This window comes from Lolium rigidum, chromosome 4 (genome assembly GCF_022539505.1).
Source record: "Lolium rigidum isolate FL_2022 chromosome 4, APGP_CSIRO_Lrig_0.1, whole genome shotgun sequence".
NCBI classification, from domain to species: Eukaryota; Viridiplantae; Streptophyta; class Magnoliopsida; order Poales; family Poaceae; genus Lolium; species Lolium rigidum.
Genome location: NC_061511.1, coordinates 27952981 through 28014910, shown reverse-complemented (window position 1 = coordinate 28014910; position 61930 = coordinate 27952981). Strand labels below are relative to the sequence as shown.

Sequence of the window (61930 nt, the reverse complement as noted above, 5' to 3'; positions counted from 1 at the left end):
CGACCTCATTGTCCTAGGAGCCCAAGGATTGGAAGTAATTCTGGGAATGGATTGGATGACTAAGTACCAAGGCCACATTGATTGTGCCCATAAGTCTATCACCTTAACCAATAGCGAAGGAATCCAAATAAAATACACCGCCACTATGCCTTCATCTAAAGCCTTCTGTAAGCAAAGTGTCGCCGGAACCCCCATCGATCTTGTCCCAATCGTTTGTGAGTATCCAGATGTTTTCCCGTAAGAGTTGCCCGGTATGCCCCCTGATAGGGATATCGAGTTCATCATCGAACTTATCCCCGGAACAAGCACCCATAGCACGGAGGCCTTATCGCATGAACCCCCAAGAGCTGATAGAACTCAAGAAACAATTGGACGATATGTTGAGCAAAGGTCTAATCCGACCTAGTGCCTCACCATGGGGATCTCCCGTGATATTTGTGGACAAGCGAGACGGTACCATCCGCCTGTGCGTGGATTACCGAAGGCTCAATGATGTAACCATCAAGAATAAGTATCCCCTTCCCAAGATTGAAGATTTGTTTGATCAAATGAATGGAGCCCGAGTTTTCTCCAAGATCGATCTCCGTACTGGTTACCATCAACTCAAAGTACGCGAGTCGGATATCCCCAAAACAGCCTTCACCACCCGTTACGGATTGTTTGAGTACACCGTTATGTCCTTTGGCTTAACCAATGCTCCCGCCTACTTCATGAATCTGATGAACAAAGTCTTTATGGATTACCTCGACAAGTTTGTTGTGGTATTCATTGATGACATTCTAATCTACTCAAAATCTGAAGAAGAGCATGAGGAACACCTACGTCTAGTTTTGGGAACCCTGAGGGAACATAAGCTCTATGCTAAATTTAGCAAATGTCAGTTTTGGCTCAAGGAAGTTGGATTTCTTGGTCATGTTCTGTCCGCTGGAGGAGTTTCCGTCGATCCCTCTCTCATCAAGTCTATCATGGATCGGAAGCCGCCAACTAACCCGACCGAAGTGAGATCCTTCCTCGGATTAGCAGGCTACTACCGTAAGTTTGTAGAAGGGTTCTCAAGTATCGCCAAGCCCATGACCATGTTGCTCAAGAAGGGTAAGAAATTTGAATGGACAGAACAATGTGAAGCCAGTTTTCAAGAACTCAAGAAGCGTCTTGTGTCTGCCCCTATCCTCACCATGCCTGATGTCACCAAGGACTTTGTAATCTATTGCGACGCTTCCAAGCTCGGACTTGGTAGTGTTCTGATGCAAGAAGGGAAGGTTATCGCCTACCTCTCTCGACAGCTGCGGCCACATGAAATGAACTACCCAACCCATGATCTGGAATTAGCTGCCGTAGTTCATGCACTCAAGACTTGGCGTCATTATCTCATCGGAAATCGGTGTGATATTTACACCGACCACAAGAGCCTCAAGTATATATTCACTCAGAGGGAGTTGAATATGCGGCAAAGAAGGTGGATAGAGCTAATAAAGGACTATGATCTGAGTATTCACTATCACCCTGGAAAGGCAAATGTAGTCGCCGACGCCCTTAGTCGAGAACCATGTTCGCTGAATGCCCGTCTCAAAATGGAACAACCGATGCTATACCAAGAGTTTGAAGAGTTCGGCCTGGAACTTGTTAGCCATGGTTTCCTAGCCACCTTGGAAGTTAAACCGACTCTCCGAGATCAAATCAAGGAAGCTCAGAAAGATCATGAGAGTATTGAAGGTATCAAACGCCGTATGGACAGAGAGGAAGTAGCTGGATTTTCCGTGGACGGAGAAGGAATCTTGTGGTACAATGGACGTCTTTGTGTACCAACTATCCCCGAATTAAAGAACCTGATTATGGAGGAAGCTCACAATACTCCTTACTCCATCCACCCCGGCGGATCAAAGATGTATCAAGATCTCAAGGAGACTTTCTGGTGGCACGGAATGAAACGTGACATCGCTTTCTTCATTGCAAGATGTGACGTTTGTCAACGAGTTAAAGCCGAACATCAACGCCCCGCTGGACTACTCCAACCTCTGCAAGTTCCCGTATGGAAATGGGATGAAGTGGGAATGGATTTTATCACTGGACTTCCACGGTCAAGCCGCGGACACGATTCCATCTGGGTAATTGTAGATCGCCTTACCAAGGTCGCCCATTTTATTCCGGTCAAGACCACGTACAATGGTCGAGAGCTAGCCGACCTCTATGTCTCACGGATAGTTAGTCTGCATGGTGTACCCAAGAACATTGTTTCTGACCGAGGACCCCAATTCACTTCTCGATTCTGGAAGAAGCTACATGAAGCTCTGGGAACCAAGCTCTCCTTTAGTACTGCTTATCATCCGCAGACAGGTGGACAGACGGAGAGGGTGAATCAGATTTTGGAGGATATGCTCCGCGCCTGTGTCCTAGCTTACGGAACCAAATGGGAGAATTGTCTGCCTTTCGCCGAGTTCTCTTACAACAATAGCTATCAGGCCAGCCTCCAGATGGCGCCTTTTGAAGCACTCTATGGGCGCAAATGTCGCACCCCTCTCAATTGGTCCGAGACTGGAGAAAGTCAAGTGTTCGGACCTGATATACTTCGTGAAGCAGAAGAACAAGTTCAACTTATTCGAGATCGCTTGAAGGCTGCTCAATCTCGCCAGAAAAGCTACGCCAACCCCAAACGCCGTGAAGTGACATTCAACAGCGGAGACTTTGCGTACCTCCGTGTCACCCCTCTCAAAGGAATGCAACGTTTCCATGTCAAGGGCAAGTTGGCACCAAGGTACATTGGTCCTTTCAAGGTCCTTGGTCGCCGCGGAGAAGTCTCATATCAATTGGAGCTACCCGCAGAACTGTCAGAGTTTCATGATGTTTTCCATGTCTCCCAACTCCGGAAATGCCTCCAGGTGCCTGATAAGCCCGAAGTGTTCAAGAACATCGACCACCGCTCTATCAACCTAAACCGGGATTTAACCTACCGCGAGAAACCACTTCGAATCCTGGAAGAGGCTATAAGGGTCACTCGCAGAAGAAAGATCAAGTTTTTCAAGGTCCGAGTGGAGTAATCATTCCGAGGAGGAAGCCACCTGGGAACGGGAGGATTATCTTAGGAGCGAGTTCCCATATCTCTTCAGCTCTTAGATCCGGAATCTCGGGACGAGATTCTTTTAAGGGGGAAGGTCTGTCACAACCCACTTTTCAAACCCTGCATATTTTCTAGCTTTAAAATTTTGGGCCAACAAAAATTTTATTTATCTTGCTACTTGGTGTGCATAGCTTGTAGTTTTGTTTAAATTGTTGGTAGTGAGTGTGTATAAACAACTTCTCACCCTAAAACCCCAAGTAACAATTTTGTGTACCAAAATTTAAAAAAGGGAAAAAATTCTTCTTGACACCAAATTGAGAAACACCCAATATCCCTCTTCGGAGAAACAATTCCCCTCTTCATCAAAAGTTTTGGGTGCATGTGTGCATGCATTAGCATGACCTCTCCTCTCTCTCCACTCACCATGACACCACTCTTTCCCTCTTTTGAAAAAAAAAAAAACCCTAGGAAGGGGGAACACTTCCCCCTCTCTTATTTTTCTTTCTTGCACATTTCTCTCTTATGGCCGTGGCCATGAGACCCCCTTTTTTTTTTCCTTCTTCTCTTTTTTCTCTCATACCCGGCCGGGATTTGGAGCCCATGTGCCACCACTTAGCCCACCCCAAATCTGGCCACAAACCTCCCTCTCCTGGACTCCCCTTTTTCCCTCCAACTCGGCCCAAGGCCAGCCTCAAGGCCCACCCGAATTTTGGCCACGGACGAGCGCCCTGGACACCCTCCCGCGCGAGACGACGCACGCGCGCGCCCGCCTGTCGCTCGACGCCTCGCTTCCCTCGCTCACCTCCTCGTATCCCTCCCTGACACCTCGAGAAGCCGCACGCCCCCTCGACTCCCTCCCGCTCGCTGCCGCTGTCCCCCTCGCGGGATTGGCCGAGGCCGCCGCCCGTCGCCCGTCTGTTGCACTCCCCGGCCTATATAAGGCCACCACCCGCACCTCCTCCACCCTCACACCGCCCCACTTCTTCCCCACCTCCACCGACCCTCCAGAGAGCGCCCGGGGCGCTGCTCTGGGCTGCTGTCCTTCCCCCGGCGAAGCCCTGCCGTGACCGCCGCCGGAGAAGACGAAGGTCGCCGGACCCTTCTGCTGCAACGCCGCCCTCTCCCCTCTGTTTCCTTCCACCCGTTCGTCCTTGAGGCCTAACCCGCCCTCCTTCTTCTCCAGGATCGCCGGGGAGCCACGCTGCCGCCATCTTCCCGGAAGTTCCTGCGGAGGAAACCGCCGGGAGAAGCTGCTGTTCGCCCGGAGGGAGTCCTGGACGCGCGCCGAGCCTGCCCCAAGCCGCCACCGACCCACCCTGCCGCCGCCGACGCTTGCTGCTCGCCGCCGGTAAGCCGCGCCCTCGTCTTCTTCCCGCCCGACGCCGGCGTCGCTGCAGGGAGACGCGAGGAGGGAGACGCCGTCTCTCCCGTGCGTAGGCCTGCATGGCCACGTCGGCCCATGCATGGCTTTGGCCCACCACGGGCCCCTCCTTTTCTCCTTTTGTTTTTCTTTTTTCTGCCCGCGTGGAAATTTCTCTGGGCCGGCCCATTCCTTTCACAGCGCGGCCCAAGACCTTTCCCGCCCAGATTTTCGTTTGAAAATCGTTTTAAATTTTTCAGTTTTGCATCTAAAAACCAGTGAACCAAATCTCTTATAACCGGAGTTCTACAAATCGAAAACTAGTGAATCCAACTGCGTTAGAAAGATATTTTTAATACCTTTCACATGCCACTGACCTCTTATTTTTAGGATTTTTATACGAATTTTTGTGTATTAAACTTGCTCTATGTATTCTGCATACTCCACTAAATTCCTAAATTCGTAGAATTATTATTTTTGACCGATTCCAATTGTAATGATCTTATTTTATTGTTGCCCATCTCAAAAAAATACCATGGGTCCCTGTAGGAAATAATTCTGGATCATTTATAATAATGGTGTGTCACATGAAATGTTGTTCATTGAAATTTTGTTGTTATTTAATCTCCCACCCCAACCCTTTATTATAAATTTGGCCAATGCATGATTTTACTTTGATACAACATACACCCCTGCATGCTTTATCATATTCTTTTAAAACTTGATTTTGAGCTATGTGTTGATTGTATGTTGTTCTTCTATTTTTTTTCGCGACGCTAGATACGAACGTGGGAGAAGCCGAAGGGGAGGATTTTGGAGAAGGTGTTGAAGAAGACCAGGGACTAGCCGGCCAAGGCAAGCCATTTACTTTGATTCCTTGATTTTCTATGTTCTTGGTTGAGATCTTTTTATTCTTCCCCATCTTGATCTTTTGCGTTTTACGGTTGGATAATTCTCTTCTTTGACATACTTGCCGCCAAGTATGTATTTATTCACTCTCGGTAGATTCGCGTACTTACTCTAAGTATGTGGATTAAAACTCACTCAATTGACACCTCCTAATTCTAGTTCAAACTTGGGTTAACATCATGATTATTGCTCCACTTTTTGATTATCTTCATCCATGCTCCGTGTGAGTATGAATGTTGTTGACACCTTCATAGTATGATGGCAACCTTGATGCTATTGTACATCTTAGTTCACACATAAACTTTAGGTTGGGAAAACCCTCAAGGTCTTACCTTGTTGTAAAAGTTTTTCTTAAAAACCTTGGGAAGATGAGATCTTGCCCATGTGTAACTTTGAGTAAAGGTTTAAATAAAACAATATTGAGGTTCTGAAGGAGAGGTGGTATGGTAACTTGGTTTTGGGAAAAACAACACATGGTTCTATGTATTCGCCCAGAACAACCAATCCGCGCAACCACATTACTCCAACATGGGCACGGGGCTTAACTTGACATTTGTTCACTTTAGCTTGAGGCACCGCATAACTATACAAGGGTACGGTTACTCCCGAGTCCGGGTTGTCAAGGTTGGGACAATAGTATAACGGGAGGCCTCGGGGCTGACCCGTCCGGAAGACACTATGGGTCTCCTGGCTTGGCGGTGGAGCCACGCTCAAATGGAGGTGTGCTGCCACGGTGCCGGGGAGGTACATACTCCATAGGGTAGGACCTCTTGCTAATTTGGATAAGCGAAAAGTTTCGACCGATTATCCGAGACCCACATACTTTCGTATGATGGACCGGGGATGATCCCGGCGGATTTATCGGATCTTGTGGGGAAAGTGCGCAAACTCTGCAGAGTAAAAATCTATTCGAATAGCCGCGTCCGCGGTCATGGACAGTTGGGATGGCCGTTGCTTAGCTGTGTTGAGTTTTGTTTTAGAAATGTTTTGCAAAGAAAAGAAATGTTTCTGTTGGTACTTGGAGTACTGGAAAAATAGTGGTGGCCATGGTGAGATGGTCGGAAAGGAAATAAAATTTGGGTCTACCCTTCCTAGGTGTTTATGTCGTGAAGAGTCTTCTTAAATTAATTCATGTAGAGATGTCTCAGATGAATCTTTAAGTGTCTCCTTCGCCCATGAAGTCGAGATGCTAACTCCACCAAAACACTTCTTCTCTCCTACATGACATATTCTTAATTGAAATTAGATATTCCCTCTTGATCTCCTAGTTTAGTTCTCGGTACCTTGATCCCTTTTATATGTTACTTTGTGAATGGTTTGCGAGTACAATTCAAAATGTACTCACGGCTTTGTCCCTGGCTATTTACTTGGCCAGACTATGAGGAGGATTTCGAAGATGATGGTGGTTATCGAGACGACTATGCGACTTAGGACGTTTCCTGGTCAGCCGCTCGTAGGGTTTAAGGCATGGATTGGGCCCGACGAAGTTGATTTGTATCCGCTGCTTTTGGATGTTTGAATTCAGCCCGATGTGGCCATTTGTGTAAGACTTGGTCATAAGACCGTTTGTAAGACTATTTATTATTTCGGTACTATGTAATGGATGTTGTAATTCTGTTTATCAGTTCGGTTATGTGCTCATGTTACACTGATCATGGGATCATGAGTGAATGCATAACGGGTATTTCGGACAGTTGGTCCGGGGTGCCACATTAAATTTCAATGTGGCTTTAGTGAGGAATTTTTAATTAAGAACTATAATCGGAATAGCTATATTCATTTTGGGTTTGAAGAGGTAGAACAATTTGTCATATTTATGGGAGCCTCTGAGATGGAATCCTTCATGGTTAAAAATTATGAAACTTGTGTTGTTTGTAAGGACCTTAAAGATTATGTCTCTTCTATCCTTAATTTTTGCAATGAAAGTTACACTGATAATCCTTATATCATTGATTATAAAGAGAGACTCATTAATGCACAAGAATGCACTCACAATTTGCGGGACCTGTGGAAGAAGAAATTGATGAACCCGAAAGCTCATTGGATGAAAAAGAGGAGGAAATTGATGAACCCGAAAGCTCATTGGATGAAAAAGAAGAGGAGAGTGATGAACAAAAGGAGGAAGAATGGATTAGCTACCCATGCCAACCTTCTAATGAGAGTAACTCTTTATCTCTTACACTATTTGATTGTCCTCCATGCTTACCGAAAGAGGTTGAATGTTATGTTCCTGTGGATTCTCTTGAAATATTCCCTATGAGTAATACTTGTGAGAATAATTATGCTACTGTTATTTATGATAATCCATGCTACTTTGATAAATCTTATGATAATGCTTTGTTTGTGCCTGATGTCGAAATGCATGGAACTAAAGAATTTTGCGTAGCAAATGTTTATGATAAAGCTCTTCATGATGGTCCTATGTTACTTGATAATATTAATTGTACTACTAATGAAAATGGGATTGGAGAGGTCTTGACATTATCTATGAGTCCCATATCTCTTGAGATTGATCAACCATCTTGTTATATTATTGATAAAAGTGTGTTTGAAAGTTTTAATCCTATTATTTTTGAGCTTGATAAAAATTATGTGTTTATGGATCATGAAAAGTATGCTGCATGTGATAGTTATATTGTTGAGTTTGTTCATGAAGCTACTGAAAATTATTATGAGAGAGGAAAATATGGTTGTAGAAATTTGCATGGTACTAAAACACCTCTCTATATGCTTAAACTTTTGAAGTTACTCTCGTTTTATCTTCTTATGCTTGTCACTTTGTTCTTCATGAATTTATTTATGTACATGACTCCTATGCATAGGAAGTGGGTTAGACTTAAATGTGTTTTGAATTTGCTTTTTGATGCTCTCTTTTGCTTCAACTCTTATTTCTTGCGAGTGCATCATCAAAACTGCTGAGCCCATCTTAATGGCTATAAAGAAAGCACTTCTTGGGAGATAACCCATGTGTTTATTTTGCTATTGTTTTGTTGTGTCTTGGAAGTTGTTACTACTGTAGCAACCTCTCCTTATCTTTATTTTATTGCAATGTTGTGCGAAGTGAAGCCTCTAATCGAAGGTTGATACTAGATTTGGATTTCTGCGCGTGAAACAGATTTCTATCTGTCACGAATCTGGGCTGTTTTCTCTGTAGGTAACTCAGAAAAATATGCCAATTTACGTGCGTGTTCCCCAGATATGTACGCAACTTTCATTAGTTTTGAGTTTTCTGATTTGAGCAACGGAAGTACCTCTTTAAAATTCGTCTTTACTGGCTGTTCTGTTTTGGCAGATTCTGTCTCTGTTTTTGCATTGTCTCTTGTGGACTTTAAGCAAGGCTTTCTAGACGTGGAGAGCTGTAGCTAATGTTTTATTGAGTTCTTGCAATGTGTCACTACAGGACCAAGGTGGATTCAAGTTTTTGAGTACTAACCCCTCTAATGAAGTTTATGAGAAGTTTGGTGTGAAGGAAGTTTTCAAGGGTCAAGAGAGGAGGATGATATATGATCAAGAAGAGTGAAAAGCCTAAGCTTGGGGATGCCCCCGTGGTTCATCCCTGCATATTTCAAGAAGACTCAAGCGTTTAAGCTTGGGGATGCCCAAGGCATCCCCTTCTTCATCAACTTATCGGGTTTCTTCTATTGAAACTATATTTTTATTCGGTCACATCATATGTGCTTTACTTGGAGCGTCCGTGTGCTTTTATTTTTGTTTTTGTTTGAATAAGATCGGATCCTAGCAATCCTTGTTTGGGAGAGAGACACGCTCCGCTTTTTCATATGAACACTTGTTCTTCGTTTTACTTTTAATGTTTAATGATAAAAGTTGGAAGCTACATCACTTATGGTTATTTGGTTGGAAACAGAAAATGCCTCATATTGTCTTGAATAATTTGACACTTGGCAATTGTTTTGAGCTCTCAAGTAGATCATGATTAAGTTTTTTCATGTAGTTTAAACCTATTAGTGGAGAACTATCGTAGAGCTTGTTGAAATTGGTTTGCATGATTGGTCTCTCTTAAGGTCTAGATATTTTCTGGTAAAAGTGTTTGAGCAACAAGGAAGACAGTGTAGAGTATTATAATGCTTGCAATATGTTCTTATGTAAGTTTTGTCTGTATCGGTTCATACTTGTGTTTGCTTCAAATAACCTTGCTAGCCCAAAGCCTTGTACTGAGAGGGAATGCTTCTCGTGCATCCAAAACCTTGAGCCAACCACTATGCCATTTGTGTCCACCATACCTACCTACTACATGGTATTTCTCCGTCATTCCAAAGTAAATTGCTTAAGTGCTACCTTTAAACAATTCAAAATTTATCACCTCTGATTTGTGTCAATGTTTAATAGCTCATGAGGAAGTATGTGGTGTTTATCTTTCAATCTTGTTGGGCAACTTTCACCAATGGACTAGTGGCTTCATCCGCTTATCCAATAATTTTGCAAAAAGAGCCGGCAATGGGATTCCCGAGTCCCAAATTAATTAACCAAAATAGACACTCCTCCATGGTATGTGATTGTTGGACGGCACCCGAAGGATTCGGTTAGCCATGGCTTGAGAAAGCAAAGGTGGGGAGGAGTGTCATCATAATAAAACTAAATAAAATGGCACTCCTTCATGGTATGAGATTGTTGGCAGGCACCCGAGGATTCGGTTAGCCATGGTTTGTGAAAGAAAGGTTGGAAGGAGTGCCACCCAAAAATAAAATAAAATGGGAGCCGCTCTTTGAAGGTTTGTCTCGGCAAGGGGGTTAGAGTGCCCACTACCATTCGTTGACAACAACAAACACCTCTCAAAACTTTACTTTTATGCTCTCTTTATGTTTTCAAAACCAAAGCTCTAGCACAAATATAGCAATCAATGCTTCCTCTCGCGAAGGGCCATTCTTTTACTTTAGGTTGAGTCAGCTTACCTACTTCCTTCCATCTTAGAAGCAAACACTTGTGTCAACCGTGCATTGATTCTTACATACTTGCTTATTTGCATTCATCATATTACTTTGTGTTGACCATTATCCATGAGATATACATGTTGAAAGTTGAAAGCAATTGCTGAAACTTAAATCTTCCTCTCGTGTTGCTTCAATGCCTTTACTTTGAATCTATTGCTTTATGAGTTAACTCTTGTGCAAGACTTTTGATGCTTGTCTTGAAAGTACTCTTCATGAAAAGTTTTGCTATATGTTATCTATTTGTTAGCAACTATAGATTATTGCCTTGAGTCACTTCATTCATCTCATGTGCTTTGTAATAGTATGATCAAGGTTATGTAAGTAGCATGTCACTACATAAATTATTCTTTTTATCGTTTACCTACTCGAGGACGAGTAGGAACTAAGCTTAGGGATGCCGATACGTCTCCAACGTATCCATAATTTCCGATGTTCCATGCTTGTTTTATGACAATACTTACATGTTTTGCTTGCACTTTATAACGTTTTTATGCGTTTTCGGAACTAACCTATTAACAAGATGCCGAAGTGCCGGCTCTGTTTTCTGCTCGTTTTTGGTTCCAAAAAGGCTGTTCGGGCAATATTCTCGAATTGGACGAAATCAACGCCAAACATCTTATTTTTCCCGAAGGCCCCGAACACCGAAGGAGAGTCGGAGGCGAGCCAGGGGGGCCCCACACGACAGGGCCGCGCGGGCTCCACCCTGGCCGCGCCGGCCTATGGGGAGGAGGCCCCGTGGCCCCTCCGACTCCGCCTCTTCGCCTATTTAAGCCGTCCCGGCCTAAAAACGCGACACCTTTTGACGAAACTCCAGAAAGACTCCAGGGGCGCCGCCGCCATCGCGAAACTCCAATTCGGGGGACAGAAGTCTCTGTTCCGGCACCCTACCGGGACGGGGAAGTGCCCCCGGAAGCCATCTCCATCAACGCCACCGCCTCCATCATGCTCCGTGAGTAGTTCCCCCATGGACTACGGGTTCTAGCAGTAGCTAGTTGGTACTCTCTATCCCATATACTTCAATACAATGATATCATGAGCTGCCTTACATGATTGAGATCCATCTGATGTAATCGGTGTTGTGTTTGTTGGGATCCGATGGATGATACATTATGATTAGTCTATCTATAAAGTTTGTGAAGTTATTGTTGCTGCAATCTTGTTATGCTTAATGCTTGTCACTAGGGCCCGAGTGGCATGATCTTAGATTTAAGCTCTATAATTATTGCTTAGATTGTATCTACAAGTTGTGTGCACATGTCACTGTCCGGAACCAAAGGCCCCGAAGTGACAGAAATCGGGACAACCGGAGGGGATGGCGGTGATGTGAGGATCACATGTTTTCACCAAGTGTTAATGCTTTGCTCCGGTACTCTATTAAAAGGAGTACCTTAATATCTAGTAGATTCCCTTGAGGCCCGGCTGCCACCGGCTGGTAGGACAAAAGATGTTGTGCAAGTTTCTCATTGCGAGCACGTACGACTATAATTGGAAAACATGCCTACATGATTAATAAGCTGGATGTTCTAATTTAATGCTTTGAATCCTATCAATTGCCCAACTGTAATTTGTTCACCCAACACTTGTCACTTGTTATTGGAGAGTTACCACTAGTGTAGATCGCTGGGAACCCCGGTCCATCTTTCATCATTATATACTCGTTCTACATGACATTGGAAGTAGTATCAACTATTTTCCGGTGCCATTGCTCCTGTGTTATTGCTACTGCTGCTATGTTACTGTTACTATTGCTCTCATACTACTGCTGCTTTCACATCACCCCTGTTATTAGTGCTTTTCCAGGTGCAGCTGAATTGACGACTCAGTTGTTAAGGCTTATAAGTATTCTTTACCTCCCCTTGTGTCGAATCAATAAATTTGGGTTTTACTTCCCTCGAAGACTGCCGCGATCCCCTATACTTGTGGGTTATCAATAACATCACAAGAGTAGCACATAGACTAATAGTGATACAAAACTCATATGAATCTCAATCATGTAAGGCAGCTCATGAGATCATTGTATTGAAGTACATAGGAGAGAGATTAACCACATAGCTACCGGTACAGCCCTTAGCCTCGATGGAGAACTACTCCCTCCTCATGGGAGACAGCGGCGATGATGAAGATGGCGGTGGTGTCGATGGAGGAGCCTTCCGGGGCACTTCCTCGTCCCGGCGGCGTGCCGGAACGCGAGACTCCCGTCCCCAAGATCTTGGCTTCGCGATGGCGGCGGCTCTGGAAGGTTTCTCGTACCGTGGCTTTTCCGTATCGATGTTTTAGGTCAGGGACCTTTAAATAGGCGAAGAGGCGGAGTCGGAGGGCTGACGAGGCGGTGACACAATAGGGGGGCGCGCCCCCCCCTTGGGCCGCGCCGCCCTGTCATCTGGTTGTCCTGTGGCCCCCCTCTGGTTGCTCTCGGGTGTTCTGGAAGCTTCGTGGATTTCTAAGATGCTGGGCGTTGATTTCGTCCGATTCCGAGAATATTTCCTTACTAGGATTTCTGAAACCAAAAACAGCAGAAAACAAGCAATCGGCCCTTCGGCATCTCGTCAATAGGTTAGTTCCGGAAAACGCATAATAATGACATATAATGTGTATAAAACATGTGAGTATCATCAATAAAGTAGCATGGAACATAAGAAATTATAGATACGTTTGAGACGTATCAAGGTGCAGTCCTCCCTCAACGACAGAGGCCACCGAAGCGTGTGGCCGGGTGTAGTGGGAGAGCAGGGCAGGGAAGTGCGTCGCAAGCGCCCCACTAGGGAGCCACTTGTCCATCTAGAAGGACATCGATCTCCCGTCCACCACCGTCGACCTGGTGATGGCACGGTAGAGAGGGAGGCACTTTGCAACGATCCTCTCAAGGAACGAGGGAGTGGAAGAGCAGTCACCGAGGTTCGGTCCAGAGTGAGCAATGAACCATTCCTTCCATGGAAGGGAGTCAGAGCAGTGTAACCTATGCACGAAACTAAGCAGCAAACACCTGTTCTACCGGTGGAGGTCCTTGATGCAGAAACCGCCCTCCTGTTTAGATAGCAACACCTTGTCCCAAGCAATTAGACATCGTGCACCGGAACAGGAGTCCTTCCCAGTCCAGAAAAAAGCTCGACGTCTCTTATCAATACTTTCCAGCATGGGCGGATCCAGGGTATACTCAATGGGGGCGGATGCCCCCACTCAATTCTCACTCACCTTGTAATTAATTAAGCTAAGAACTGATTTGCCCCCACTTAGCAAATATATTTTCACCACTTAGCTAATTTTTGCCCCCACTAAAAATTTGTCCTGGGTCCGCCCATGCTTTCCAGCACACCCACATGCAACAAGTATGAGAACATGTAATAAGTAGCAAGGTTATTCAGCACAACATTACACAAGACAAGTCGGCCACCAGAGGAGAGGAGGTGCGCCCGCCATCCAGAGAGACGACGGTCGAAAGAGAGAATAAGGGGGTGTAGGCGGAGGCATGCAGCTTGGTAGGGGAGAGAGGAAGCCCAAGATAAGGTTGGGGAAAGGATGAGATAGGGCAGCCAAGTGTGGAGGCCATCTCGTTCGCCAAGAGGGGGTCACATGCATGGGAATGAAACAGGACTTGTGGAAATTGATAGCAAACCCAGTAGTAGACGCGAAGTCCTCAAGGACCCTCTTGAGGCAGCTAGCTGCCCCCTGCTCAGCCTTACAGATGATCAGAGTGTCATCCGCGTATTGCAGGACCGGACACGGTGAGTCCGGGGAGATTGGGTGGGAAAGGGAGCCCTCAGACCAGGCTTTGCGAATGAGGCGTTGGAGGACGTCGGCCACGATGATGAAAAGGTACGGGGAGAGCGGATCCCCCTAGCGTAGTCCATTTTTGCACCGGATCCAGTCCCCAGGAACCCCATTGAGGAGGATCACGGTATGACCGGATCCGAGGATGCGCTCCATCCAGACACACCAAAAGGTCATCGAAACCACGGGCTCTGAGGATGGCAATCAGGCTAGCCCAGTTGACGAAGTCAAAGGCTTTCCGGAAATCAATCTCGAAGATAGTGGCAGGGGCTTTCCTTGTGTGGCAACACTGGATAAGGTCGGCAGCATACACAATATTCTCCGAGATGCGCCGCCCAGAGAGGAACCCAGTTTGATCGGTATCCACCATGCCGTGGATAACAATTTTTAGTCTAGTCGTAAGGACCTTGGTGATGACTTTCATGATGCAGTTTTGGAGAGAGATAGGCCGGAAATCAGAGGGAGTGGCGGAGTCAGTCTTAGGCAGAAGGACAAGGAAGGCCCTATTAATACGAGAGAGATCAAAGGATCCGTCATAGAAGGAGGAGAACACTTTGAAGATGCCGTGTCCTAGAAAGTGGAGAAAAAAGCAGGACCAAAACCATCCGGACGAGGCTAGACAATTTGTTCATCGACGAAAAGGCGTCCCTAATTAATTTCCTGTTGAGTGAAGGGGACACTGAGGCAGGTTGAAAGGGAAGGAGCATCCGGGTAGAGGGAGGGGAGGTCGAACCTCCAGGAAGTGGTGGAGACCGTACCCAGCAAGTTGGAGAAAAAGGACTAAAGGATGTTGGCCTTACCGGCATGGTCAGAGGTGTCGACACCATCCACGGTCAGAGACGTGATGATGTTGCGACGGAGCTTGCACGTAGCAGAGGCATGGACAAACTTAGCGTTTTCGTCCCTTTCCAAGACGAACTTGACTTTAGCCCGCGCCTTCCAGTAGAGGAAAGGTAGAGAGCGTCCATCGTGAGCCACCGCAAATTGTTTTCTCCTTCTTGAAGAAGGTCGAAGAGGTTAGTGAACACTCTCCATGTTCCGTTGTTGAGGTTGACGAACAAAACAGGACCTCAAAATAATCGTGGGTCATGTATACCGTCGACCTTTGACCTAACTGCCTACCACGTCATCCATCCTCACGCAGTCATACAAGTCGTACTGTCACAGCCAGCCACGAGCGCAGCGACCTCCCCCGCGCCATCTTCGTCACCGTGTGCGCGAATCTGCCCTGTCGTCAGCCACACGCCCAGGAGCAGGCGGTTACGATTTGGTTCCCGATCAGCACCGACACGGCAAAATCTCCCCAAAAAACATCCCAAACATTTCCCAAAGCTGGCGCCGAGGTGATGGGTTCGGTGGAGCGGAGCTGGCGACGGCGGCCGCTGATAGATGCTACGCGGAGTGGCGGCTCCGACGCCAAGCAGCGGCCGCCCCCAGCTGGTTCCGCGTAACGGCGTGAGGTTGGTGCGGCGGATTCGCCTCTTCTTCTCCGGCTCTGTTTGGGTTTCCTGCTGCCCTTGCTTCGCGGCGGATCTATCTCCATCCGTTCGAACTTCGACCTGGGCGCGCACGCATGCGGGCGCGGTTGGTTAGCTGCTGGTTTTTCTCCGTGGTTAGTTGGTTGGTCTGGTTGGTCTGTTGGCTGGTTCAATCTCGCAGCTGTTTCTGACCGCCGCCGTTGCTCCTGGCCCGTGGTTTGGGTGGACATTGTTATCCTTCCGCTCCAGGTTTCCTTAACGATATCATCGCCCATCGTAGGCTGACCACAGACTGTAGGATCCTGGCGACGATCCAAGCATCTGACTCGATATGACAGCGAAACTGGAAAGTGAGGTATAGGGATGCATATCTGACGCGCCGTATCTGTGATTCTAACAGTTGCTTAATAAGCTACAAAGGAACAATAGAGATGCTTAAGCTACACATTCTCTTCTCTGGAATGTCCAAATGAACAATAGAGATGCTTAAGCTGCGACGTTTTCTCTTCTCTGGAATGTCCAAATGAACAATAGAGATGCTTAAGCTACAAGTTCCTCAAGTTCAGAATTCATGACTAAAGAACAGGCCGTACGGCTCATGCCATATGTATGCTGCCGCACCCAATAGGCAACTGCATTTAGTGTGTGATTTAGTATACTAACAGTGTTCCATGCATTAAATTAGCGGGAGGTGCATAACTAATTGCTGCAACTCATGCAGCGTTTCTCCATAAGATCGTTAGACCATGTTGTTCCTGTTTCCTCTGTAAAACATCTACTAGCAATTTTCTCTGTTCTGAAATCTAACGAAACTTGAGGAAAGTGACGACTCTGCTCTGTTCAGGCAAGCGGAAGAAAAATGATAAACACTGGCAAATGAGGTGAAGTCCTTGGTTTGCTGAATGCTGCATCAGAGGTTGTCCTAAAGCTATTCAGGATTTACCAACAATCGCCATCTATTCTTCGTCATGATTGCAGCAGGAAGGTAAATCTGTAACGGGATGCTGCATGCTTGTTTTCCAGTGGAATCTCAACTATCGCTGTTTAAAATGAAACTGATGGTTATGTAACCAAGGGTTTCCAAATATTTCACAAGTTTACAAACTAGGGGATTGCCCATTATGCCTTATTTATTTCCTTATATAAAACATAATTATCTGGGAATTTTGTTAGTAACAGTTATCTTGGAGTGTATAGAAGAAAAACACCCTTCTTACCTTAGAGCAGGTCTAACAGACCCCCTAAACCACGCCGGACTTGTATAATTCCGGCGGTATACGGAGTGCGGGCGAAAATGGCCGTCTAGCAGGCCCCCTAAACGGTTCACCCCGTATCTAAAATATACAGGGCCCTGGGAATTTTCTCCCTCGCCCCTTACTTATAGAGGGTGGAGGGGCTTGTAGGGGGTGAAAACTGCACTCTGCACCACCGGACCTCGCCGCGCCGCCGCCAAACAAACTCCACTCCGGCGACCAATTCCAGCCAACGAGCTCTAAATTCTATCAAATCTCTACCAATTTCTTTCAACCCATCAAGATTTCTATCAAATAATGAAAAAACTAGATGAATTTTGAAGCAAAATTCCGCGTTCTCCCACTCGGGGCGGAGCTGGCGGGACGGGGCGGAACTGGCGCCGGCGCGGGCAGGGCGGGGGCGCCGCGACGGGGCAGGGCCAGGGTGGCCATGGCGGCCTGAGGCGGCACAAGGCGACGGGGGTCATGGCGGCCTGAGGCGGCACAAGGCGACGGGGGCCATGGCGGCCTGAGGCGGCGCAAGGCGACGGGGGCCGCCCGCGGCCTGAGAAGCGGGGCGAGGCGGCGGGGCGGCGCGTGGCAGCAGCTCGGGGCGGCATGTCCGGTGGTGCGGGGCGGCAGGTCCGGTGGGGCGGCAGGTCCGGCGGCGGGGCTGCAGCGCGAAGAGATGAAAAAAGAAGCATATTCCTCTTTTACAGTTTTCGTATACGGGGACTGCTAGACGGGAGGCGTTTTTGTCCGGTTAAAAGTACTCGCGTTTTATATACAGGGCCCTCTACACGTGTTTTACGGGGCGGAAATTTAAGGGGTCTGTTAGACATGCTCTTAGAGCATAATTCATCCGACATAAATCCTAGTGTGTATGAGAGGGATGTCTGTTTTCCCCTTTCTAGTTTCCTACAATCGAAAAAATTGTAGTTCCTTCCTTTTTGTTAACAAGAATGGACCATTCCAAGTTAAGTTAATCAAAGGTTAGTTATCCTGCAAATACTGTTGCTAGTTTACACCAACGGCTCTTTCATGCTTCCTACTTGTCTGTTTAGCAATCAGCAGACACAATGATGTACAAATGTATAGTACATGCACCTTTGTGGGGGTAACCATCCTACCAATAAGAAGCATCAAGCAGAAGTTCATATCTAAACAACTAAACTGGTATACCGTTACATAAACTCCATCCAGTAAACCAAATCACAAATAACACTACTACCTTCCTTGCAGGCAAGTTTTGGTTGATCTGGCCTGAGGGCATACCCAGACCAACAAACAGCTTATTCTACCCTGCTCCCTCAGTAGTTCTTTACAGCCTACTTGCTGCATCCCTGCCCAATATTGTAAGAGCACAGCAACTTTAGATCTATGGTATATTACACCAGAGCATGTCCTAAAAACTAATCAGCAGGACCATATAGACAAGACTCTTTTCTACTGCTCCTGTGTTACTCTCATGTAGGTCATGTATGGGGTCATGGGGATACAATTGGGGACTTTATGTCCCACCAATAGCTCAACCAAAGAGTTCTAATTCATTTTTTTTTCTCAAAGTTTAAACTAAAAACCCTCAAACGAACTTGGGATATAAGTGGGATCCCACATAATACCCTAGTTATGTAATCACTACCCAGATTGATAAGCCTGACATAAGAATGGCCTTGTTGTTCAAACACATCATCATTTTTTATACTAAGGCTGTCTTGGTATCACGGTGGATTATATTTATCCCATTTTCCTAACTCAAACCAGATTCTTCCTATTCTATCGTTTAACTAACCTATTTATTCATAATTCTGAGGCTATTGTTCACACCAGGTTATAAAGTAAGTTGAGCAACCGCCAACCTCAGACCGAGTCTCGAAACGAAGGACTACAAGAATGAACTTGAAAAAAAAAAACAATACTTACAAGGCATGTTTTAAGGAATCTACTAAGGTAAGGTAAATGCGGAACATGAATTATCATCTTTATGCTGGAATATCTTTAATTTCTATGAAGTGCTTCAGACTTGAGAATTTCTCTCCAGTGTTTGAAATGTAGGAGTATGCCTACCCTAACTTGTTTGGGAATAAGGGCTTTGTTGTTGTTGTTGTTTGAAATGTAGGAGTATATGCCCTTTTGTCTTTGTGTTGTATGTCACGTGTTAAGCCATGGCTGGGAACAATCTTTATGTCAAAAAGAGAAACACATTACTTCGTCTCGATACTTTTTCTAATCCTCATGGTGCACAACCCACAAGCTGTACTTTCAACACAACAGTCAAAAGCAAAATTCCTTGTGAACTTTACTCTTACCCAAAGTCAATTTCATTTACAGTTGCCTTCTAGAAAGTTGGGTAGGGTTTAATAAGTTGATCTCTTCTCAGATTACAAGCTGTTGAGCATCACATAGCGAGGAGAAATATAATCACAAATATCTTTTTCTTTTAGATTTAGAGCTGTAAGAGCAAATACAACCAGTCTTCCGGCGATCCCATGGATGGGTGTGTGCTATGCGGTTGCTAAACTTGCTCTGTGCTTTGTCTTCTGGGTATTATGCTGGAGCTGGATCTCTGTACTTCCGCAGTTTCTTTAGGTGAAAAATGGGTGTTGTCTGCCTCCTGAATAAAAACACAGACCGTTGATCTACCTAGCACATTTGATGCTTCACTACTTAAGTTCTACGCTCTTGAGCATTTGATTTATCGAGTGAATTTGGTTTATGCAGAACTCATAAGTCACGACTGTGATTCATGAAATGTGGTTGATCATATTCGTCCAGGCTGCTTTGTGATTTTCTGGAAGCTTGTTCAAGATCCAACAGTATTATGACTGCAGAATACAGCATGTTAGTTTCTATCCCGTTCACAAATCAACCGGTTAAATCCCAGTTCTGCTCACATCCCTTGATGCAAGCTCTTGGTACATGGTACCATTATTGGAGCTCAGGTTTGCATGGTAAAATCTTGAAGTTGTAACTTTAGCAGGCAAATGATGTTAGGTCGATGGGAGCGTACTGTCAAGTTCCTTTATGTCTGAAAGGGACTTGTGAGCCTGTACCCCATGCAGCATCACGTCTACACATTACTGCTACACAGTAACTTGTGCCACTATATGGCAAACCCAACACTAACTCACACAAAAGCGATGTTTACCTTGCCCTCTCTGCCTGTCCTCTACCCCTCCACCACTGTTTGCTGATGACGGAGAAGATGGTAGGGGTGTTGGTGTTGGTGGGGCGACATCCATTGCTGTTGCATGCTAGTTCAGTCACTTGGCAGACTCCAGAGCCTGCACCTGTCTTCCTCATTGTTTGTCCTCCTTATGGGCAGCATCCAGTTCTGAGAACAAAGGTATGCCTAACTGTTGCTTCTTTGCTGTTTTTTCTCATCTTTGAGCTATGTACATGTAGTTTTTCAGTGTGTAGGAGTTTCAGGAGAAGGTAAACACAGCAGGATACATGAATCAAGATAGGATGCACCGTAATCGCTGATCAGGATGGGATGCAGGAGGAAGCTCAGGGTCCACTTTGAACCACGGTACAGACTAAGGCATAGCCTAGTGGTGGGGAGGGGCTGATGCCTTCCCACCCACCCGAGTTCAAGTCCTCATGCTTGCAATTTTGGTGATGTTGTACCCCTGCTATCAAAATACCACGTGGCCCCTCCCACGTTGGAAATCACTTTGAACCACGGTTGATTTCGCAGCAGTATTACGGGTAGCCATCTTTTGGGACTAGAAGCAGCAAGTAAAACCACAGTTAGATGTTCTGACGACACATGAACGCTACAGGGTGAAGTATTTACCTGTAAATTTTGGTTGAAAACTACGGACATATGCCATATATGCTATTAAAATAGGATAGCATATAGTGTGAAAAGCCTCATGTTTTTTTCTTTGGACTGGCCATCAATAGCTATGTTTTCAACCAAAATTTATAGGCGCAAATTTGATCCCACAACATACAAACTTCTGAAGCTTGTCTTTCCAGGTGTGTATTTTCGATTTGGGTACCTTGGTGCCCAGGCTCGGATTATTTTCGATTTATGTGGAAACCCTAGCTCTCTAGGCTCTGGAAGAGCAGTCTTCGGAATAAGCTCATTGTTTAGTTGTCTTATACAGTTAAATACTAAAGTGTACTATGATTCAGCCTGGGTATCCACGATGTGGAGGGAAAGCTGATGACTGGTGCTCTAGGTGATTCCCCTCTACAGGGTCAATGTCAAGCCTACTACTGTATAGGTTGGAAGTTCAGACTTCAGAGTGGTGGAACAGTGAAGAGATGAAAGCTGCAGCAGCACAGCCGGACGGAGCTGGCAGAACAAAACTTTTGACTTTTAGCTCCATGTATAATACAGCAAGTCAAGACCAATAATGCAGAATTTTGTACACCAATAATTTCGCCATAGATTATATACGGAGTGAAAAACGAGAAAGAAAAACAATCCCAATCCATCAATCAATCAGCCTGCGCAATCCTTGAGATGCAAGCGGAGCGAGAGGGAGCCACTTGGATGGAGGAGCGAAAGTAACAGCGGCGGGCGACAGCGATTCGCGAACGCGTCGAGAGGAGAGAAAATCAAGAGAATACGGGCAGGGCCGTGAGATCAGATCACGGGATCCGACGGCGCCGCCGGGTCCGAGGCGGGGTGGAGCGCCCGGATCTTGATGTGGTAGCGCGGCGGCTTGCTGTCGGCGGCGGTGTCGTGCTCGTGGTAGCCGTAGCCGAGGTGGGCGCCGCACTTGCGGCAGAGCAGGCGCGTGCGGCGCGCGAAGAGGCGGAGCGAGCGCACGTCGAGGCAGCGGAACTCGTCCAGGTGGCCGAACCGCGTGTCGTCGATGGCCTCGAACACCACCACGCTCCTCCGGCGATGCCTCGCGCCGCCGCCGGACGCCGTGTCCCGCGCCAGCGAGCTCAGCTTCAGGTCGTACCCGCAGGCCCCGCAGCTGCACGCAGAGAGCTGTCAGCCCAGATCGAAGCCAAAGTGCTGTTACATCGGATCGAAGGAAACAGGGAGCGGAGGAGGAGGTGAGGTCGACGCACCAGTAGGTCACGGTGGAGATGATCATGGGCACGGGCGGCTTCGCCATGATTGCCGACGAGAGCTTTTTCGGCGCAGATCAACTGTTCGATTGAGGTTTCGTTCTCCCGTGTGCGGTCGAGTCACGGAGAGTCAGTGTGTGTATAAATAGGACGAGGAAGTAACGCGTGGGGCCCGCGGGCGCTGACCGCAAAGAATCCACGCGAGCGGTGGAACGTGCCAATGCGCATGCTCGGCTGGGCGGTGGTGCCGCCCATCTCTGCCCACGTTGCAACCGGCCCTTGTAGCTTTTTTTTTTCAAAAAAATACTGCTATAATAATGTATTTATTTTTCGAAAATTTCACCAATCTACTAATAGTTATCCACATTAGTAAAAAAAGCTCTGAACGTAGTAAAAATACAATTAGGCCATAATAATCTTGTTAACTCTATATTACTACTTTCCGTTGCCCATCAGCGGCACCCCCAATTCGTTAATCTTAGTTGGGAGAAGATGTGTGTCTCGAAAAAGAATGGAGGTATGGGTTTCAGGAATTATGAAGATTTCAATCAGACACTGTTGGCTAAGCAAGCCTGGAGAATGGTCACCTCCCCCAATTCGTTGTGTGCCCGGGTTTTACGAGCTAGATATTTCAAGGATGGCGACTTCTTGACAGCAAGATGTCCCAAACGGGCCTCCTTCACTTGGAAGAGCATCATGCATGGCAGAGATCTTTTGAAGGAAGGGCTTATATGGAGGGTCGGGGATGGTTCGGCGATTGATGTTTGGAACCATAACTGGATTCCGAGATCAACACTAAAACGTCCCTTTGGCCATCGTCCGGGTGTGCAGGTTGCAAAAGTTAGTAAACTACTGGAACCAAATAGGAATGGCTGGGATCAAAACAAGCTGAGTGATTGTTTCTTTGAAGCTGATGTTGCCGATATCATGAAGATTCCTGTGGGTAGGGCTGGATCCGCTGATTATATGGCTTGGAATTACACCAAAAATGGGATTTTACTGTTCGGTCGGCATATCATCTTAAAAGACAAATCCGATCTGCGCAATTGGGAAGGGCGAGCTCTTCGTATAATCTGGATATGCATCAGGGTTGGCTGGCGTTATGGTCAGTTGATGTTGCAAACAAAATAAAGGTGCACTGTTGGCGCCTAATTAAGAATGGTCTAGCTATGGGTGAAGAGCTGCAAAGGAGAAAGATTAAGATGGGGGTCAGGTGCATTGCGTGTGACAGATCTGAATCCCTAGTTCACAGGTTCTGGGGATGCCCTCATTCATCCCATGTGTGGAGCACACTGCGAGCTAGAACGGGTCTGGCTCTTGTGTCGCCACCAAGTGATCTGCACTCACACAGTGAATTGCAGGGCTGGCTGTTGGACTGGTTTGGGAAGCTGAAGGAGAAGGAATTGGGCGTTGCTATGTTGGCCATCTACCAGTTGTGGCTGGCTCGTAACGACGCAAGGGATGCACCTATGATTGAAGACCCATAAGTGACGGCTAAGCGACCAGAGCCGGCCTGGTGCAAGGTGAATACTGATGGGAGTTTTTCTTCAGGCGATGGATCAGGAGGCGGGGGCGTGGTCTTACGGGATCACCACGACGACTTTATAGTAGGAGCCTGCCGTTTTTTCCCTGCTGTTTCGGACCCTGAAGGAGCAGAACTAAGGGCGTGCCGGTTGGCGCTGAGCGTGGCTAAGGATGCGGGTGCTCGGAAGCTGATTCTGGAGTCAGACTGTCAAGGCTTGGTATCTAAACTGGGATCCCTGGAGCTGGATAGATCGGTACACGGACCAATGGTGGAAGAAATCAAGTTTCTGCTCTCTGAATTTGAAGAAGCCAAGGTCAGGTTTGTACGTCGTTCGGCTAATAGGGTCGCAGATAGCTTAGCAAAAGAGGGCTGCAGGAATAAAGTGTGTAATACCTAGATGGGTGTTCCTCCAGAGTTTATTGTAAACCTTTTGGACACTGATTGTGCCGGTTAATAAAGTTGCAGCCTTTTGATCTAAAAAAAAAACTCTACATTCCTGTTGTTCTCGATCAGGGCGGGCCCACAATTTTATTGGGAAATAATATGCTAAGTGAGGCAAATCTCTTTGCTAAGTGGGGGCAAATCACTTTTTAGCGTGGTATACTATAAACTTTGACAAAAGAAGTTGACAACAAAATATTGATTATACAGTACATAATTAGTATCACATAATCAATATACTAATTATAAACTTTGGCAAAAGAAGCCTAATAATTTTCTAAAGATTTTCCCAGTTAGACCATCAATAGGTCCGTGACTTAAGGCCTCCCCTTACCTTCGGCCTCGTCAGATGAATAGAAAATTTTCTTATGTAATGGACACCTTTTCTTTCATTTCTACATGGAATTGTTTTTTATTGTGTGACATTCAAACGCGACTTTGCCCCGCCCCCTTTATCTTACAAGGAAATTTAAAATATTTTGGAGGAATGCATTAGTATGTCTCCTTATTGAAACCTCGCTTACCCATTGTTTTGTGCCCCCCTTCCCTAGAAATCTAGAATACACAACGCCTCAATTCCCATAGTATCCTGGTTCCTAAATAACGAGCTATGGTTTACTGCATTTTTAGGTCTTGATCCTCGAGTTTATAGTATATCAAGCTTGTTGGTCAATGAGAGCTTGGCTATATAAGTGAGGTGTGTATAGTATATGCAATAATTGTGCCAAAAAATAGTGTATACCCGTAATGTGTCGTACAAGTGGCTTCATTAAGTCAAATGATTGAGATCATCTTTATCCATTACAAAGTCAATCCTCAAGTCATAAACATCTTTCTTATCTTACTTCGGACCTAAACAAAATGTAACATGGGACATCAGCGTCAAGGGATTAACCAATACTATTCATCAAACTATTAGTATTACATGGCATCTGTCACACTCTTGCAATTTTTTGGTTGAGAATCAACAAGCCAAGCATATGCAACCAACAAGAGAGGATAACACAAGCCTCGCCAGGTTATGTGCTTCCTTTTTGGAGGAGAGATTCTCATGCACAAAAGAAAGCTTAAGAAAAGCTGGTTGCGACGTGTTTTTATACTTTCTTTAGGGCAAGTAGAGTTCTCTACTACAAAAGAAAGCTTAAGAAAATCACACTTACATCGTCAATTAATACTGAGACAATTAAACCTGGTGGTTCCTCAAACCAAACATTCGGTTGGGGATCCACTTCTTTAGCTAACAAACGAGTAACATAATTTGCTTCTCTAGGACAAAGACTAAACTCTACTTTTGAGAATGATGTTGCCTGAATGCATAAATCTTCGACTATAGGCGTTGCTGCATTTGCCGTATATCCCAAATCCTTCAAAATCTCATCATCTCCAAGCAATTAGATTGAACCATCAGCTTGCTGATCCCCAACTGATTTGCTAGATTATATGTTGTGCCTGAATGCCAGCACCTCCGTAGTAGTTGCGTCTCACATGTTCATTAGAGGTAGTAAGAAAATGACCTCTATCATCACTTATCACTACACCAGTGATCCTCTCCTTGTGCCAGGATGAAAAGTTGCCTCTATATTAACCGATACAAAAACCTCGCGATCCTTCATCCACTTGCTCTCCCTCTTTTGTTGCTTTGGATTTCTTTGCAGGAACAAAGATCGACACCAAGGTCTGAATATTCATAACCAATTAGTTAACCGTTTGCACACTTTCACCATAGACCTTATGTCGTCGAACCCACCAAATATACAAGGCCATTGTAATGATTACCTCCCTTAGATCAGCAAATGATCGTTCATGCGATTAGTAAACTTCCACAAGATTAAATAGTCCCAAATGGCACTACCCGATCTGTCTATTGCCCATGCTTCCTCGACTACATTCTATAATCCCATCTTTATCCAAATTTCTTTCGCTCCTTCACAAGAAAAGAAAGTATGCTTGATATCCTCACGTGCACTTGAACAAATTGGGCACGAGCAATTTACTATAATGTGCATATTTGCCAAAGCACCCAAGCAGGGAAGAAATCCTTATACGAATTTCCATCCGAAGTTTTTTTTTTTACTTTTCCTATTAGTTTGCTTTTCCAAAGCTCCTCCCATATCGGGCTTCGATTAGCATTGCATGATCCGTTTATTATTCTTAGATTGTTTCTTAATTGTGATTCTCACTACATATATGATCAAGCGATCTCGCAATGAAGAAACATTTCTTATTAGACCTCAATGCTATAAAATCTTCCATGCCATTTTGACTTAAAGGAAAAGAAAGGATACTATTGACATCAATCGACCACAAGTATATCTCAATGGCTCCTCATCCTAATTACCATTTGCACCAATTAACTGATCAACATTCTTTAAAATAATATATTGCCTTTTAGAGGTTTTTTTTTTCATTTTGGCGTAGTGGAACCCAATCATCCTCCCAACTATTTATTAGCTTCCCATCACAAACACGCAAATTGCATTGTCTTGAAAGCACGCAATCAGGTCATAATTCTTTGCCATGTGAAAGAGGATCCCTTCATTAACATTACTTCAAGAATCTTCCATCTGGATAATATTTATCTTTATTTTTATTGTCTGCAAAGGATGACATTAGCACATATGTTTTGTTCCTTCATGGCTTCATGGCACACGATGGGACGAGTGATGCTGGTGTGGCTAATTTGAACGAACAACGGGTTCGTCTTTTGTTTTGCCCATTGGCTGATAAAGAGCCCAAAAGGAAAGCTCACAGAGCACATTTGCGCTCTCTCTCTCTCTCCCTCCCTCCCACTCTCTCCCTCCCTCCCTCTCCCTCTCTCTCTCTCTCTCTCTCTCTGTGTGTGTGTGTGTCTAGAAAAAAAAAATCAAACAACGAGTTTCAAAGATTAAAAAAATCCAATATGTAGGTATTACACTGGAATTATGTACACCCATTCTAGTTTCTAGGGAAAACTTGTTGATTTATAGTTCTCGTGAAAAAGCAACACAATTTGGTACGTGGATCGTCACCACACGTATGAAACGTGTGTGCGGTGCTTCCCTAGTTTGCTTCGGCCACTGGCTGGACACGGCGCGCCACCCGTGCGTCCACGCCGAGATCTTATTTCGGAAATAGACATATTTTAACTGCTTCCACTATCGAATTCAGGAGTTGCGGACTACCCGTGGCACTCAACAAAATTTTCTACAAACTTGCAAACGGTTTAAGTGCCACACTCGGCGACAATTTGCTTGACAACTAGGTATTTTTTTGTTACACTTGATAAAAACAAGTTAGCAGACAGTGGTATGCCAAATATTTTTTAAAGGGTCGACAAACTAGATTAACATACATGTGGCACTAGTTATCTGTTTGGTTCAAAGGAATGGAGCGAAAGAGAAGCATGCGGCAATTTCTTTTGGTCGCAGTTTTATAAAAGAAAAACGCAGCTACAATCCACCCCTCCAAACTCCTACGAACAAAGAACTATCCTGAGGTTTTTAGTTGCATAATAACATCATAATTTTACTTTAACGTGTGGTTTGACTTTGATAGATCATGTTTATGATTCATGTGTTTTTCCTATTCCTGCAACCGAAACACCCAAATTTGCAAAATTTCCATGTCTTTCAAATTTCTGTTTTACACCTGCATTCCTGTTGTATCCCTGTGTTTTTCCTATAAATCAAACATGCCCTTAGCGGGGGAGACCTGTTTAGAGCATCTCCAATAGGCGCGCTAAATCGCGGCGCGCTATACCGGCGATTGGGCGCGCTGTATACCGCTGGCGCGCGGCATAGCGAATTTGCCTCCGGCAGAGGCTCTATTTTGCAGCGCGCGTTGGTGTGCGAAAAACGCACCTCCGGCAGAGGCTCTATTTTGCAGCGCGTCGCGCGTCACAAACTGCTAATCCGACCGTTGTTTTTTGAAAATTCATCAAACAAACTATGAAAATATGATCGAAAATACGAATATATTTTAAAAGTTCAACGATATATTGTGACATTTAAACGAAAATACTAAACTACTCCTCCGACTGGTCGTCGGACTCCCAGTCGAAGTCGGAGCTGCTCAGTGTCGTGTCCGACACCGGCGTCGACGTCGTCGTCCACTGGAAGTCGGAGGAGGAGGAGGAGAGGACGATGGTCGACGGCCCTGCGCCGTTCTTCTTTTCCTCCTTCCTCCTCGCCGCCACCTCGGCCTTCGCCTTCTTCCTCGCCGCAGACTCGGCACGGCGCTTCTCGCGGCTCGTCTTTTTCTTCGCCTTCATCGCCGCCTTCTCCTCCTCCTTCTGCGCGTAGAAGGCCTCCGTGGCGGCGACGTCCTCGGGGAAGCGGCGCGCCCATTCGAGGCGCAGCGCCTCGTCGCGCTCGGCGATGAGGAGGCGCTGCTCCAGCTCCCGATGTCGGCGCTGCTGTTCGCGCGTGATCATCGGCGGCGGCGGCGCCAGCATCTCCGCTTGCTCCCGCGTGAAGACGTCGTGGAAATTCATCGTCCGCCGGGAGCGGCCGAGCCGCCAGGCGACGGCGTCGTACGCCCGCGCCGCCTCGTGCGCGGTGTCGAACGTGCCGAGGCGGATCCGCTCCTCGCCGGAGCGGATTTCCGCGTCGAACCGGCCGCTCGGCCGCGCCCGGACACCGTGGTAGCCGGAGGAGGGGCGGCGGCGCGGAGGCATCTCGCGGAGGCGGCGCGGTCGGAGGCGGAGTGGCCGGAGGTGGAGCAGCGCGGGAGGGAGAGAGGCGAGGAGGGAGACAGACGCGTGGAGGAAGTGGCAGTTGGACGCGCTCGCGCGTGGCGTGTTTATAGCGCGCGGCAGCGCACGCGGCAAGTTTCCCGCGCGGGATAGCGCGAAAGCGCGAAAGCGCGCGGGCGGCAATTTTTTTAGCGCGCGCGCCTTTTTCCCGCCACCGCTGGAGCAGCGCGGCAGCGCCCGCGCGCGGCAAACCGGCGGTTTTTTTTGCCGTGGGGGCTTTTAGCTCGTCTGTTGGAGATGCTCTTAGTATGGATTGTACCAATGGCTTCCTCAAGTCAAATGCTCGAGATCATCGTCATCCAAACACAAAGTCATTGCTGGTGATGAGTCAACTCTCTCTCAAACGTGGGACGGTGACACCACCCACGATCGTGTGGCCGGGTCGAGCGCGCGGATTCTTAATAATTTTGCCTTATTTAACTAAACAATCGGCAAAGACAAATGATTCCAAATTCCCAATCAATCAGTCTGTGCATTTTCTTGAGATTCGAGCGAGCGACTTTGAGGAGCGAGAACGACAGCAGCGGCAGCGACTCGCGAACGCATCAAGAAAAAAAATTGAAAATGGAAGAGAGAAAAGACAGAAGCTATAGCTGCACAAGAATTTGGCATCAGATCGTCACGCATGCACCGGCGTCGCGTCGGCGGCCTCGTCGTCCTGGGAGGCGGGGTGGAGGGCGCGGATCTTGATGTGGTACCGCGGCGGCCTGGTGGCGGCGGTGTTGTCGTCGTAGCCGAAGCCGACGTGGGAGCCGCACTTGCGGCAGAGCAGCCGCGTCCGGCGCGCGAAGAGGCGGCGCGCGCGCACGTCCAGGCACCGGAACTCGTCCAGGTGCCCGAACCGCGCGTCGTCGATGGCGTCGAACACCACCACCGCCGCGCCGCCGCCCCGCCCGCACCCTGTCGTCGCGCCGGCGCCGACCATGCCCGCCGTGTCCCGCGCCAGCGAGCTCAGCTTCAGGTCGTAGCCGCACCTGCCGCAGCTGCAACAGAGAAACACCGCGTCAGTACGATCCATGGCACAATCTTGATGAAGATGCAATGCAGGTGGTGGTGGAGACCGACCCGTAGGTGACGGTGGAGAGGCTGCGGTGAAGAGGAGAAGGCTTCTCCATCTCCATGCCATTGTCGATGTCCATGGATGCTTGGGTGGATCGATCTGTGTTGGGAGCTTATCTCTCACTTGTTTCCTGATTTGTCTTGGTGTGCGATGGGAGATCAATGGAGGTGGCATATATATAGCCGAGGCCCAAGGTCAAGCTAGGTGTATAGATGGAACGGGGGCTTAGCTTGTGCTGGGAAGGTGGAAGAAGAATTAAGGTGTAGGGCCTGCGCCGACCGAAGCGGGGAACATGCCCGTGCTGGGCGGTGGTGCTGGTCATCCTCTCTGCCCACGTTGCGACCGACCCAATCATCATCACCATAAGCTCAGTCATCATAATGCATCATCACCCTGCATTTTCCTCTGTCTTAATCTTCGAGATTTTATATTTATTTTATCCAGCTTGTCGATCGGTCAACGGGAACCTTGCTATGTTAGTTCAAATAATGCGCAATAATAGACCTAGAAAAAGTGTGTATATACAGGTACTGCGACGTACAAGTAACACTTACGCCTCGCCTTCGTTAAGTCAATGCTTGAGATCACCACTATCCGAGATGAAGTCAATGCTTAATACGAGTCAACTCTTAACCGTATCTGTGGTTTTGGCTATTTTTACACAGACTGTAGTTCTGAATTTTGAATTAAAAGACATAAACATTTTTCTACAAAAACAGGCGAAAACATGTTTGATACCTACTCTTGACGTGCCGGCCCAAAGATGTGTGGCCCTACAAAAGTTGCATTTATGGCCCAGAATATATCTTACATTCTCTAGTAGTCCTCCGATCAGATAAAATTGACGCGAATCTCTCAAAAAAAAAGATAAAATTGACGCGATTCCTAAAAACAAATATGCGAGCACTGCAGAGCTACTAGCCTAGGTACGCCCGTACATTGCGTTGATTAAATACGACCAGAGTGACTAGATCCAAAAAAAAAGAAAAATCTACCGAATGGCATTATATCCGTTGAAGAAAGCAACATCTCAATCTAAAACATTTTTTAGCGAGCTACCTAACTAGTTTTTATCGTTGTATAATTGTATTTTGTTTGATTATAATGGTTATGTACTGGACTTGTATTAGTTCTCCAGTACATCTCCTAGAAAACACTTCCAGTAAATGGCATTCTAGCGGCTAAACAAAGGTACATCTCAATCTAAAATATTTTGTAGCGAGATACCTAGCTAGTTCTTAGCATTAGGTTTGGCTTTGTTATTGTGGTTATGCATTGGACTTGTATTAGTTCTCTAGTACATCCCCTGCAAAACATTTTCTAGTAAATGGCATTATATCCGCTGAACAAAGGTACGACGAATGGTGTATCTCATTCTAAAACATTTTTATCGAGACATCGGGCTAATTTTTACCATTGAATTTTCTTTGGTTGTAATGTTCACGCACTAGACCTATATATATTAGTTGTATCAAAGGACCACAATGCGCTTTTGCATTAAGAAGCCTAGGCACCAAAATCTGCTTCAGAGCATCTCCAACAAAGTCCCCATTTCGGAGTTCTCAAAAGCAAAGCATGGCTTTCAGCCTCCAAAGCGCCATCAACTTCAGCTAGAGCCCCCATTTTAGAGCCCCATTTTCTCTTACACGTGGGGTCCAACCATTACTACATCATCTTCATTTTTCTTTGTTATTTTGGCTCATGTGGCACTAGAGGGGAGGGCGTAGTTGCCGGGAGTTGGAGACGGGTCATGCAGAAGAGGGGAGGCAAAGCGCGGGGACAACCGACTCTAGGGTTGCACGAGAAGAGCGAGAGTCTTCCTAGGAATGGGAGGTGAAAATTCCTTTGTCTTCTTACCTACGGCCTACGGGGGGGGGTTGTGGCTATCAAGGGCTCTATGGGGCAATGCAATTTTGTTGCCCCGAGTAGGGTCCTGCTGCCACTATTTTTTTGGCCTCGACCCCTCAAGCATGCTGGAGATGCTCTAGTACAGTATCTTGGTTTTACAAACAAACAATTAGTTGACAAGCTGTAGGGTTCGTCGCATGTAAAACAAAAATTCTACCGCAAGAACGAATAAATCTATGAGATCCGAGCAACGAGAAAGAAGAGAGACTAACCCTCGAAGATCCAAAGCCTTAACGAGATCAGATCTCGTGGTTGATGTAGACGATCGTTCTGGTGCTGCAATCCGGCAGCACTTCCGTACTCGGTCACGCGTACGGTGTCGATGAAGTCCTTCCTCTCCCCGTTCCAGCGGGAAGCGGAGGAATAGATCCCCTCGGAATCCCAGCAACACGATGGTGTGGTGATGGTGGTGGAGGAGAATTCCTGCAGGGCTTCGCCTAAGCCGGAGCAGGAGAAACTGGGAGGGAGGACGGGTGGCAAATTCTGGAGGGTCTATGGCCGGCCATCCCACCCCTCTTTATATAGTGGGTGCGTACGACGAGGGTTTCCCAAAACCCATCTAGGGCCAACGCCTAGAGGGCCTAGACCATGCCTAGACACGGCCAGGGGTGGGCCCGCGCCTAGGGGTGGTCTGGCCCCCTCTCGGCCTTTCTCCGTCTCCCCTTTGGACTCCGTCTTCGTGATAGAAAAATAAGAAATTCTGCTTTTATTTCGTCCAATTCCGAGAATATTTCCAGAACAACTTTTCTGAAATACAAAACAACATAATTCTTCCAGAACAATTCCGGACCTCCTCGTGATGTCCTGGATCCCATCCGAGACTCCGAACAATATTCGGTCTCCATCTCATATTCCATATGTACTAAACAACATCGAACCTTAAGCGTGTCACCCTATGGTTCGTGAACTATGTAGACATGATCGAGATTTCTCTCCGATCAATAACCAATAGCGGGACCTGGAGATCCATAATGGCTCCCACATATTCAACGATGACTTCGTGATCAAATGAACCATTAACATATGATACCGATACCTCTTTGTCGTGTGATACTTTACTTATCCGAGGTTCGATCATCGGTATCTCTATACCTAGTTCAACCTCGTTACCGATAAGTACTCTTTAGTTGTACCGTGGTATGTCATCCCTTGTGACCTAGTCACATGCTTGCAAGCTAATTGAATGGCATTCCACCGAGAGGGCCCAGAGTATATCTATCCGTCATCAGGATGGACAAATCCCACTCTTGATCCATGCGCTTCAACTCATACTTTTCGAACACTTAATCCCATCTTTATAACCACCCATTTACGAAGTGGCGTTTGATGTAATCAAAGCATCCATCCGGTGTAAGTGATTTACACAATCTCATGTTCGAAGGATTAGGTTACTATGTATTGAAAGCTTATAGCAAGACGAACTTAATGACTTACTATGGTTGTGTGTCCATTATATCATTCTCCCAATGATATAACATTGTTATTAATAACATCCAATGTTCATGATCAGGAAACCATGATCATCTATTAATCAACAAGCTAGCTTAACAAGAGGCTTACTAGGGACTCTTATATGTTTACATAACACACAAATATTAATGTTTCCGTTTAATACAGTTATAGCATGGGATGCAAACATTTATCATAAACAAAAAGATATAATAATAACCACTTTATTATTGCCTCATGGGCATATCTCCAACAATCTCCCATTTGCACTAGAGTCAATAATCTAGATTACATGGTAATGTATCTAACACCCATGTCGCTCTGGTGTAGGTCATGCTTTGCTCTAGGGAGAGCTTTATTCAACGGATTTGCCACATTCAGATCTATGTGTACTTTGCAAATCTTTATGTCACCATCTTCGACATACTCGTGAATCACATGAAAACATAGCTTGATATGCTTCAACTTCTTGTGCGGCCTCGTCTCCTGTGCATTGGCTATGGCACCCATGTTGTCACAATAGATAGTCATCGGGTCCAACGCATTAGGAACCACACCAAGCTCAGTAATGAACCTCGCTCTTCATCCATATCGCTTCTGACGAAGCCTCTGAAGCAGCTATGTATTCATATTTAGTTGAAGATTTCGCCACCACGCTTTGCTTGGCACTCATCCAGCTCACTGCTGCACCATTCAAAATAAACACGTATCCAAATTGAGACTTAGAGTCATCTGGATCAGTGTTCCAACTAGCATCGGTGTAACTGGTTACAACGAGCTCTTGGTCACCTCCATAACAAAGAAACATCCTTAGTCCTTTTCAAGTACTTCAGGATATTCTTGACCGTTGTGCAGTGTTCCATTCCAGGATCACTTTGATATCTACTGGTCAAACTAACGCATGTGCGATATCCGGTCCCGTACACAGCATGGCATACATGATGGAGCCTACTGTCGAGGCATAGGGGATCTTGTTCATCCTTTCTCTTTTTTCTGCCGTAGCCGGACTTTGATTTTTACTCAAAATATTACCTGGTAACATGGGCAAGAACCCTTTCTTGCTTTCATCCATTCTAAACTTCTTTAGAACCTTGTCCAGATATGTACTTTGTGAAAGCCTGATACGTCTCCAACGTATCTATAATTTCTTATGTTCCATGCTAGTTTTATGACAATACCTACATGTTTTATTCATACTTTATATCGTTTTGATGCATTTTCCGGAACTAACCTATTAACAAGATGCTGAAGTGCCAGTTCCTGTTTTCTACTGTTTTTGGTTTCAGAAATCTTACACAGGAAATATTCTCGGAATTGGACGAAATTAATGCCCACGATCTTATATTTCACGGAAGGTTCCAGAGCACCGAAGAGGGGCCAGAGGGGGCCAAGGGGGACCCACACCATAGGGGGGCGCGGGTCCCACCCTGGCCGCGCCGCCATGTGGTGAGGGAGCCCTGGGACCCCTCCGAGGCTGCCCTTCCGCCTATAAAGTCTCCCAGATGTGAAAACCCTAAAAAGATAAGCCACGGGACGAGAAAAGTTACGCAGCCGCCGCCATCGCGAAGCCAAGTTCGGGGGACAGAAGTCTCTGTTCCGGCACGCCGCCGGGACGGGGAATTGCCCCCGGAAGCCATCTCCATCGACACCACCGCCATCTTCATCCGCGCTGCTGTCTCCCATGATGAGGAGGGAGTAGTTCTCCCCCGAGGCTAAGGGCTTTACCGGTAGCTATGTGGTTAATCTCTCTCTCATGTACTTCAATACAATGATCTCATGAGCTGCCTTACATGATTGAGATCCATATGATGAGCTTTGTAATCTAGATGTCGTTATGCTATTCAAGTGGATTTTACTTATGTGATCTCCGGAGACTCCTTGTCCCACGTGTGTAAAGGTGACAGTGTGTGCACCGTGTGGGTCTCTTAGGCTATATTTCACAGAATACTTGTTCACCTGGGTTATGATTTGAGTTGGATGTCTCTATGAAATTGTGGTGTGTTAGTACCTCCTATGAATGCTCACGGTGACGGTGTGGGGTGTTTATTAGTACTTGGGAATACATCTTTAAGGTTTGCTTTTGCAGCCCTACACGGTGAATTAGTGTTCGTTATCCGGCCAGAGAGTAATTCAGAGTAGCAAGATGAGGCTCTTGTTGCTGCGGTAGACGATCACTTGCCGCTTTCAAAAGCGCGTAGAAGATCTTGACGGTGCCACAATCGGGCAGCACCTCCGTACTCGGTCACACGTTCGGTGTTGATGAAGACGACGTCCTTCTCCCCGTTCCAGCGGGCAGCGGAAGTAGTAGCTCCTCCTTGAATCCGGCAGCACGACGGCGTGGTGGCGGTGGCGATGGAGATCTCCGGTGGAGCTTCGCTAAGCGTTTGCGGGAGAGGTGGAGGAGGTGGGGCGGCTAGGGTTTGGGAGAGGGGGTGGCCGGCCACTATGGGGTGCGGCCAAGGCTATGGCTTGAGGTGGCCGGCCCCTCCCCTTGTCCCTCATTATATAGGTGGAACACCCAAGAGTTGGTCTACAAGTCTTCGAATAAGACCCCAAACCAAAACCTTCCATATGACATGAAACCTACCCAAGGTGGGATTTCCACTTGAGGTGGGATTCCCACCTTTCCTTGGGAGGGGTGGCCGGCCACCTTGGTGGAGTCCACCGGGACTCCACCCCTCCGGGGTTGGCCGGCCATGGGTGGTGGAGTCCCTGCGGGACTCCGCCTTCCAAAGTGATTTCTTCCGGACTTTTCTAGAACCTTCTATAACCTTCCATAAATGCACCGGATCATTTTCAAACTTATAAAATGACTTCCTATATATGAATCTTATTCTCCGGACCATTCCGGAACTCCTCGTGATGTTCGGGATCCCATCCGAGACTTCGAACAAAACTTCGAACTCCATTCTATATTCAAGTTCTACTAATACGACATCAAACCTTAAGTGTGTCACCCTACGGTTCGCGAACTGTGTAGACATGGTTGAGAACTCTCTCCGACCAATAACCAATAGCGGGATCTGGAGATCCATAATGGCTCCCACATATTCAACGATGACTTAGTGATCGAATGAACCATTCACATACGATACCAATTCCCTTTGTCACGCGATATTTTACTTGTCCGAGGTTTGATCATCGGTATCTCTCTATACCTTGTTCAACCTCGTCTCCTGACAAGTACTCTTTACTCGTATCGTAGTATGTGGTGTCTTATGAACCATTCATATGCTTGCAAGCTATTTAGACGACATTCCACCGAGAGGGCCCAGAGTATATCTATCCGTCATCGGGATGGACAAATCCCATCGTTGATCCATATTCCTCAACTCATACTTTCCGGATACTTAATCCCACCTTTATAACCACCCATTTACGCAGTGGCGTTTGATGTAATCAAAGTACCTTTCCGGTATAAGTGATTTACATGATCTCATGGTCGAAAGGACTAGGTAACTATGTATCGAAAGCTTATAGCAAATAACTTAATGACGTGATCTTATGCTACGCTTAAATGGGTGTGTCCATTACATCATTCAAATAATGATATAACCTTGTTATTAATAACATCCAATGTTCATGATTATGAAACTCTAATCATCTATTAATCAACAAGCTAGTTAAGAGGCTTACTAGGGACTCATTGTTGTTTACATAACACACATGTATCAATGTTTCGGTTAATACAATTATAGCATGGTATATAAGCATTTATCATAAACACAAAGATATATAATAACCACTTTTATTATTGCCTCTTGGGCATATCTCCAACAGTCTCCCACTTGCACTAGAGTCAATAATCTAGGTTACATTGTAAGGTACCTAACACCCATGGCATTCTGGTGTTGGTCATGCTTTGCCCTGGGGAGAGCTTTAGTCAACGGATCTGCTACATTCAGATCAGTGTGTACTTTGCAAATCTTTACTTCTCCATCTTCGATGTACTCGCGAATCGAATGATAACGCAGCTTGATATGCTTCGACCTCTTCTGTGACCTTGGTTCTTGTGCATTGGCGATGGCACCCATGTTCTCACGAGTAGATGACTAGTGGGTCCAATGCACTAGGAACCATACCGAGCTCTACAATGAACCTCTTCATCCATACCGCTTCGATGAAGCCTCGAAGCCGCTATGTACTCCGATTCTGTTGAAGACTTCGCCACCGTGCACTCGCTTCAAGCTTGCCCAGCTCTATCGCAGCACCATTCAATATAAACACGTACCCAGATTGTGACTTAGAGTCATCAGGATCAGTGTTCCAACTTGCATCGGTGTAACTGGTTACAACAAGCTCTTGGTCACCTCCATAACAAAGAAACATATCCTTAGTTATTTTCAAGTACTTCAGGATATTCTTGACCGCTGTCCAGTGTTCCATTCCTGGATTACTTTGATATCTGCTAGTTAAACTAACAACATGTGCTATATCCGGTCTAGTACATAGCATGGCATACATGACAGAGCCTACTGCTGAGGCATAGGGGATCTGACTCATCCTTTCTCTTTCTTCTGCCGTAGCCGGACCTTGAGTCTTACTCAAGACCTTGCCTGGTAACATAGGTAAGAATCCTTTCTTACTTTCGTCCATTCTAAACTTCTTTAGAATCTTGTCCAGGTATGTACTCTGTGATAGCCCTATTAGACGTCTTGATATATCTCTATAAATCTTGATGCCTAATATATACGATGCTTCACCAAGGTCTTTCATTGAAAAAATATTATTCAAATAACCTTTTACACTGCTTAATAGTTCTATATCATTCCCAATCAATAATATGTCATCTACATATAATATCAGGAACGCTACAGAGCTCCCACTCACTTTCTTGTAAATACAGGTCTCTCCATGACACTGTATAAACCCGAAGTCTTTGATCACCTTATCAAAGCGTCGGTTCCAACTTCTCGATGCTTGCTTCAGTCCATAAATTGAACGCTGAAGTTTGCATACTTTGTCGAGCATTTTTAGGATCGACAAAACCTTTGGGTTGTACCATATACAACTCTTCCTCAATGTCTCCATTAAGGAACGCCGTTTTGACATCCATCTGCCAAATCTCATAATCAAAAAATGCAGCTATTGCTAACAAAATCCTCACAGATTTTAGCTTCGCTAGAGGTGAAAAAGTCTCATCGTAGTCAACTCCTTGAATTTGTCGGAAACCCTTTGCGACAAGTCGAGCTTTATAGACATTAATATTACCATCAGCATCTGTTTTTCTTTTGAAGATCCATTTATTCTCGACAGCCTTGCGGCTATCAGGTAAGTCTACCAAAGTCCACACTTTGTTATCATACATGGATCCCATTTCGGATTTCATGGCTTCTTGCCATTTGTTGGAATCTGGGCTCATCATCGCTTCTTCATACGTCACAGGGTCTTCATCATTGTTGTCCACAATCATGACATTTAGACAAGGATCATACCAATCAGGAGTGGCACGTTCCCTTGTCGATCTGTGAGGTTCAGTAGCTATCTCGTTTGAAGTTTCATGATCATTATCATTAGCTTCCTCTCGTTGTCGGTGTAGGCGGCACGGAACATTTTCCGGTACTCGTGCTACTCCGATCAACGAGTGAAGATTCATCAATCTCATCGAGTTCTACTTTTCTTCCGAGTCACTTCTTTAGTGAGAAATTCTTTCTCAAGAAAGGTTCCGTTCTTAGCAACAAAGATCTTGCCTTCGGATCCGTGATAGAAAGTGTACCCTATAGTTTCCTTAGGGTATCCTATGAAGACGCATTTTTCCGCTTTGGGTTCTAGCTTGTCCGGTTGTAACTTTTTTACATAGGCTTCGCAACCCCAAACTTTAAGGAACGACAGCTTAGGTTTCTTATTAAACCATAATTCATACGGTGTCATTTCAACGGATTTTTATGGTGCTCTATTTAAAATGAATGCGGTTGTCTCTAATGCATAACTCCAAAATGATAACGGCAAATCAGTAAGAGACATCATAGAACGAACCATATCTAAGAGAGTTCGATTACGACGTTCGGACACACCGTTTCGTTGTGGTGTTCCCGGCGGTGTCAATTGTGAAAGTATTCCGCATTTCTTTAAATGCATGCCAAACTCATAACTCAGATATTCACCTCCGCGATCAGATCGTAGAAATTTAATCTTCTTGTTACATTGATTTTCTACTTCACTTTGGAATTAATTAAACTTCTCGAAAGTTTCGGATTTATGTTTCATGAAATAGATATACCCATATCTACTCAAATCATCAGTGAAGGTTAGAACATAATGATAACCACCGCGCGAGGCCACACTCATTGGTCCGCACACATCGGTATGTATGATTTCCAATAAGTCTGTAGCTCGCTCCATAATACCAGAGAATGGAGTCTTAGTCATTTTTCCCATTAGACATGCTTCGCATCTATCAAGTGACTCAAAGTCAAGTGATTCAAGTAATCCATCGGTATGGAGTTTCTTCATGCGTTTCACTCCAATATGACCAAGACGACAAGTGCCACATATAAGTAGAATTATCATTCAATTTAATTCGCTTAGCATCAATGTTATGAATATGTGTATTACTACTATCGAGATCTAACGAGAAATAAACCATTCTTTTCGGGTGCTCGACCATAAAAGATATTATTCATAAAAATAGAACAACCATTATTCTCGGACTTGAATGAATAACCGTCTTGCATTAAACAAGATCCAGATATAATGTTCATGCTCAACGCGGGTACAAAATAACAATTATTGAGGTTTGAAACTAATCCCGAAGGTAGATGTAGAGGAAGTGTGCCGACAGCGATCACATCGACTTTGGATCCATTTCGAACGCGCATCGTCACTTCATCCTTCAATAGTCTTCATTTATTCTTTAGTTCCTGTTTCGAGTTACAAATATGAGCAACCGAACCAGTATCAAATACCCAGGTACTAGTACGAGAACCAGTAAGATAAACATCTATAACATGTATATCAGATATACCTTCTTTCTTCTTCTTGACAAGGTCGCTCTTCAGATCCGCCAAATACTTGGAGCAATTACGCTTCAAGTGTCCCTTCTCCTTGCAGTAATAGCACTCAACATCAGGCTTAGGGCCAGTCTTAGGTTTCACAGGAGGCGTGGCAGCTTTCTTGCCACCCTTCTTGAATTTTCCCTTAGACTTGCCCTGTTTCTTGAAACTGGTGGTCTTGTTGACCATCAACACTTGGTGCTCTTTCTTGATCTCAATCTCAGCGAGACTTTAGCATGGCGAAGAGTTCAGGTAACTCTTTGTTCATGTTCTCGCATATTGTAGTTCATTACAAAGTTCTTGTAACTAGGTGGCAGTGATTGAAGGACACGATTAATCCCCAGTCGGTTAGGAATCACTATTCCCAAGTCACTGAGTTTCTTCGCATGCCCGGTCATGGCGAGCATGTGCTCACTAACGGAGCTGCCTTCTTCCATCATGCAGTCGAAGAAGTGTTTCGATGCTTCATAGCATTCCACGGCCGCATGAGTTTCAAAGATAGCTTTCAGCTCATTGACCAAATCATGAGGATCGTGGTGCTCAAAACGTTTTTGAAGATCGGCTTCCGGATCGCATAGGATGGCACACCGAACTTGAGAGTACCGAGTTTTCCGAGTCTCGTAAACATTCTTTACTTCATCGGTTTCAGTTTCGCAGGAGGGTCACCTAGCGGTGCATCAAGCACATATTGCGGATTTCCGCCGCCGAGGAAGATCCTCACATGACGGAACCGGTCGGTGAAGTTGCTACCGTTGCTCTTAAGCTTTTCTTTCTCTAGGAACTGGTTAAAATTGATTGGGGACGCCATATCTACAACATATATTTGCAATAGTTTAGACTAAGTTTATGACAAATTGAGTTCAAATTTTAATTCAACAAAATTAAAAAACTAGGTGAACTCCCACTCAAAACAATATCCCTCTAATTGTCTTAGTGATCACACGAACCAAATCCACCACACCAAGTCCGATCATCACGAGACAAGATGTAACTTCAATGGCGAACACTCAAAGTGTTCATCATATCAATCATATGATTCATGCTCTACCTTTCGGTATCACGTGTTCCGAGACCATGTCTGTACATGCTAGGCTCGTCAAGGCCACCTTAGTATCCGCATGTGCAAAACTGGCTTGCACCCGTTGTATGCACTTGTTGAGTCTATCACACCCGATCATCACGAGATGCTTCGAAACGACAAGTCTTGGCAACGGTGCTACTAAGGATGAACACTTTATTATCTTGATATTTTAGTGAGAGGGATCATCTTATAATGCTACCGTCGCGATCTAAGCAAAATAAGATGCATAAAAGGATTAACATCACATGCAGTTCATATGTGATATGATATGGCCCCTTTGTCTTTGCGCCTTTGATCTTCATCTCCAAAGCACGGACATGATCTCCATCATCAACGGGCATGATCTCCATCATCGTCGGCGTAGCGTCAAGGTCAATGGCGCCATCTTCATGATTGTTCTCCCATGTAGTAACTATTACAACTTCTTTGAAATACTACTCAACATGAAATTTAAAGACAACCATAAGGCTCCTGCCGGTTGCCACAATACAATAATGATCATCTCATACATATTCATCATCACATTATGGCCATATCACATCACCAAACCCTGCAAAAACAAGTTAGACGTTCTCTAATTTGGTTTGCATATTTTACGTGGTTTAGGGTTTTCGAGTGAGATCTAATCTACCTACGAACATGAACCACAATGGCGATACTAGTGTTGTCAATAGAAGAGTAAATTGAATCTTCACTATAGTAGGAGAGATAGACACCCGCAAAGCCACTTATGCAATACAAGTTGCATGTCGAGTGTGGAGCAAATCTCATGAACGCGGTCATGTAAAGTTAGCCCGAGCCGCTTCATCCCACTATGCCACAAAGATGCAAAGTACTCAAACTAAAGACAACATAAGCATCAATGCCCACAAAACCATTGTGTTCTACTCGTGCAACCATCTATGCATAGACACGGCTGCGATACCACTGTAGGGATTCGTTGCATAGAAAACAAAAAAATTCCTACCGCGAGAACGCAATCCAAGCCAAGATGCAATCTAGAAGACGGGAGCAACGAGGGGATGATTGAGACTCACCCTTGAATATTTCCAAAGCCTACAAGATGAGGCTCTTGTTGCTGCGGTAGATGATCACTTGCCGCTTTCAAAAGCGCGTAGAAGATCTTGACGGTGCCACAATCGGGCAGCACCTCCGTACTCGGTCACACGTTCGGTGTTGATGAAGACGACGTCCTTCTCCCCGTTCCAGCGGGCAGCGGAAGTAGTAGCTCCTCCTTGAATCCGGCAGCACGACGGCGTGGTGGCGGTGGCGATGGAGATCTCCGGTGGAGCTTCGCTAAGCGTTTGCGGGAGAGGTGGAGGAGGTGGGGCGGCTAGGGTTTGGGAGAGGGGGTGGCCGGCCACTATGGGGTGCGGCCAAGGCTATGGCTTGAGGTGGCCGGCCCCCTCCCCTTGTCCCTCATTATATAGGTGGAACACCCAAGAGTTGGTCTACAAGTCTTCGAATAAGACCCCAAACCAAAACCTTCCATATGACATGAAACCTACCCAAGGTGGGATTTCCACTTGAGGTGGGATTCCCACCTTTCCTTGGGAGGAGGTGGCCGGCCACCTTGGTGGAGTCCACCTGGGACTCCACCCCTCTAGGGTTGGCCGGCCATGGGTGGTGGAGTCCCTCCGGGACTCCGCCTTCCAAAGTGATTTCTTCCGGACTTTTCTAGAACCTTCTAGAACCTTCCATAAATGCACCGGATCATTTTCAAACTTATAAAATGAATTTATATATATGAATCTTATTCTCCGGACCATTCCAGAACTCCTCGTGATGTCCGGGATCCCATCCGAGACTTCGAACAAAACTTCGAACTCCATTCCATATTCAAGTTCTACTAATACGACATCAAACCTTAAGTGTGTCACCCTCCGGTTCGCAAACTATGTAGACATGGTTGAGAACTCTCTCCGACCAATAATAAATAGCGGGATCTGGAGATCCATAATGGCTCCCACATATTCAACGATGACTTAGTGATCGAATGAACCATTCACATACGATACCAATTCCCTTTGTCACGCGATATTTTACTTGTCCGAGGTTTGATCATCGGTATCTCTCTATACCTTGTTCAACCTCGTCTCCTGACAAGTACTCTTTACTCGTACTGTAGTATGTGGTCTCTTATGAACCATTCATATGCTTGCAATATATTTAGACGACATTCTACCGAGAGGGCCCAGAGTATATCTATCCGTCATCGGGATGGACAAATCCCACTGTTGATCCATATTCCTCAACTCATACTTTCCGGATACTTAATCCCACCTTTATAACCACCCATTTACGCAGTGGCGTTTGATGTAATCAAAGTACCTTTCCGGTATAAGTGATTTACATGATCTCATGGTCTAAAGGACTAGGTAACTATGTATCGAAAGCTTATAGCAAATAACTTAATGACGTGATCTTATGCTACGCTTAAATGGGTGTGTCCATTACATCATTCAAATAATGATATAACCTTGTTATTAATAACATCCAATGTTCATGATTATGAAACTCTAATCATCTATTAATCAACAAGCTAGTTAAGAGGCTTACTAGGGACTCATTGTTGTTTACATAACACACATGTATCAATGTTTCGGTTAATACAATTATAGCATGGTATATAAACATTTATCATAAACACAAAGATATATAATAACCACTTTTATTATTGCCTCTTGGGCATATCTCCAACAGTTAGTACCTCCTATGAATGCTCACAGTGACGGTGTGGGGTGTTTATTAGTACTTGGGAATACATCTTTAAGGTTTGCTTTTGTAGCCCTACACGGTGAATTAGTGTTCGTTATCCGGCCAGAGAGTAATTCAGAGTAGCATGATGAAGTGCTTATTTATATTCAATTATGATTACAATGTTGAGAGTGTCCACTAGTGAAAGTAGGATCCCTAGGCCTTGTTTCTAAGCATTGAAACACCGTTTCCAACAAGTTCTGCTACATGTTTGCTTGCTGCCATCTTTATTTCAGATTGCAATTACTACTTACAATCATCCATATTACTTGTATTTCACTATCTCTTCGCCGAACTAGTGCACCTATACATCTGACAAGTGTATTAGGTGTGTTGGGGACACAAGAGACTTCTTGTATCGTAATTGCAGGGTTGCTTGAGAGGGATATCTTGACCTCTACCTCCCTGAGTTCGATAAACCTTGGGTGATTCACTTAAGGGAATCTTGCTGCTGTTCTACAAACCTCTGCTCTTGGAGGCCCAACAATGTCTACAGGAATAGAAGCGTGCGTAGACATCAAGCTAAATTTCTGGCGCCGTTGCCGGGGATTGAAGAAAAGTTACACCACAGAGAATTGCCTCCCACGGCAACAAGCTATTTCTGGCGCCGTTGCCGGGGAGGTAAGGTAAAAGGTATTCACATCCTCCGACTACTAAGCTATTTCCTAGCATTGTTGCCGGTGTGTGAGTGCTCGAAGGTATCTCCTTTAGATTCTGCAATTTTATCTTTTTGTCTCTTGTTTTTTATTTCACTAGTTAGGCTTAATGGAAAACAACAAAAATATTAGAGATCTTTATAGTATTTATCTTGAGTTAGGACATGAGGTGTTTGAAGAGAGAATTAAAAAACCTATGGAACTTTATATGCATGCTAATGGCAATGTTATTAGTATGAATGCTTTGAACACCATTGTTGCTAATGCTATGGAAAATTCTAAGCTTGGGGAAGCTGGTTTTGAGGAGCATGATATTTTTAGTCCCCCAAGTTTTGAGGAGAAAATTTTACTTTGCTGATACTTTGCCTCCTATTTATGATGATTATAATGATAGTGGTATTTTGGTGCCACCTACTATGGAGGATAAAGGTTATTATGATTATACCATGCCTGCAATTTATGATGATATTTTCAGTCCACCTACTATTGAGGAGAAAATTAATTATGATTACAATATGCCTCCTATATATGATGATTATGGTGATGAGAATAATAATGATAGCTATCTTATTGAATTTGCTCCCACTACAACTAATAAAATTGATTATGCTTATGTGGAGAGTAATGATACTTTTATGCATGTGAATAAGAATGCTTTATGTGATAGTTATATTGTTGAGTTTGTTCATGATGCTACTGAAAGTTATTATGAGAGAGGGAAACATGGTTATATGCATCTTAATAATATTAAGTTTCCCCTTTTTATGTTGATAATTTTGAAGTTACTCGTGTTTTATCTTTCTATGCTTGTCACTTTGTTCTGCATGAATTTATTTGTGTACAAGATTCTTATGCATAGGAAGTGGGTTAGGCTTAAATGTGTTTTGAATTTGCTTCTCGATGCTCTCTTTTACTTCAACTCTTATTTCTTGCGTGAGCATCATTAAAATCAGTGAGCCCATCTTAATGGCTATAAAGAAAGCACTTCTTGGGAGATAACCCATGTTTTTATTTTGCTACTGTTTTGTTGTGTCTTGCAAGTTGTTACTACTGTAGCAACCTCTCCTTATCTTTATTTTATTGCATTGTTGTGCCAAGTAAAGTCTCTAATAGTAAAATTGATACTAGATTTGGATTGCTGCGCAGAAACAAATTTCTACCTGTCACGAATTTGAGTAGATCTCTCTGTAGAAGAATCAAAAAAATCTGCCAGTTTACATGCGTCATCCTCAGATATGTACGCAACTTTCATTAGTTTTGAGTTTTTTTATCTGAGGCTGTTAAGTGCCTCTAAAAAATTCGTCTTTACAGACTGTTCTGTTTTGACAGATTCTGCCTTTTATTTTGCATTGCCTCTTTTACTGTGTTGAGTGGATTTCTTTGTTCCATTAACTTTCAGTAGCTTTGGGCAATGTCCAGAAGTGTTAAGAATGATTATGTCCTCTCTGAACAAGTGAATTTTTGATTATGCACTAACCCTCTAATGAGTTCGTTTTGAGTTTGGTGTGGAGAAAGTTTTCAAGGATCAAGAGAGGAGGATGATACAATATGATCAAGAAGAGTGAAAAGTCTAAGCTTGGGGATGCCCCCGTGGTTCATCCTTGCATATTTCAAGAAGACTCAAGCATCTAAGCTTGGGGATGCCCAAGGCATCCCCTTCTTCATCGACAACTTATCAGGTCATCTCTAGTGAAACTATATTTTTATTCCGTCACATCTTATGTACTTTACTTGGAGCGTCTGTGTGCTTTTATTTTCATTTTGTTATCTTAGTTCTCTGAATAAATTGGATCATACCTTGTGTGGGAGAGAGACACGCTCTGCTGTTGCATATGAACACATGTGTTCTTAGTGTTACTTTTAATGTTCATGGCGAAGGTTGAAACTGCTTCGTTCATTGTTATATGGTTGGAAACAGAAAATGCTTCATGTGGTAATTGGTATATTGTCTTGAATAACTTGATATTTGGTAATTGTTGTGCTCAAACAGATCATGTTTAAGCTCTTGCATCATGTACTTTGCACCCATTAATGAAGAACTACCATAGAGCTTGTTGAAATTTGGTTTGCATGATTGGTCTCTCTAAAAGTCTAGATATTTTCTGGTGAAGTGTTTGAACAACAAGGAAGACAGTGTAGAGTCTTATAATGCTTGCAATATGTTCTTATGTAAGTTTTGATGTACCGGTTCATACTTGTGTTTGCTTCAAACAACCTTGCTAGCCCAAAGCCTTGTACTGAGAGGAAATACTTCTCGTGCATCCAAATCCTTGAGCCAAAAACTATGCCATTTGTGTCCACTATACCTACCTACTACATGGTATTTCTCTGCCATTCCAAAGTAAATTACTTGAGTGCTACCTTTAAAATTTCATTCCTTGTCTTTGCAATACATAGCTCATGGGAAAATAGCTTAAAAACTATTGTGGTATTGAATATGCTGCTATGTATCTTATTTCTTATAAGTTGCTTGTTGAGCGGTAACCATGTTTCTGGGGACGCCATCAACTATTACACCTTTGTTGAATATCATGTGAGTTGCTATGCATGTTCGTCTTGTCTCGAAGTAAGGGCGATTTATCATGATCAAATGGTTTGAGTATGCATATTGTTAGAGAAGAACATTGGGCCCCTAACTAAAGCCATGAATCATGGTGGAAGTTTCAGTTTGGACACTAATCCTCAACCTCTTATGAGAATATTATCTGTTGTTGAATGCTTATGCATTAAAGAGGAGTCCATTATCTGTTTTCTATGTTGTCCCGGTATGGATGTCCTTAGTTGAGATCTATCAAAAACGAGAAATCAAATGCGATCTATCTCCTTGGACCTTTGTACAGGCGGCATAGAGGTACCCCTTTGTGACACTTGGTTGAAACATATGTTATGCAATGATAATCCATGTAAATCCAAGCTAATTAGGACAAGGTGCGAGCACTATTGGTATTCTATGCATGAGGCTTGCAACTTATAGGATGTCTTATGCATAACACATATGAATTATTACTACCGTTGACAAAATTGTTTCTATGTTTTCAAAATAAAAGCTCTAGCACAAAAATAGTAATCCATGCTTCCCTCTGCGAAGGGCCTTTCTTTTACTTTATGTTGAGTCAGTTTACCTACTTCTTTCTATCTTAGAAGCAAACACTTGTGTCAACTGTGTGCATTGATTTTTACATGTTTACTTATTGCACTTGTTATATTGCTTTATGTTGACAACTATCCATGAGATATACATGTTACAAGTTGAAAGCAATTGTTGAAACTTAATCATCCTTTGTGTTGCTTCAATGCCTTTTACTTTGAATCTATTGCTTTATGAGTTAACTCTTATGCAAGATGACGTGGGCATAACCCTTCGGGTACTCGACATTGCCATACCCGATGCAAACTATGAAGGTGGACCAGCACGAGGACTCGACAAGCTGGACCTGCACGCGCCTCAACTTGGACTACAAGGAAAGAAGTCTCCAATATGAATCCTACTAGGACTCTTGTAAATCCTAGCTTGGCTGATATATAAAGCCAGGCAGGGGCACCCCTTAGGGACACGCATAATCAGAAACATAATTATAGAGGCGACACGCCTAGAAACCGCAACCCGCGGATTAGAACTAGACTAGATCCAACAACTCCGCCTATGGCGGCCCCCTGTATATATATATTCATATAGTGGATTGCTAGCAGGACGTAGCGATCCTCCACCGTGGGGACGTGAACCTGGGTACGTCGTGTACCGCCTCGCTCCCGGAACTTCCGTCGTCGCCTTTCTCTAAAACCCAAGCCCCTCATGGTGGGCATTGTCGAGGAACCGCCTCGTCAATTGACGCCGTCTGTGGGAAAAGCGGCGGCTGGATTTTGTTATCTGGGCGGGATCCATCAACTTCGTCGTCAGCATCGTTGAGAAGATTGAAGAATTAGAAAGTATCAGATCTAATCTCCCGCATGGTGGCTGCGGCAGCTGTTGAGAAAAAAGACGTGTACGTGGCCGGCGCACTACTCGCAGCAATTGTCAAGCTTGCATACTAGATGGATGGGGAGAATCAATCGGCAGCTAATCAAGGATCAAAATCCCGTGTTCCAGGACAGGAATCAATCACGTGGAAAAGGCAATCTACTGCTTGGATGTGGACCGAATTTCAAGGAAACAAAGGAGCTGGTCTTCACGAGGGCCTTTACCTGAATAACTTTCGAGTAGGAACCGGAAGTACTGGTCGGCTGCAGATTAAACAGCTGCGCACAATTTAACGGAAGAAATCAGCAAAAAACGTGACATCAACACTGCCGGCGCGGCCCTTCATCATCGACTACCCGTCCGTCGCATCTACGCCTGTTATTGCGCCGTACTTTCTCGCGAACTCGCCATCCGACACAAAAATCAGGTGCTATATTTTCAATTACGTAAAATTTATTTGGCCAAATATTCTTTGGCTCGTACTATTATTTGCGCGCAGGTTTTTGCACCGTAACATAACTGCAGATTGAAGCAAAACTTCAATTATTTTGTTCGGTCAATCACGCCAGCCATCGCGCACTCTTCTTACTCGGGGGCTCGCCTGCCGCGGACCCGACATTACGGACCCGATATATTCAGATGCTCACCCGCAGCGGATCGGCTATGTCAACCGCGTCCTCTTCATCGGCCACGTCATCTAGGCGCCGCGTGGACTATATCTGGTCGTGGAATTATTTCGGCTGCGCCTGCCGCATGGACTATCTCTGGCCGCGGAATTATTTCAGCTGCGCCTGCCGCATGGACTATTTCTGGACGGATGATTACTTCGACTGCGCCCGCAATGCAACCTGCTTCCTTATTGGCCTCGCCGCAGCCGGGCTACTGGATTTATCTTCTTCAACTCTGGATATATTTTCTCCCGATGCACTCTCGGGTCGGTGGATTCATCATCTGGAGTATTCAATGAATATCGTATTATATTGACCCGATGTGCTCTTTTTGGGAGCGCTGGAATTACTCGGGAGCTCTTGGAGTATTTTCAAACTATTGCGTTTACTCCCATCGGGAGCATTGGAATTTAAGAAGACATGAAGATCTCCGACTATTTTGCTGGTTCGCAGGAATTCAAGCAAGATTTGAAGACTCATTATACCTGAAATTGCCATCTAAAATCCTCTGAAAATACGAGTGCTGCAATGGATGGTAAACAACGGGGACCTTGCTCTTTTCCTTTGCTATAGATGCCTCAAAGAGTGCCGCAGATAGCAGGGATCATGAAACAACGGTGACCTTGCTCTTTTCCTTTGCTATAGATGCCTCAAAGAGTGCCGCAAATAGCAGGGATCATGAAACAACGGGGACCTTGCTCTTTTCCTTCGCTATAGATGCCTCAAAGAGTGCCGCAAATAGCAGGGATCATGAAACAACGGGGACTTTGCTCTTTTCCTTCGCTATAGATGCCTCAAAGAGTGCCGCAGATAGCAAGGATCATGAAACAACGAAGAACTTACTCTTTTCCTTTGCTATAGATGCCTCACAGAGTGCCGAAGATAGCAAGGATCATGAAACACGTACGAAAACGACCCATGTTCGGTACTTTACTTATGGAAGTATCAAAGAGCGACGGAGTCATCGGCAGAGCTAGTGCTACCGATATATTCGGGAGCTGCTGTCAAGACATACATCGGTTGAAAGCAAAGTTGCACATACAACGGGTTTAGCAAGACCTGCAACACGAGCTGATCACTCAAACAATTTGCTGACCAACGAATACACATACGCTTAAACGGGCAATTAAGATTTGCTCCTTCAAAATTTGCCAACGGCATTGACACGGTAAAAGTGCATATACATGTACCTACCGAAAAACTTACAAACAATGGCATCAACGATGCTCAAGGTGCATTAAGGATTGCCCCTTGAAATATACAACAATGTGTCAACGGCACCTGAAGAAAACTATAAACATCGAGTTGCTCGACTTGAGTCTACTCACGGTTGTAAGCATCAGTGCCCAGACTCGGGGGCTACTTCCATCGGGAGCGCTGGACGCGCACCCGATAAAATCATCGGCTCCTCTGGGATATCATCCGAATCATCGGCTCCTCTAGGCCATCATCCAAAGCATCAGCTCCTCTGGGATATCATCCGAATCATCGGCTCCTCTAGGCCATCATCCAAATCACCGGCTCCTCTGGGATATCATCCGAATCATCGGCTCCTCTAGGCCATCTTCCAAATCATCGGCTCCTCTGGGCCACCATCCGAATCATCGGCTCCTCTGGGCCATCATCCGAATCATCGGCTCCTCTGGGCCATCATCCAAATCATCGGCTCCTCTGGGATATCATCCAAATCGTCTATCAGTGAAATCATCAGAGTTATCGGCATCATGTTCTCGGAACGCGAGGACATGTACGGTATTTGACTTAGAATTTTTTACACCCTATACATAACTATTTCATATTTATCTACAGGCTCGGGGGCTACTCCCATCGGGAGCGCTAGTCGCGCACCCGATAAAAAAAGGCAACCTCGCCAACAAAGAAGAATAAAGTTGAAGACTTCGACATCAACAATCAAGATCTTCGAGTAGTACAACTTGAGTCTATGCGTGGCTGCAAGCACCCGCCCATAGACTCGGGGGCTACTCCCATCGGGAGCGCTTCGCGCACCCGACCAAAAGCAACTTCGACTCTACATCAAGCACAAGAATCAACAGATGATCAAGACATTCGGCGAAGACAACTTTAGTCCCTGCCCGAAGCTTCACTTCGGCCAGACACTCGGGGGCTACTGACGTGGGCATAACCCTTCAGGTACTTGACATTGCCATACCCGGTGCACACTATGAAGGTGGACCAGCACGAGGACTCGACAAGCTGGACCTGCACGCGCCTCAACTTGGACTACAAGGAAAGAAGTCTCCAATATGAATCCTACTAGGACTCTTGTAAACCCTAGCTTGGCTGATATATAAAGCCGAGCAGGGGCACCCCTTAGGGACACGCATAATCGAAACATAATTATAGAGGCGACACGCCTAGAAACCGCAACCCGCGGATTAGAACTAGACTAGATCCAACAACTCCGCCTATGGCGGCCCCCTGTATACATATATTCATATAGTGGATTGCTAGCAGGACGTAGCGATCCTCCACCGTGGGGACGTGAACCTGGGTACGTCGTGTACCGCCTCGCTCCCGGAACTTCCGTCGTCGCCTTTCTCTAAAACCCAAGCCCCTCATGGTGGGCATTGTCGAGGAACCGCCTCATCACAAGACTTATTGATGCTTGTCTTGAAAGTACTATTCATGAAAAGTCTTTGCTATATGATTCAGTTGTTTAGTCATTATCTTTACCATTGCTTTGAATCACTTCATTCATCTCATATGCTTTACAATAGTATTGATCAAGATCATGTTGGTAGCATGTCACTTCAAAAATTATCCTTGTTATCGTTTACCTAATCGAGGGCGAGTAGGAACTAAGCTTGGGGATGCTTGATACGTCTCCAACATATCTATAATTTCTTATGTTCCATGCTAGCTTTATGACAATACCTACATGTTTTATTCATACTTTATATCGTTTTGATGCATTTTCCGGAACTAACCTATTAACAAGATGCCGAAGTGCCGGCTCTCGTTTTCGCTGTTTTTGGTTTCAGTAAATCTTACACAGAAATATTCTCGAATTGGACGAAATTAATGCCCACGATCTTATATTTCACGGAAGGTTCCGGAGCACCGAAGAGGGGCCGGAGGGGGGCCAAGGGGGACCCACACCATAGGGGGCACGGGTCCCACCCCGGCCGCGCCGCCATGTGGTGAGGGAGCCCCGGGACCCTCCGAGGCTGCCCTTCCGCCTATAAAGTCTCCCGGATGTGAAAACCCTAAAAAGATAAGCCACGGGACGAGAAAAGTTACGCAGCCGCCGCCATCGCGAAGCCAAGTTCGGGGACGAAGTCTCCGTTCTGCACGCCGCCGGACGGGGAATTGCCCCCGAAGCCATCTCCATCGACACCACCGCCATCTTCATCCGCGCTGCTGTCTCCCATGATGAGGAGGGAGTAGTTCTCCCCCGAGGCTAAGGGCTTTACCGGTAGCTATGTGGTTAATCTCTCTCCCATGTACTTCAATACAATGATCTCATGAGCTGCCTTACATGATTGAGATCCATATGATGAGCTTTGTAATCTAGATGTCGTTATGCTATTCAAGTGGATTTTACTTATGTGATCTCCAGAGACTCCTTGTCCCACGTGTGTAAAGGTGACAGTGTGTGCACCGTGTGGGTCTCTTAGGCTATATTTCACAGTAATACTTGTTCACTGGGTTATGATTTGAGTTGGATGTCTCTATGAAATTGTGGTGTGTTAGTACCTCCTATGAATGCTCATGGTGACGGTGTGGGGTGTTTATTAGTACTTGGGAATACATCTTTAAGGTTTGCTTTTGCAGCCCTACACGGTGAATTAGTGTTCGTTATCCGGCCAGAGAGTAATTCAGAGTAGCATGATGAAGTGCTTATTTATATTCAATTATGATTGCAATGTTGAGAGTGTCCACTAGTGAAAGTAGGATCCCTAGGCCTTGTTTCTAAGCATTGAAACACCGTTTCCAACAAGTTCTGCTACATGTTTGCTTGCTGCCATCTTTATTTCAGATTGCAATTACTACTTACAATCATCCATATTACTTGTATTTCACTATCTCTTCGCCGAACTAGTGCACCTATACATCCGACAAGTGTATTAGGTGTGTTGGGGACACAAGAGACTTCTTGTATCGTAATTGCAGGGTTGCTTGAGAGGGATATCTCTGACCTCTACCTCCCTCAGTTCGATAAACCTTGGGTGATTCACTTAAGGGAAACTTGTTGCTGTTCTACAAACCTCTGCTCTTGGAGGCCCAACACTGTCTACAGGAATAGAAGCGTGCGTAGACATCAAAGCCCTATTAAGCGTCTAGATCTATCTCTATAAATCTTGATACCTAAAATGTATACTGCTTCGCCAAGGTCCTTCATTGAAAAACACTTATTCAAATAGCCTTTGACACTTTCAAGAAGTTCTATATCATTCCCAATCAATAATATGTCATCCACATATAGTACCAGGAATGCTACAGAGGTTCCACTCACTTTCTTGTAAACACAAGCTTCTCCAAAAGTTTGTATAAATCCAAAGTCTTTGATCACCTTATAAAAACGTCGGTTCCAACTCCGGGATGCTTGCTTCAGTCCATAAATGGAGCGCTGAAGTTTGCATTCCTTGTCTGTATCTTTAGGATCGACAAAACCCTTGGGTTGTGGCATATACAACTCTTCCTCAATGTCACCATCAAGGAACACCATTTTGACATCCATCTGCCAAATTTCATAATCGAAAAATGCAGTGATGGTAACAAAATCCTCACAGATTTCAGCTTTGTTACAGGTGAGAAACTCTCATCATAGTCAACTCCTTAAATTTTTCGGAACCCTTTTGCGACAAGTCGAGCTTTATAAACAGTAATATTACCATCAACGTCTGTTTTTATTTTGAACATCCATTTGATATCAACAGCCTTGCGGCTATCAGGTAAGTCTACCAAAGTCCATACTTGGTTATCATACATGGATCCCCTTTCAGATTTCATGGCCTCTTGCCATTTGTTGGAATCTGGGCTCATCATTGCTTCCTCATACGTCGCAGGGTCATCATCATTGTTGTCCACAATCATGACATTTAGGGCGGGGCCAGACCAATCAGGAGTGGTACGAACCCTTGTCGACCTACGGGGTTCAGTAGTAACTTCGTTCGAAGTTTCATGATCATTATCATTTGCTTCCTCACTAATCGGTGTAGGCGGCACAAGAACATCTTCTGGTGTTGCGCTACTCTGATTTTCAAGAGAAGGTTCAGTAACCTCATCGATTTCTACTTTTCTTCCAGTCACTTCTTTCGAGAGAAACTCCTTTTCAAGAAAGAATCCGTTCTTGGCAACAAAGATTTTACCTTCGGATCTGTGATAGAAAGTACACCCAATAGTTTCTTTAGGGTATCCTATGAAGACGCATTTCTCCGCTTCGGGTTCTAGCTTGTTAGGTTGTAACTTTTTTACATAAGCTTCGCAGCCCAAACTTTAAGGAACAACAACTTAGGTTTGTTTCCAAACCACAATTCATACGGTGTCGTTTCATCGGATTTAGATGGTGCCCTATTTAAAGTGAATGCAACTGTCTCTAACGCATAACTCCAAAAAGATAACGGTAAATCTGTAAGAGACATTATAGATCGTACCATATCCAATAAAGTTCGATTACGACGTTCGGACACACCATTGCACTATGGTGTTCCCGGTGGTGTCAACTGTGAAAGTATTCCGCATTTCTTTAAATGCATGCCAAACTCGTAACTCAGATATTCACCTCCGCGATCAGAACGCAAAAACTTAATCTTCTTGTTACGCTGATTTTCTACTTCACTTTGGAATTCCTTAAATTTCTCGAAAGTTTCGGACTTATGTTTCATAAAGTAGATATACCCATATCTACTCAGATCATCCATCAAGGTTAGAACATAACGATAACCACCGCGCGATGCTACACTCATTGGTCCGCACACATCGGTAAGTATTATTTCCAATAAGTCTGTAGCTCGCTCCATTATAACAGAGAATGAAGTGTTAGTCATTTTTTCCATCAGATATGCTTCGCATCTATCAAGTGATTCAAGAAGTCCATCGGAATGGAGTTTCTTCATGCACTTCACTCCAATGTGACCAAGACGACAATGCCACATATATGTAGAATTATCATTTAATTTAATTCGTTTAGCATCAATGTTATGAACATGTGTATCACTACTATCGAGATTTAATAAGAATAAACCATTCATCTCAGATGCATGACCATAAAAGATATTATTCATATAAATAGAACGACCATTATTCTCTGACTTAAACGAATAACCGACTTGCAATAAACAAGATCCAGATATAATGTTCATGCTTAACACAGACACCAAATAACACTTATTCAGATTTAAAACTAATCCCGAAGGTAGATGTAGAGGGAGCGTGCCGGCGACGATCACATCGACCTTGGATCCATTCCCAACGCGCATCGTCACCTCGTCCCTCGCTAGTCTTTGTTTATTCCGCAGTCCTATTTCGAGTTACAAATGTGAGCAACCGAACCAGTATCAAATACCCAGGCACTACTACGATTACTAGTGAGCTAGACATCAATAACATGTATATCAAATATACCTTTCTTCTTGACTTGACCGCTCTTCAGATCAGCCAGGTACTTGGGGCAATTGCGCTTCCAGTGCCCATCACCCTTGCAGTAATAGCACACAATATCAGGCTTAGGGTCAGCCTTGGGCTTCTTAGGAGGCGCAACAACTTTCTTGCCACCCTTCTTGAAGTTGCCCTTTTGCTTAGGCTTGCCCCGCTTTTCTTGAAATTTCCCTTCTCCTTAGGCTTGCCCTGCTTCTTGAAACTGGTGGTCTTGTTGACCATCAACACTTGGTGCTCTTTCTTTATCTCCACTTCAACAGTTTTCAGCATGGAGAAGAGTTCAGGAAACTCCTTGTTCATGCACTGCATATTGTAGTTCATCACGAAGTTCTTATAACTAGGTGGCAGTGATTGGAGGACACGATGAATACCCAACTAGTTAGGAATCACTATTGCAAAGTCATTGAGTTTCTTCGCGTGCCCAGACATCTGGAGCACGTGATCGCTAACGGAGCTACCCTCTTCCATCTTACAGCCAAAGAACTGCTCAGAGGTTTCATAGCTTTCCACGGCCGCATGAGTTTCAAATATCATTTTGAGCTCACGAACAATCTCACAAGGGTCGTGGTGTTCAAAGCGCTTCTGAAGCTCTGATTCTAGGCCGTACATAAGGGCACACTGAACTGTGGAGTAATGAGTCTTCCGAGTGAGGTAAACATTTTTTACATCATCGGGAGCAATTTCTGCAGGTGGGGCACCTAGCGGTGCATCGAGCACATAGAGCAGTTGTCCAGCAGTGAGGACAATCCTCACATTACGTATCCCGTCCGCAAAGTTTCTTCCATTGCTCTTAAGATTTTCTTTCTCTAGGAACTGATTAAAATTGATGGTGAGGCCCGCCATGATCTACAATATATCTGCAAAGAGTTTAGACTAAGTTTATGATAAAATGAGTTTAATTTTAATTCTTAAATTAACTAGGTGAACTCCCAGTAAAAACAACATCCCTCAAGTTGCCTTAGTGATTACACGAACCAAATCCACTACACCAAGTTCGATCTTCACGAGAGAAGATGTAGTTTCAAAGGCGAACATTCAACATGTTCATCATATCATTCATATGATTCATGCTCTACCTTTCGGTATCCCCTGTTCCGAGACCATGTCTGTACATGCTAGGCTCGTCAAGTTTAACCTTAGTATTCGCATGTGCAAATCTGGCTTGCACACGTTGTATGCACACGTAGAATCTATAGCACCCAATCATCACGTGATGCTTCGAAACAACGAGTCTTAGCAACAGTGCATACTAAGGATGAACACTTTATTATCTTGATATTTAGTGAGAGGGATCATCTTATAATGCTACCGTCGCGATCTAAGCAAAATAAGATGCATAAAAGATTAACATCACATGCAATTCATAATATGTGATATGACATGGCATTTCTTCTTGTGCTTTTGATCTCCATCTCCAAAGCACGGACATGATCTCCATCATCACCAGCATGGCGTCAAGGTCAGTGGCGCCGCTTCATGGTTGTCCATCACTAATAGAAATTATGACAACTACTTGAAATAAAGCTATTACATGATGAATAGACACGCATGTCTTAACAAATTTAAAGACAACCATTAGGCTCTTGCCGGTTGCCATAATACAATAATCATCATCTCATACATCAAATATAGTCACAATCACATTGCCATATCACATCACATGCCCCTGCAAAAACAAGTTAGATGCCTCTAAAAAGTGTTTGCATGTTTTACGTGGTTTGGTGCTTTCGAGTAAGATCCGATCTACCTATGAATAAGAACCATAACGCTGATACAAGTGTTGTCAAGTGCAGATTGTAAATTGGATCTTAACTATGGTGAGAGAGTCAGACACCCGCTGAGCCACTTATGCAATGCAAGTTGCATGTCAAGCGTGGAGCAAGTATCATGAACACGGTCATGTAAGGTTAGCCCGAGCCGCTTCGTCCCACCATCCCACAAGATGCAAAGTACACAAAAAGCAAACGACAACAAGAGCATCAATGCCCACAAAACCATTGTATTCTACTCGTGCAACATATCTATGCATAGACATGGTTCTGATATCACTGTAGGGTTCGTTGCATGTAAAAAAAATTGTACCGCAAGAACGAATAAAACCAAGATCCAATCTATGAAAAAGTCAAGATCTAATCAATGAGATCCGAGCTACGAGAAAGAAGAGAGAATAACCCTTGAAGATCCAAAGCCTTAACGAGATCAGATCTCGTGGTTGATGTAGACGATCGTTCCGGTGCTGCAATCCGGCAGCACTTCCGTACTCGGTCACACGTACGGTGTCGATGAAGTCCTTCCTCTCCCCGTTCCAGCGGGCAGCGGAGGAGTAGATCCCCTCGGAATCCCAGCAGCACGACGGCGTGGTGATGGTGGTGGAGGAGAATTCCTGCAGGGCTTCGCCTAAGCCGGAGCAGGAGAAACTGGGAGGGAGGAGAGGTAGCAAATTACGGTTGCGTCCGGAGGGGCTATGGCTGGCCACCCCACCCCTCTTTATATAGTGGGTGGGTACGACTAGGGTTTCCCAAAACCCATCTAGGGCCGGCGCCTGGAGGGCCTAGACCATGCCTAGGCGCGTCCAGGGGTGGGCCCATGCCTAGGGGTGGTCTCGCCCCCTCGCGGCCTTTCTCCGTCTCTCCTTTGGACTCCGTCTTCGTGACAGAAAAATAAGAACTTCTGCTTTTATTTCGTCCAATTCCGAGAATATTTCCAGAACAACTTTTATGAAATACAAAACAACATAATTCTTCCAGAACAATTCCGGACCTCCTCGTGATATCCTGGATCCCATCCGAGACTCCGAACAATATTCGGTCTCCATCTCATATTCCATATGTACTAAACAACATCGAACCTTAACGTGTCACCCTAGGGTTCGCGAACTATGCAGACATGATAGAGACTCCTCTCCGATCAATAACCAATAGCAGGACCTGGAGATCCATAATGGCTCTCACATATTCAACGATGACTTCGTGATCGAATGAACCATTAACATATGATGCCGATTCCCTTTGTCGCACGATACTTTACTTATCTGAGGTTCGATCATCGGTATCTCTATACCTAGTTTAACCTCGTTACCGATAAGTACTCTTTACTCGTACCGTGGTATGTCATCCCATGTGACCTAGACATATGCTTGGAAGCTAATTGAATGACATTCCACCGAGAGGGCGCAGAGTATATCTATCCGTCATCAGGATGGATAAATCGCACTCTTGATCCATGCGCTTCAACTCAAACTTTCCGAATACTTAATCCCATCTTTATAACCACCCATTTACGAAGTGACGTTTGATGTAATCAAAGCATCCATCCGGTGTAAGTGATTTACACAATCTCATAATCGAAGGATTATGTTACTATGTATTGAAAGCTTATAGCAAGACGAACTTAATGACTTGATCTTATGCTATGCTTACTATGGGTGTGTGTCCATTATATCATTCTCCCAATGATATAACCTTGTTAGTAATAACATCCAATGTTCATGATCAGGAAATCATGATCATCTATTAATCAACAAGCTAGCTTAACAAGAGGCTTACTAGGGACTCTTATATGTTTACATAACACACAAGTATTAATGTTTCCAGTTAATACAATTATAGCATGGGATGGACATATTTATCATAAACACAAATATATAATAATAACCACTTTATTATTGCCTCTTGGACATATCTCCAACACAAGCACCTCTCTAAGAGCATCTCTAGCAAGGCCTCTAAACAAGTCCTACCTATTTTTAGGTGTTATGCCCAAAATTAAATTTATCTCCAACAGGGTCCTACTCAGGCACCCAAATTTCCCACATAACTTCCAATATAAGCCCCTCCACCCTACATACCCCATTCGGTAGGTACAAGGGCATGAAGAATTTTCATATCTCACGCCCGACCGCATATTCTTCCCTGCTACCACATGGTTGGCCATCAGTCGCGAAGACATCGACCCATGTTGCTCTGTCACTGACGTCCCGTTCTCCATACTTGTTTAGCACCTCCGCCACTAGTTGCCCTATGCATGTCGTCCCGCCTCTCGGACCACCTCCATCGTCCTTGCAACAATCACCAATACCGATGCGATCGCCTTCCCGATCACCAGGCATACCCCTTTGATTTCCTAGGATGCCCCTACTAGTGGTTGGGCCGTCATAATTTGGGGCTACTGTCGGAGATACTAGTGGTTTGGCAGTCCTAATTTGGAGCTACTGTCGGAGATGCTCTAGGAACACTTTAAGTTCCATGTGCGCAACTGAACTTCAGCGAAAAAATGTTGAGACTTGACTTGGCCATTAAACACCAACTTTTCGGCGGTGGAAAGAACATAACACAAATAGTTAGGTCGAGCACTTGATTTTTTTATCAATTTGGAGCCAACTGTGTTTTGAGTAGAACGTACACCTCCCGGTGTCCATTTTGATCAGGGAATCATTTACTTCCATGATAGTGGCAAACGATTGACTGAATGAAACAAGAAACTTGTGCTCTAAAAACACAATTTTTCTACTGTACCAATATCCTCAAGAGTAAATACCTATAACTCTGCCACGAGTACACACACTAGGGGATCATCTTTTTTTTTTGAGCCAAATATCTGAACTATATTAAGTAAGGAAACTGGAAATTACAAGAACAGTCTAGACATGGGACAGCTGTCCCCACATCACAGAAAGAACCCTGGAAAAACAAAAAATAACAACTAAATCCTTGGGATCTTCTGCGCAGAACCCGATCCGCTGCCGCACGCACCGGAGCCTCGTCCTCGCCGGAAGGAGAGAAGAAGCCCCCGCAAGCCACAGCTATGTCGCCGGAGAGGAACTTTAGAGGAAAACTCCTCGTTGAAGTTGCCGCAACTTCCACCCGACGCGGACGCCGGGATCTAGCGAATGCCAAAAGCACATCGGCGGGGGCAGCGCCCCGAACCACACCGGCAGTCAGGCCAAGAACACCAGCCTGAGCCAGCTTCAAGGCCTGCAACAGCACAACCAACAGAACGGGGAGCAGCTGGAGACCCGCCTCGACAGAACGAGGCGCCCGGACTCCATCAAAAGGACACCGAGAATCTGGTCTTCCAGATCCATCGCCACCCTCCTCCACACGCTTGCTGCCGCCGTAGGAGCCGACGGCGACGACATCACGAGGAAGAAGCCGGGAGACTATGAATGTCATCATAGTGTACCACCGTCGGCTCTCCAACACCTTAGACGTTACATGAATGACACACACAGTTTTTTTTTTGTTTCTTATTTTGTGGATGTGTACATCTTAGCTATTTAAAGATGGGGTGTAAACTTCTAATATTTATAACGCTGTTAAGCGAAGTATTTAAGTTAAACAAAATCGCCCATTACAGAAAGCAAAAGGATAACAAGATGAACCATCCGGTGACGCGTCACGTTGTACATGATGGTTCCGTGTTTCAAAATGCATATGGTGTTATTGTCGTGCTTTGCATGCATTTTTTTTCTACAAAGATGGTATGGACTAATTATGTATAGTTTAATCTGAGAACTTTAAGGTGGTTTTCGTTTAAAAAATGTATTTGTTTAGACGACATTATTTGAAATCAAAACTAATTTTCAGAAAAATGTAAAGATGCAAAAAGAAATGCTCAGTATGTGGAAAAGAAGAGTCAGCACGAATATCAACTTGTTGTACGGTCCGGATAAGTTTGGGTGTCGGGAAGACGAAGTCTTTGTGGAAAAACTGCATTGTGACGAGTGTACGTCCAAGTCTTTGTGGAAACACAGCATTGTGGCCAGTGTACCTTAGAGCCGCTTCCTGTTGGGGAAGCAACAAAACATGTACCGGCGCATTCTTCTATGCACCCGAAACGCAATTTTCCTTCCATGGCAGGCCAAACGATTTGACCGAAGGAAGCAGGAAAACTCTGCACCAGAAACCATTTGACTGAAGAAGGCAAGAAAATTCTGCAACGAATGCACATCAGTCGGTCGTCTTTCTCTCCATAACCTCAACGAGCATTTCTCTCCAATACTGGAGAACTACTTGCTAGCAACCCAAAGGTTTGTACATGCGTAACACTCTGAAGCAATCCTCGTAGCTGCATTAAGTAATCGATCAATCAAAACGGCATGGACATGCTCAGCGCGCAAGGTACTCCTTGTGCAACAGCACCATCCATAGCGTTTCTAGTGCAGTTGCTTCTTCTTTGCTTGTTTTCACTATTCTGCACCGGTTGTCCTAGTCCGATCCTGCCAAATGTCCCGGTAGAGCATATTGCGAACTTCGCATGGACGGCGGATCACCTACAAAATAGAGGTAGCAAAAT

General features: G+C 45.0%; 2 protein-coding genes across 2 annotated transcripts; both read right to left on the bottom strand.

Annotated features, from left to right (window-relative positions):
- Nucleotides 1-21054: 21054 nt before the first annotated feature.
- LOC124646801 (uncharacterized protein At4g08330, chloroplastic-like) lies at nucleotides 21055-22043 on the bottom strand. The gene is made up of 2 exons (XM_047186860.1): nucleotides 21975-22043; nucleotides 21055-21705 (listed from the first exon to the last, which is right to left on the bottom strand). The coding sequence occupies exons 1-2, from the start codon at nucleotides 22041-22043 to the stop codon at nucleotides 21352-21354; spliced, it is 423 nt and encodes a 140-aa protein (XP_047042816.1). The 3' UTR covers nucleotides 21055-21351.
- A 6902-nt stretch (nucleotides 22044-28945) lies between these two features.
- LOC124705817 (uncharacterized protein At4g08330, chloroplastic-like) lies at nucleotides 28946-29663 on the bottom strand. The gene is made up of 2 exons (XM_047237507.1): nucleotides 29552-29663; nucleotides 28946-29469 (listed from the first exon to the last, which is right to left on the bottom strand). Exons 1-2 carry the CDS (start codon nucleotides 29623-29625, stop codon nucleotides 29106-29108), a joined length of 438 nt encoding a protein of 145 aa, XP_047093463.1. The 5' UTR covers nucleotides 29626-29663; the 3' UTR covers nucleotides 28946-29105.
- Nucleotides 29664-61930: the final 32267 nt, after the last annotated feature.

Coding starts and splice junctions, on each gene's coding strand:
- LOC124646801 (XM_047186860.1), bottom strand. CDS start 22,043: ATGGGCGGCACCACCGCCCAGCCGAGCATGCGCATTGGCACGTTCCAC. Junction 21,706..21,974: donor GCTCGCGTGGATTCTTTGCG/GTCAGCGCCCGC, acceptor CTGGGCTGACAG/CTCTCTGCGTGCAGCTGCGG.
- LOC124705817 (XM_047237507.1), bottom strand. CDS start 29,625: ATGGACATCGACAATGGCATGGAGATGGAGAAGCCTTCTCCTCTTCAC. Junction 29,470..29,551: donor CTCTCCACCGTCACCTACGG/GTCGGTCTCCAC, acceptor TCTCTGTTGCAG/CTGCGGCAGGTGCGGCTACG.